This window comes from Cannabis sativa, chromosome 1, assembly GCF_029168945.1.
Source record: "Cannabis sativa cultivar Pink pepper isolate KNU-18-1 chromosome 1, ASM2916894v1, whole genome shotgun sequence".
Taxonomy (NCBI): Eukaryota; Viridiplantae; Streptophyta; class Magnoliopsida; order Rosales; family Cannabaceae; genus Cannabis; species Cannabis sativa.
The window spans coordinates 47,621,531-47,692,893 of record NC_083601.1 but is presented as its reverse complement, the minus strand read 5'-3'; the positions used below and the strand labels follow the sequence as shown (position 1 = coordinate 47,692,893).

Here is a 71,363-nt window from a genome sequence, read left to right as displayed (position 1 = left end):
GTTATTTAGCACATTTTTCAAAAGTTTGAAAATTAAAAAAAAAAATTAACACGCTGAAAAATAAGATTCAAAAAATCTATTTTAAGACGACCATATAAAATTAGACTACAAATTTTTCTCAAATATCATAACAAATAAAGATAAATCAGTATATTACAGAACAATCCTATATATATTGTTGAACAAGTTTAATTATTATTATATTATGAGGTGAAGATGAGTGATATTGTAGTGAAGATAAGAGAAAGTAGCCTAGTTTCCTAGTTATGGTCCAATGTCATTGCTTTGGGTATCACAATATCATCTATGAATTTGGTTGCTTGAATGTTGTGCAAAAAGTGGTGAACAAAATTTTTCTAGTTTCCTCTTTGGGTCTTATCTTAGATGAAATTGGTAATCTTTGTAATAGTTTTTAAGATATTTTTTTTTTTCACCGCGCTATCTTAATGTTGTTGCCTACATCTTAGCTAAAGTCGCTCTTACAATGTCCTCAAGTACTGTTTGATGGTCGGGTTCCCCAAGTTGTATTCAGAACTTATTAGTAGCAGATGCTACTCAATAATGTATTCTCGCCCCCACCTTTTTTGAGTTCCATCATGGTGAGACTTTTTCCTAAAAAAAAAAATCTAGATAGACCACTAACTACAACAAAATCTACTACCTTTAGTTATGCCATCAAAATGTTTATATAAATAGTTAACTTTGACCAATAAAACTACATTAGGAGTTTAACCATCATTATCCCTTAATTTTATTTGAATTTTTACAATAATGTTTATCCATTGTTTAGGTGATTAAATCTTCAATTATGTTTAAATTATATTCACAGGTTTAGTGAATACATTATTAATTTACATAAATTTTGTGTTAAATAAAAAAAGATTATTTGAAAAAAAAAATAATTAAAAAATATTATAAACTTTTAATTTTTTAAATATTAATATTTTTTATTTTTAAAAATAAATATATTATTATAGAAAATATGAAGTTTTTATTGTATATATACATGCAATCATCTCGTAAAGATATATACATTACATTATAATAAATTTAAAATCAATAATAAATTAAAAAAAATTTCCAACCAATAAAAAACTTTTGTTAAATTCTACCGTATAGTCTTGCCATATATTTAAGTAAAAACATATAATTGTTGTCTTGAATGACCATTCATTATTTCATTGTATAGGTAAGAGTTAATTGGTAGTAATATAAAGGAGAGAAGAGACTTATAGATAGGTCAGTAATGGTTGGTGTGATAAAATATCAATGGTGATTATTATGAAATATGAATGATATGAAAGCTGTGAAAGTGAAAGTTAAAGTGAAAGTGAAAGTGAAGGAAAAATAATAGAAATTATTCCAATATTATTGAACTTGAACTAATTTCTATATAGAGAGTCTAAAACATGTTTTAGTATCCAAATTAATAAAATAAATAAATGGCTTTATACTTAAACAAATTTATAGATGAATTAGTTGGAAGAAATAAATTAAATTTCCATGAAAAAAAATTAATTGAAAACTGATAAAAAAAACTATTAATTCTTTGATACATTTAAAAAGAATGAAAGACTATAAAAAAACGTAAATAAATTTTGTAAATTGAAAATTTAGGTATGGCGATGTATATGGCATGTTTACTACATAATATTTAGAATTAGAATAAAATAATAAAAAATGTAACAGAATAAATAAAAAATAATCGAAATTAATATTTGTAATATATTGTTTACTAAAACTGCTTGGAAATAGAATAATAGTGATTTATCTTATTTACTTTATCAGGAAATGTAATTAAAATATTTAAACGGACTAAATTATTCTTTTTAGTTAAACTATAGTCTGTTTGTAAGAAATATTTTAAATAAAAAATTGTCATTATAAATTTAATATTAAAAAATAAAAATAAATAAAATTTATTTACATTTTTTAGAAAATTAGTAGGAGAAGTTCTCCTATTTTTTACTCCCTTATTTAATTAAGTTCTCCATTTTCTAAATTACATAAATGAATGTAAAAAAATGACTTTTTTTCTATTAATTTTCATTACTTATTAATAAACATGTAAAAAAAAGTTAACATAAAAGAATAGTAGGTGAAGGTGTAAAGGCTGAATCATCCCCTAAGTTCCATATCCCAATAGAAAAAAGAAACTAATTCTTGAATAGTAATGTAGATAATGATTTAGGGCTAGTTTAGTACAGCTATGTTGTGGGAAAAAGTAACTGTAACTGTGCTGTGAAAAAAAAAAAACAGCTATAGTAGAATTGTGAAAAAAAACTGAGGTGAGTGTTTGGCAAATTATAAATTTTAAAATATTGCGAGTTATTAAGATTCTATTATAATAAAAATAATATTTTAATCTAGTTCATTATAACTATAAATATCATATATAAAGATATGTTACATAAAATTTTTATTTTTTTATGTATTTTTACTTATTTTTTTCATAATATAAATTTATATGCATTTGATAAAAATAATTTTTAATATTTTTAAATTATATTTTTATCACTGGTAAAAGAAAAAAAATGTAGTTTATAAGAAATTTAGGTTGATATTGTTATTTAATAAAAAAAAATTATAAATAATAAAATATTTTTTAAAACAAAATAAAAAGTTAGAAATTTAAATATTATTTATTTTAAGTATTTTTTCTTTTAGAAAAAATTGTATAGATAATAAATAATTTAAATAAATTTTTGTTAAAAAGTAATTTATTATAGAGTTTTTTAATCAAAACAGTTTTTTCTAAAAGTTAGATTTTACCAGCTTTAGTTTTTAGCTCTAGCATTTCTATAAATTTTTCAATAAGTTGTTTTTTAACTGCTTACTAAACACCTTTATGCTACAGTTTTTTTTTTTTTTGAAAAGTAGCTTTAGAAAAGTTGTGCTAAACGGATCCTTAATCAGTATTTTTTTTCAATATTATATAAAATGTACCAATAATTTTTGGTATCTTTTACATAGTCCAAATTTTTATTAGGTAGACACAAGTATAAATTACATAACATATATTATATCCAATTCAATATGCAATTATAAAAAAAATAAATATCCAATTACAATTGAATTGGATATTGAAAGTTAAATTTTAATTAAATTAGATCGATTATTAGATGTATTCTAAAAATTTAATTAAAACTCGATTTTATATGTATATATTAAAAAAAATATTTATATCAATTTATATATAAGAAAAATATTTAAAAAATAAAAAAATAATGATTATAATAGCTATTTGTTTTTTTTATTATTATTTTTTTGAATTTGTTTTTATGTATTTATTTTCATGTTATTTTGTTCTATTGTTTTAGTTATATTTTAAATTTTTAGTTGTATTAAACTTATAAAGATAATATTTTTGTCGAGTATTAAATTTAAATAAATGGTGATATTTAGTTTTTAGGTATTTTTTATTCATATTTTTTAAGTTAATATTAAAAATAAAGTGTGTGTTTTAGACATGCGCATCTAATTAAGAAAACGATCCAATCTAATTATTAATCTGATTTGATTGAATTTTGAGGTCTATTAGATTGGATCGGATGATAATTTTCTAATTAAATCTAATTATTTATTGAATTTGATTGGATTAGCCAATGAAATTTATTAGGGACATGACACTTTATAATAATATATTAAGTTTTATTAGTATTTTTTATAGGAATTATTTATCTTTTTTTAATAATAATCTTCGTTTTGTAGTTATTTAGCACATTTTTCAAAAGTTTGAGAATTAAAAAAAAAAAAAATTAACATGCTGAAAAGTAAGATTCAAGTAGTCTATTTTAAGACGATGATATAAAGTTAGACTAAAAATTTCTCTCAAATATTATAAAAAATAAAAATAAATCAGTATATTATAGAACAATCCTATATATATGGTTGTATATTCACAAGTTTAATTATTATATTATGAGGTGAAGATGAGTGATATTGTAGTGAAGATAAGAGAAAGTAGCCTAGTGAGGCCAGTGGAGAAGACCTCTCCAACACGCTCCACTATCCCATTATCCGATTTGGACCAACTTTACTATGAGAGAAGAAGCACATTACTCTATTTCTACAATAATAAAAATTATAACAACTCATCATCATTAGCAGTTGATGATCATATCCACAACCTCAAGGAAGCTCTTGCTAAGACTCTTGTCCTATATTATCCGGTAGCAGGGCGGTTGAGCCGGGCCGAGAATGGAGGAGAAGAGCGGTTAGAGATTAAATGCAACGACGAAGGTGTTTTGTTTGTGGTGGGGGAGACAAAGTCCCACATCGAAGACCTTGGAGATTTTACTGACTCCTCACTACTTATATCCAACCTCATTCCTCCAACCCCAGATTACTCTGCTGGAATTTCATCATTCCCTTTATTCGTCTTCCAGGTAATAATATATATATAACACTCTACTATAGCTATATAGTTTCCATTAATTTTAAAGGGATAATTGTTGGGATAAACTTGTTTGGTACATTCATTTAATAATTTTTTGTAATCAATATATGAAGTACTATGAATTATGAGATAGCATTTTCTGATATTTTTTGATATATATTTCAATGACACATATATATTTATTTAAGAATTTTCTAAACTATTACTTACTTTACACTCAATACTCTAAGCTTAAATTTTGATAGTAAAATTTTTCAAATTACTGAACTACTTGTAAATTTAAGATATCATTTATTTTTCATAGTTAATTTCCAATATAAACTATTTATATATACATTTTTGTATATGTATTAAATTTTATAAATTACTCACACACCAATATAATATGAGACAAACACACAAGTTTTTCCTTTATCTTTTTATTTTTACATTTTGAAGTAGCTTCATTTTTTTTTTTATTAATTTTACAAAAATCTACATAGCAACTTAGTCAACCTAAATCGCAATTTAAATTCAGACAACAACTAAGCAATCTAGACTGTAAAAATAAAAATAACACATTGGTGATTATCTACATATATAATAGCATTTATTATGGGTTTAAGATTTAGTAATTATAAGTGTAATATAAATCTAAAAAATTAATTACACACGAGGATTTATATTTGATTAATCATTTTTCATAATTATAATTGGTCCAAATCAGTACTCATTATTTTGTCCCCGCTAAGAATTGTGGTTGGCTCTGCCAATGTATGTACACAGGTAACTTATTTTGGATGTGGTGGAGTTTGTCTAAGTGTTGGAGGAGAACATCTTGCATTTGATGGGCATTCTGCTATCAATTTTATCAAGTCATGGTCTGAAATTTTTAGAGGCCAACCCAACACAATCACACCATATTTTGATCGAACATTACTCAATCCTAGAAATCCACCAAAAATAATGTTCGATCATACCAAAGAATACCAACTACCCAATCAACCTAAATTATCTATTGTTGACGAACAAAACTTCAAAGTGGTTATTCTTAAAGTAACCAAGGATCAACTCAACAAATTGAAAAACAAAGCTAAAGAATTAGTTAATAATAAGCACTTTAGTACATTTTGTATTATGTCTGGCCTTATATGGAAATGTGCATGTATTGCCCGTGCACTTCCCAAAAATCAAGAGACTAAATTATTTTTCAATGTTGATGGACGGTCAAGATTGCAACCACCACTGCCACGTGGCTATTTTGGGAATGTGGTATTTGAAGGTATGGCTGAGGCTTTGGCTGGTGATCTTCAATCAAAACCATTATGGTATGCAGTAAGTCTTGTACATGAAAGTTTGATGAGAAGAGATGATGATTACTTAAGATCTGTTATTGATTTTTTTAAGGTTAATCCTAATACAAAACGTCATAGGCTTGAAGTCCAATGTAGGTGTCCAAATTTTGCGATTAATAGTTGGACTAGCTTTGCTCTTGATGAAGCTGATTTTGGTTGGGGTTTGCCTTTGGGGATTTGTGGAATTACAATCAATGAAGGAAGAGCAAGTATTTATGATGATATTCCTAAAAATGGGAATTTATGTGTACACATCTCTCTTCAGACTCATCACATCAAAGAGATAGAAAGTATATTTATGAGAGTGTTGGAACAAAGCTGCAGTGATAATAAGATTATATATTAGTTTTGTTTTGTATTTGCTGGGGGCTCTTTTCAATTTTTAATGTGTTGTATTAATGATTTTAATTACTTAATTTGAATGAAATTCTTCTTCTCCTTAATTTGATCAATACATTATGCAATTTATAATGAAAATTCTTCTTCCCCCTAGATTCTATCATGTGTACCGTACTAAGTTTTCCATTTTTTATGTAATTCAGTCTAGCTATTACAAACAATTAATCTTTCTGTATTACGTACTAACTATATATAACCTTTGTTGTAGGAGCCTTTTGTTCCCAATAAGGCCTCATTGTGAGCTTTCCATAAAATTGTACACAACCACTCTCTTCTTCCATTTTGTGATTTTCTTTTTCCTTATTATCCAATGATCAAGCATAAGAGGAAGATCATCTTTATGGTGGTTTATTCCATTAATTCCACCTGAATAAATTTTGAAGCACTTGCTTACAAAAAAAGAGAAAGTGTTGATAATTTTGCTCAGCTACGTACACCACAAATAAAACAACATGTATATACCATCAAAACTAAGCAATGAATTTATCTTTTTTATTGGAAATTGCCCAAAAATGCTTTTCCAATGGCTCCCCTATTCCATGATTCGATATCTTTGAGGCTCATACACCTTTCTTTCTAGCTAGGCTACTCAAAAGTCAAAACAATAATTAAGAGCTGTGTGAAAAATATATGTATAAATATAGTAAAACAATAAATTGATAATTATAAGATTTTAGGTTTGATTATTTGTTGTTATATTTTTTAATTTTATTATTTTTTAACCTTTAATCTCAATTTTTAAATAAAAATTCTCTTTTTATCCCAATTTTTGTTATATTTAAATTAATATAACAATACCAATTGTTATGGTATTGTTATATCTAAATTAGTGCAGTTCTCTTTTTATTTTTTCTTCCTGTTTTTTTTTTTTTTTAAATACTTACTTACAATTATCTATCTCACACCAATTATTCTTTTATATAGTGGTATAGCATTTGTAATTAAAATAAGTAATAATGTGACAACAGTAGCAAATTTAAAGAGTACTACTACTTACTATTGAAATATGTTTAGAAATAAAAATACTAAAACTAATGTAAAAAAGAGAAAAGAATTCTATTTGTATGATCCCTATACAATAATATAACCCTGATATTTAAAAAATGAATAAATTTAAAATAATTTTTAAAAATCAATTAGATATTTTTTTTAATTTTTTTTTATATTATAATATAGTAATAAATATTTACTGTTAATATTAGGTAATATGGATAGATTTCTTTAAATTGCACACTGACGTAATAATGGCACCTTGGGAAGATAGACTGGCCCTAGTTCTAGAATGAAAAGATAATGGGTTGTATCTTGGGGTTGTAATTAATTTGAGTATTGTTATTGGTACCGACTACCGACATCGTATAAGTTTTATAATTAATTAGTAATATTTTTTAAAAGTTATTTTTAAATTATATTTGACTCATACTTAAAAACACAAATAACGGTACGATACCAATAATAATACTAGATACATTGGTGTCTTTTAACATTTGTCTTGTAATTTAGATTTGGCACAAGATTTCGTAGATTCGACACTCTCATAAAAGTTACGTGAGTCATGTTCTTAGAATATTTTTAACGATAATATTATTTAAGAATATTAAAAAAAATTACATTGCCTAATAATATAATATTTTTTATTTTTCTTTAACAATATTTTTGATATTTATGGTCTAAAATATTTTAATGGTAAGTACTTCTAGAAATTATTAAAATATTATGACAAAATAATAAAAAAAAATAAGAAAGAAAAAATATAAATGATGTTATTGCATAATATTGTTTTTGGTATTTTTTTCACTTTAATAATAAACATCTATTAAAATATTAAAAATATATTTATATCATCAAACATTTAAAATATCTTTGTTAAAGATGCTGCCATTTAAAATTAATTTAAAAAGTCGATATGACATTAAATCATTAATTGAGCTTACAACACACCTAACACAATACGAATATAACATCAGAAATCACATGTTTAACACAACACAACACAAAATTGATGTGAATTGCTTTCGTGTTTCTAATTATTAAAATTTTAAAACGATACGAACTCAACAACACAAATTATCATTTCTCTAAGTAATCCTACTAGGGAAATAGTAATGTTTAAGATTACTATATTTGTAACAAGGGTTTCCAATTTGCATGTCATCCAATATTATTACAACAAAAGGGTACGTATATAATCCTAACACCTTTAAAAATGGTGGTATAAAAATGTTACCTTCCATTATAATTCCATATTGGGACTTACATTTAATTGATTAAAAAATATTACAATATTTTATAATAATAACTCATACAAAAGATAAGAGTACACACACCAATAAAATCATAAAAATATAATACAAAAGATCTATAAATTAAATACACCAAAATCGATCATAAATGGTGTCAACATTTTCCCTATAAATATAAACATGCATAACAAATCTTTTATAGGTAGAGAAAGAGTGCACACATTTCAAGGCAAGAAAAGAGATATGGAGATAATAATAAACGTGAAGGAGAGGAGTATGGTGAAGCCATCGGAGAAAACTCCACGCCGGCGGCTTTGGCTCTCAGTTTTGGACCAGATTAACAACCTAACTCATAATTCAGTCATCTACTTCTTCAGATCATCATCGTCAAATAATAACAATAACTTTTTTGATGCTAATATTCTCAAACACTCTCTTAGTAAGGTTCTTGTCCCCTTTTATCCCATTGCGGGTCGCTTGGTGCGGCCCACCCAGGTCCACGGAGGTGGCCCAGGCCACCATCCGCGGACTGAGATTGATTGCAACGATGAAGGTGTCCTCTTTGTCACGGCGGAGACCACCGCTGTCATCGATGACTTTGGTGATTTCGCTCCTACGCCACAACTCCGGAGACTCACTCCAACTGTTGACTATTCTCTTGGAATTTCTTCTTATCCCTTGCTCTTAATTCAGGTTTATAATTTATCAATTAATTAAGTAGTGTTGCCTTTTTTATTTAACAACATTTAATTGAATTATAAATTATTAGTATGAAGTCTGAATTATTATTGATAATTTAATTTTAGGTTACTTATTTCAAATGTGGTGGAGTATCAATTGGGTTTGGTTTTGAACATCATGTAGTAGATGGACCTTCATGTTTTCATTTTATTGAATCATGGTCTAGAATTACTCGCGGACTGGAAATGACTATTTTACCCTTTCTAGATAGAACATTACTAAAATCTCGAAACCCACCTAAACCCACATTTCAACCCATTGAATACCACAACAACAACCAAGACATAATAAATACTAGTAATATTTCTAACATACCTATTATAGGTTCCACTTTCAAAATCACAAAAGAGCAACTAAACACCCTTAAAGCCAAGGCAGAAGAAAAAGATAGTACTAATAATAATAATAATAATAATAATAATAATAATAATAATATGATGATGATCAAAGCTAGTAGTTATGTGACTTTATCAGCTCATATTTGGAAATGTGTTTGCCTAGCACGTGATAGTGATAACAACAAAATCAGTACTCTATTCCTCCCAGTCAATGGAAGATTCTCTAGAAGATTAGTGGAACCCCAAATTCCAGTTGGTTACTTTGGTAATGTGATATTTGCAAGTGTAGCAAAGGCTAAGGTAAGTGATCTCAAAACAAAGCCACTTTCTTATGCTGTAAATTGTATCAATCAAAGTGTGAAGAGAATGGACAATGATCGCTTAAGATCAAATATTGATTATTTGGAACTTCATCCCAATTTGGCTTCAGTTAGACGTGGGGCCCACACATATATGAATCCAAATCTTGGGATTATTAGTTGGGTTAGATTGATAAATTATGAGGTTGACTTTGGATGGGGTCAACCTATTTATGTTGGACCTGGTGGAACAATGTTGGAAGGAAAATCGTATGTTTTACCTTCTCGAAATGATGATGGGAGTTTATTAGTGGGCATAGCTCTCCAACCACAACACATGAAAACCTTTGAGAAGCTCTTTTATCACAATTTCAACAACAATAATAATCTTGCTAAACATATTATCCCATCTACTTTATGATGATGATGATGATGATGATGATGATGATGATGATGATGATGATGATGATGATGATGATGGTGGTGGTGGTGGGCTTATATGTACGAGGCTGATGTTTGTTTTCGCTAGTTGTATTTTTTCTAAGATTTTTCTTACTTTTAATTTTGTAGCCAAGTGATGAATTAGCATTGGCATAATAAAATCGATTACTTATATTAAACTTTCTTTTTTTTTTTTTTAATTTTATTGTGTTTGCTTCTTTCAATTCATCAATTATTTATACCAATTATGGTACAACACTAATTCTCAATCTTGAGTCACTAAACAATATGTTGAAAACACCTCAGACTGAAAGAGCGTATAAACAGCAAATGCTATATATATAGATTCATTATATGTTGTCCACATATTAAAAAATAATAAAGATCCGTATGTCATACATTGTAGGAAATTCAAATACCCAAAAACCCTACACCACCTAAAGCCAAACAAAAGAAACTATGATCAATTAAGACCTTTTACAAACTCTTGTGGAATAAAGTTGGACTCCCAAAATGATCATATGCCTTCGATTCAACCCTAGCTCGATCTTGAGCTTCAAACCCTAACCCCTTATCCTGCAAAACCCGGCCAGACACAAAACCAAGAAATCCAGAGCTACAAACAACAACGATCTAGATCGATTTTTGTTGTGGTTAGAAAAGAAAGAAAAAAAAAAGGAAAACAAAAAGGAAAAACAATAATTTTTTAAATTATTTATTTATTTTATTTTTTAAATTAAAATAATAATTTAGACCAATAATATTTCGACACGTGACAATTTTAAAAAATAAGCAGCTCAATTAAAATTAGGACTAACGGATATATAAAAAACATCACCTTGAGTACTATTATTACCGCTATTTTTAGATGTTAGAGACTTATTTATATCAAACTCAACTTTATGATGATTTTTGCCCCAAATTTTCCTTATTATTATTACAACAAATTAATCAAACACAATCTTATACCAACTATTATTTATGATCACCAATAATATGAGTAAATATCACATTAATTCCCTTGGCCTCGTAACAGAGGGGGACAGCAATTTCTTGTGTCCACAAATTGACCATGCATATTTATTAGATATTTATTATATTTGAATTTCTTATTGGAAATGAATTAAGTTGTATGGATGAGTAAATTTATTACACATTCACCATGCCCATCAATAGTGGTTCCACATGAATGAATGTCAATAATGATCCCACAATAATGCACATTAATATGGAAGACCAAAGGGTTTACACTATAAAATTTTTTACTTTTAGTCACAAATAAATTCTCCACGTATTTATATTTATAAGTTAACAGAAGTGGTAGTAACAGATGTAAGAGAATTGTAACTATAGGTATTTTTCCCTTCAAAAATGAAAATAATTAAAATATTTAAATGTATAAAATCTAAAACAATAAATATTTATACTGTAATTTACCTTATTTTTAACACCTTAAAAAGTAGTGGTACTAAAATATTGTAATACCATATTGGAAATGACATTTAATTGATTAAAAAATATTAGTATATAATTACTCATACAAAAGATAAGAGTAGACATCAAAATCATAAATGCATTTGTTCCCGAGGTCTACCCAATAATCTCAGGATCGGCCTAGATTATGGTACGGTGGTCATGATATTATTATATTATATAAAATTGACTAAATATTAAAATATAGTAAAGGCATCTCCAATGTTTGTAACACAATTTAACGTGCCTAATTAGCGGCGGGGTCAGCCGCTAATACCCCGCCGCTAATAGTTTGAATCAATATGAGCTGGATTTTTCCCGCCCACCTATTAGCGGCGGGGTATTAGCTAGTAATAGCGGCTGGCATTAGCGGCGGACAGCCCGCCGCTATTAATATTTAAAAAAAAAAAAAAACTGCCACCCAATAGCGGCCAAGCAGGGGCTCCGCCGCTAATAGCCCCATTATTAGCGGCGGAGGAGCTCCGCCGCTAATAGGCCTGCCGCTATTGGTGGGAATTCTTGTAGTGTAAACATTTTCCATATAAATATTTAACCTACATTAAATCCTTTAGGTATAGAGAAAGAATGTATCATAGTGCAAACACAATTTAGGGCAAGAAAAAGGAGACATAAAGAAGAGATTATAGCTGTTATATTTCATTAATTGATTTTTCTATTAAGATGGTAACAATGAAAGTGAAGGAGAGGAGTATGGTGAAGCCATCGGAGAAAACTCCACGCCGGCGGCTTTGGCTCTCAGTATTAGACCAGATGAACAACCCAAGTCATAATCAAGTTATCTACTTCTTCGGATCATCATCAAATAATAACAATAACAACTTTTTTGATGCTAATATTCTCAAACAATCCCTTAGTAAGGTTCTTGTCCCCTTTTATCTCATAGCGGGTCGCTTAGTGCGGCCCGTCCATGTTCACGAATAAGGTGGCCAAGGCCACCGTTCGCAAACTGAGATTGATTGCAATGAAAAAGGTGTCCTCATTCTCACTCCAACTGTTGACTATTCTCTTGGAATTTCTTCTTATCCCTTGCTCTTAATTCAGGTAATTAATTACTTATTTTATTATTTAATTTGTTGTGGTTTTATATTTTGTATAACCTGATTACATTTATTATTAATTTCAAAGTTGAAAAACTAATATTGTGAAGTCCGAATTATTATTGTTAATTTAATTTTAGGTTACTTATTTCAAATGTGGTGGAGTATCAATTGGGTTTGGTTTTGACCATCATACACTAGATGGAGCTTCATGTTTTCATTTTATTGAATCATGGTCTAGAATTACTCGTGGACTTGAAATGACTATTTTACCCTTTCTAGATCGAACACTACTCAAACCTCGAAACCCACCTAATTAACCCACATTTAATCACATTGAATACCACAACAACCACCAAGACCTAAATACTACTACTAATATTGTACCTAAAGCTTCCACTTTTAACATCACAAAAGAGCAACTAAACACCCTTAAAGCCAAGGTGGCAGAAGAAAAAGCTACCACTTTTGTGACTTTATCAGCTCATATTTGGAGATGCGTTTGTGAAGCACGTGATAGTGATAATGATAATGATAATTATAACCAAAAAATCAGTACTTTATTTATCCCAGTCAATGGAAGATTCGCTTTGAAGCCCCAAGTTCCAGTTGGTTACTTTGGTAATGTGTTATTTCCAACTGTAGCAATGGCTAAGGTAAGTGATCTCAAAACAAAGCCACTTTCTTATGCTGTAAATTGTATTAATCGAAGTGTGAAGAAAATGGACAATGATGTACTTAAGATCAAATATTGACTATTTGGAAGTTCATCCTAATTTGGATTCCATTAGACGTGGGGCCCACACATATAAGTACCCAAATCTTGGGATTATTAGTTGGGTTAGATTGATAAATTATGAGGTTGACTTTGGATGGGGTCAACCTATTTATGTTGGACCTGGTGGGATTATGTTTGAAGGAAAATCATATGTTATACCTTCTCCAAATAATGATGGAAGTTTATTAGTGGGCATAGCTCTCCAACCACAACACATGAAAACCTTTGAGAAGCTCTTTTATCACAATTTCAACAACAATAATAATCTTGCTAAACATATTATCCCATCTACTTTATGATGATGATGATGATGATGATGATGATGATGATGGTAGGCTTACGAGGCTGATGTTTGTTTTCTCAAGTTGTATTTTTTTTTAAGATTTTTCTTACTTTTAATTTTCTAGCCATGCATGTAGCCAAGGGATGAATTAGCATATACTGGCATAATAAAATCGAACATCAATTTAAATATGATAGCACAATTATAATTTTCTTTTTAATTTTGTTGTGTTTGCTTCTTTCATCAATTCATCAATTAATTTTTTCACTAAACAACATGTTGAAAACACCTCAGACTAAAAGTGAGTCTAAGCAACAAATGCTATATAGAGTCAATATTATATGTTGTCAGCATATTAAAAAATGAAGATCAGTAGGTCATATATATATTGTAGGAAATTCAAATACCGAAAAACCCTACACCACCTAAAGCCAATCAAAAGAAACAATGGTCAATTAAGATATTTTAGTACAAACTCTTGTGGCATAAAGTTGCACTCCCAAAACGACCTTATGCCTTCGATTCAACCCTAACCCTAGCAGACGAGGCTTCGTCTTCTTCCTCTCAAGCTCGATCTTGAGCTTCAAACCCTAACCCCTTGATCCTGCAAAACCCGGCCAGACACAAAACCAAGAAATCCAAAGCTACAAACAACAACGATCTAGATCGATTTTTGTTGTGGTTAGAGATGAACATAAAGTTAGACAATATGCAGCACAGATTTTATCTCAGAGATCACTCCAAACTACTCGTCCATAGGATAGTATGACATTTATATATAGTATTCCACATTAGACTGCTCACTTTTGTCTAATTTGATTAGTGTCCTCCTCGTCCTCTTCCATGAGAATCATGTCCAATAACACTAGTGCTCTATAGTATGGGACACTACTACTACTGCATGCATGCGCCCGGCCCTAGGGCATAGGCGGGCTAGGCCTGTGCCTAGGGCCCACCTATCCCAGGAGCCCAAAAAAATATTTACCTTTTAAAATTATACTATTTTTTTACTGATTTTGAAAAAATACCATATTTTTTTCTAAATAAGGGCCCAAAATAATTTTTTTTCTATGGCCCACTAAAAGTCAGGGCAGGCCCTGCATGCATGCATATATATATATATATATAACATAATAGTAAATGATATTAATATATTTTTCTAACAACCAAAAGGCCGCATATGGCAGCAGCTGGCTTGATAATTAAATGTAATAATTATATACCCAAGTCAAGTGAGACTCCATGGAGTACAAAATCATTGAGCAACGTGCACTACAAACATATATATATATATGTACATTAATTACTTTTACTTAATTAGATATATTAGAATTGAACATGTTATATATGACGAAAATACTAAAAAATAAAATATAAGTCTTACAAAAGATAAGAGTAGACGTACAGTACCAAATTATTAATTAAATTACAACATAACGAAGTAATATAATTCACACACACACACACTTGCTGGATCATGATCATAGATTTCATATTTGGTAAAACAACTTCTCAAAGGTTTTCATGTGTTGTGGTTGGAGAGCTATGCCCACTAATAAACTCCCATCATTATTTGGACAAGGTATAACATATGATTTTCCCTCGTACATAAACCCACCAGGTCCAATATAAATAGCCCTACCCCATCCAAAATCAACTTCATCATAGTTAATCAACCTAACCCAACTTGTAATCCCAAGATTTGGGCACACATAAGTGTTTGTCTTACGCCTAATAGAGGACACATTAGCTTGTTGAAGCTCCAAACACTCAATATTTGATCTTAAGTAATCATTGTCCATTTTTTCCAATTCTCTATGAACATAACTCACAACATAAGATAGTGATTTTGTTTTGAGATCACCTACCTTAATCATTGGTGTAGCTGCAAAAATCACATTACCAAAATAACCAAGTGGAAGTTGGGGTGTCAATCTGTTGGAGAATCTTCCATTCACTGGAAAGTATAGAGTTGACTCTTCATCATCGGACTGCTCACGTGCTTGGCAAATACATCTCCAAATATGTGATGCTAAGCTCTCAAATGAGCTGAAATTATTAGTATTGTTATTGTCTTCTTTGGCTTTGGCTTTTAAGGTGTTTAATTGCTCCTTGTTGATATTAAAAATGGCAACTTTTGTCTCATTATTTTTGCTAGTATTAATGTTTTGTTGTTGACCATCAAGATTATTATTATTATGATCAGCTGGCTTACATGACTGATCCAATATTGGGTTTTGATCATGATCAGGTTTAAGTAGTGTTCGATCTAAAAATGGTGGGATGGTAATTTCAAGACCACGAGCAATTCTAGACCATGATTCAATAAAGTGAAAAGCTGAAATTCCATCTACTATAAAATGGTGAATAGCAATGCCCACTGATACTCCACCACACTTGAAATAAGTTACCTAAAAACAAATTAAAAAAGATAAATCAAATCTTATCACTACTATTTATATATGTATATGTATTTAAAAAGTTTCTTTTTTTTTTTTTTTGGAATTTTCAAGACATATATCCCCAAACTTTGACATATGTATTTTATATTGTGCTTTCCAAACTTTCCTTTATATGTCAAATAATTACTAAATTAGTGAAAACTTTTAATCACACTAAATTGTGATTTATTTTATTAATATACATTTTTAGTCAACAATATATATAAGAATATTAATTTATAAATAGGAGAATTAATTTAAAAAAAAATACTTTTCTTTTATACGTTTGTAAAGTTTTAAAATCACAAAAATATATTTTATTTAGAAAAAAGTAACTAAAAAATAACAAGAAATTAATCAACCAAAAAACAACCTCATAACAATTACAATACAACTATAATTATAAATAAAAAAAGTTCAAAGAATAAAAATAAAAACAAAAATTGTGCGTAAACATTTTTTTGGTAATTTTTTTGCAAACGTTAATTAGTCTATTATGTAAATTTTTTTTATAAATAGTGTTACAAGGTTTTTACTTTTAATCATAACGAATTTGTAATTAAAAGTAAGATTTTGTGTACTGTACTCATTGGTAAATCTCAAGGGATAGAGTATTACAATCTTAAAACATTCTGAAAAATTAAAGATACTATTAGTAGTTGGTATATGTCAAAATTCACCGGAGGTAACCTAATTTAGCCTATAATTAATTTAAGTGACAGAACATTTTCCCTAATGAAATTAATCTTGGGAAGAAAAAAAGCAATCTTTTTATATAATTTAGCAACAGTACTAATGATAACATAAGTAAATATATGCATATTATATATACCTGAACTAGAAGAAATGGATAAGAAGAGATTCCAAGAGAATAATCCACCGTTGGAGTGAGACTCCGAAGTATTGGCGTAGGAGCAAAATCTCCGAAGTCATCGATGACAGCGGTGGTCTCCGCCGTGACAAAGAGGACACCTTCTTCATTGCAATCAATCTCAGTCCGGCCACTATGGTCCACTCCAAAGCGGCCGGCAATGGGATAAAAGGGGACAAGAACCCTACTAAGGCTTTGTTTGAGAATATTAGCATCAAAAAAATTGTTCTTATTATTATTATTATTATTATTTGATGATCTGAAGAAATAGACCACTGGATTATGAATTGGGTTCTCCATCAAGTCCAACATCGACAGCCAAAGCCGCCGATGCGGAGTTTTCTCCGATGGCTTCACCATACTCCTCTCTTTTTCCTTTATTATCACCATTTTCTCTGTTTAAGCTAGTATGACACTTCACTATTTCATTTCAATTTTATAATGAAATGTTAAGGCTATGTTTGGTAGGAAGGAGAAAGTCCCATATTATATGGAGAATTAAAAAGAAGAAATATTAGTATTGTACTGTATATTTAAAATTATTATTTTTAATATGGTTTTATTATATTATTTTTTTGTAAAATGATAAAATACTTTAAGGGTACATTGCTTAAATATTTAAAATAATTAAAATAAGGGAGTTCTATTTGCAAATTGCAACCCATAAAATAATAAATACACCTAATTATTAAAAAAAATATATAAACTTAAATAATTTTAAAAAAAATTCTTTTTATATTTTTAAAATTTTTTCTCATATTATTTTATGTTAATTTCGTACTTATTTTGATTTTATTTTCATAATTTTTTCTAACTCGGGTATATTTCTTTTATTTTTTTAAGAAAATTTTATATAATTTTTTATTTTAATTTTTTTTGTCATAATATTTAAAATATAATTTATTTTTGTTTGATAGGTATATTTTTTAAGAATATGAATTGAAAGAAAAAAGTTGAAAAAACTTAGTACATTTAAAGATATAAATTTTATATAAAATAAAAATTATTAAAATTAAGTGTATTTATAAATTTTTAGGGTGTAAATAAAAAGAATTATTACATAGAAAATATAAATTAACATTTTATTTACAAAAATACCTCCATAAGGTAGAAACAATATTTATACCTTTTATGTGATTTTAATTACCAAAATACCACTTACACAATCAGACGATAGTTGCAGGGTGAATGTTGCGTGGTTGCACGGTAATTGCTGGGTGGTTGGTCGAAGGTTACATCAGATGAAGGTTTCAATCAAACGAAATAACTGTTAGCAAAATGTTTATGCAACTGTTGTGAAACATTAAAAATCAAAACAGTGTTTCCACGTACGTAATTTTATCTACATGTCTCTTTATGATTTAATATGAATAAATTGACCATTAGATTTTTGGAAAACAATAAAAATACACTAGGATAAATATTTTACTATAGTATCGATGTAATTTTTTTTGGATTATACTTGAGTTGAATTGCTTGGGAACTCCAGTTCAACTTTTTGAGATCTGTCTTTTATGAATTTAAAAATTGAAGTCAAGACATTAGTTTTATGCAAATTAATTGGATTTCTGGTTGAATTTTAGTTTCGTAAATTTTTCTACACTTTTTTTATGAATTCGAAACAGCCTCTATTTTCATTGATTCTGATCGTCTTCTTAGGTGAGGTCGCCGGAATTAATGATGGTTATCTTTTTAGTTGAATTTTCGTTTTGGTTGCGTTGGGTTGCTGCGTGGTTGTGCGATAGTTGCACAGGAAGCATAGATCCTGAGTTGAAGGTGTGTGTAAATGGTATTTGTGTAATTTTTTTTATTTGGGCTGTATATTTATTTATTTGTGTGTAAGTTTTCTTTAAAATAAATAGTGACTTAAATTTAATATTTTACTATTTTAGGTTTGTAAATTCAATATTTATTTATTTTTTTTAAAAAAAATGCCCTATTAATGGATTAATAGAGACTACTCAAACGAAATAAGTTGAGGGAGTAACATGGTCCCAACATTACTACGTGATTTTTTATGGTATTAGATATTATTAATGTACTATGTTGTTTTTTATGTAAGATTTTTTTAAATTAAATAAATAAGACAGTGAAGATAAGCTATTGCTATTGTGGCTTTTCTATTGTACCTCTCTGATCTGTTGCTATGGTGGCTTCTACCTTTTGATAATATATTGGATGAATCAATATATATTTAAACTAAAAAAACAAAGCAATAAGGTAAGTATTTATGGTAATTGTATTATTGTTTGTTACAGTCTGACCAATGTGAGGACAAAATTGACAATAACATCACATTAATTCCCTGTCTAGGAGAGAGTGAGAATGCTGAGGTGTTTTTCCACAATTAATCTACAACATTTATTTTATGTCTAGTATATATATACCCCACTATATATATTGAAAAAAAGAAGAAAGAATTGATATACATAAAATAAAATGAGCATTGTTATTACGTATTAGCGGTGTCTATGTTAGGCTATTTTTAGCCTATGTTTTGGATCCAATTTATGTGCATTCTTAGCTGTGTTGGGACGGAATTACGCTTGTTTTCTATGTTTTCAGGTTCTTTGGAGTAAAAGAGGTCTCGGGTGCAGAAATTCATTGAAAGACGTGCTGAGCCGAAGAAAAACTTAATTTTTGAGTTTTTGCATATCTGGCCGCGGCGATGAAGAGGCTCGCCGCGGCGAGTTATGAGAAACAGAGAGTGCCTAAATTTGGCACATTCTCGCCGCGGCGAGAGGAAGCTTGGCCGCGGCGAGATCCCGTACGGACCAGGGGCATTTTCGTCCATTGAACCCTAATTTTCAAGTATAAATAGAAAACTGCGATTGGAAGTCAGGGAGAGCGATTTGGAACCCTAAAACACAGCTGAGAGCGGCAGGAAGAGCATAGAGATTCAAGTGAAGATCCAGAATTCATCCTCAAACAGTTCTTTTCTTTATTCCTCTTTAATTTATTTATGTTGAATATTGCTATAGGAATGGTTATGGATTTGTTTCTGAACTAAATTTCCCATTTAGGGAGGATGATGATTGTTGTTTAATGTTTTCCTAGTTAATGTTTAATTACCATTCCTCAATTCTTGTGTGTGAAATTATCTTAATTTGTGTTTAATTTCATGTTTAAGATTGATCACCTTGTGCATGCTCTATGATCTCAATTCAAAATCTGAAAAGTGAGAATTGAGAATGCTAAAATTAAGATAATCAATGTTCTATGTGAAACGAAAGTATTTACATGACTTATGTGACGAGTAGGTTATTGCTTAATGCTGATTTCATGTTAGTTTAATTAAGGAATTAATTAGATAACATGTGATTTAGAATCTAGAAGATCTGAAAGGAGCTAGGTTATTTTATAATCTGTCATTCACTCCAAGAATAGGATAGTAATTAATCATTAACGATTTGGGTAAACAACAACAGGATTCTCCTCCCTATTGTCTCATCTTGCTCAACTTTAAATTGTGTTATTAAGTTTTCTGAATTTCTTTCAAATTTTACTGTTTTTAAACCGTAATTGCTTTTGATTTACCGAATAGAATCATAAGTATAATTTAGTGGTACTTAATCCAATTCCCTGTGGGATCGACCTCACCTGTGTGAGATTTACTACTTGATTGCGTATACTTGCGTAGCATTTAAAAATATAGCAACAAGTTTTTGGCGCCGTTGCCGGGGAATTGTTAAAGATTAATATTACATAAAATTATACTAACTTCTACTTTGGTATATTTTCTCTTGCTGATTTTTCTAACCTTTTTCTTGCAATATTTTCTTGATTTATTTCAGGAATCCTAAGTGCATGCGCCGTCAAGGACAATCAGTCATATTACCAGTTGATCCTGAAATTGAGAAAACTTGCAGGAAGAATCGAAAGAACAAGAGGCAAGAAAGAGTTTCAGCAACTGCTGAAACATCAGAAATCATGGCTGCCAATGTGAACAATAATGTTGGGAACAATGGGCGTAATAATGGTGGCGCTGTGGAAGATCAAGCTAATGGCCGTAGCTTGAGAGATTACATTCTCCCTACTCTGACGGGAGTGCAGTCATGTATTAGGCCACCGGCAGTGGATGCAAACAACTTCGAGATCAAACCTGCCATCCTTCAAATGGTGCAGTCTTCAGTTCAGTTTGGTGGTCTCCCTTAAAGATCCTAATTTGCATCTCTCTAACTTCATGGAACTTTGTGAAACTTTTAAAGTTAATGGAGTTAGCGACGATGCCATTAGATTGAGGTTGTTTCCATTCTCGCTCAGAGAACGAGCCAAGAGTTGGTTGAATTCTTTGCCACCGAATTCTATTGCTACATGGAATGATCTGGCAACAAAATTCTTGTCAAAGTTCTTTCCTCCAGCTAAGTCTGCAAAGCTAAGAGGAGAAATCAATAATTTCTGCCAACAAGATAATGAATCTCTCTATGAGGCTTGGGAGAGGTTTAAAGATCTGATCAGGAGGTGTCCCCATCATGGTATAGAGAAGTGGATGCTGGTTCATAACTTCTACAACGGGTTGGTTGGTAATACTAGAACTTTAATAGATGCAGCAGCGGGCGGAGCTTTTATGAGAAAGAGTGCTAATGAGGCATATGATCTATTAGAGGAGATGGCTCTAAACAACCAGCAGTGGCCAACTGAAAGGAGTCAATCCAAGAAGGTAGCTGGTGTGTTAGAAGTCGATGCCATTACAAAGTTAACAGCTCAGGTTGAGGCATTGACTAAAATCATTGCAGGGCAAGCTAAGCAAGCCCAAATTGTTTGTGAGTTATGTGGAGGAAGTCATCACTTTTCGGAGTGCCAAGCAGATGTGGATGATTTGCCAATGGATGAAGCTAAGGCCATGGGGAATTTTTCACAGAACAACAACAACAACAATTATGGGTTCAACCAGAATAACAACCGAAGAAATAGTGGGTTCTATCAACAAAGAAATCAGAACCAACAGTTTAATCAGCAACAATCCTCTGGTGGAAGTTCTAGTTTGCAGACAGATTTACTGCTCCAATTCATGACTGAAACTAGATCTTCAATTAAAGACCTGCAGACTCAGATGGGCCAGCTAGCAACTCAGGTGGCAACCCGCCCTCAAGGAAATTTGCCTAGCACCACTGAAGTTAATCCTAAAGAAAACTGCAAGGCAATTACCCTGAGGAGCGGTAAGAAGTATGATGGGCCTGAGTTACCACAACCAGTTGAGGTAGATGTAGAAATAAATGCTCAACCAAAGTCTGCCGACACCAACACCGACAGCAGAGAAGGCTACTGATAGCCCAGCACCACCACAACAGTCTCCACCGATTAGTATTGATCATCATGTAAAGATACCCTATCCTCAGAGGCTGAGAAAGTCAAGCTTAGACAAGCAATTCACCAAGTTTCTAGAAGTCTTCAAAAGACTTCACATTAACATTCCTTTTGCTGAAGCTCTAGAGCAGATGCCAAGTTATGTGAAGTTTATGAAGGAAATTTTGTCAAAGAAGAGGAAGATGGAAGACTATGAGACCGTGGCTCTAACTGAAGAGTGTAGCGCTATTCTACAGAAGAAACTCCCTCCAAAACTCAGAGACCCAGGGAGTTTCACTATTCCTTGTACTATTGGTAAAATTGAAGGGATAAACGCACTATGTGATTTGGGAGCCAGTATTAACTTAATGCCCTTGTCAGTGTTCAAAAGATTGCAGCTAGGTGAAGCAAAGCCAACTACTGTAACTCTTCAATTGGCAGATCGATCGCTAGCTCACCCTAGAGGAGTCATTGAGGATGTGTTAGTAAAGGTGGACAAGTTCATCTTCCCAGCTGATTTCATTGTTCTGGATATGGAAGAAGACAGTAATGTTCCTGTCATCCTGGGGAGACCTTTCTTGGCAACAGGGAAAGCACTAATTTATGTTCAGAAAGGAGAGTTAAAGCTAAGGGTACAAGGAGATGAAGTTGTATTTAATGTACTCAAAGCAATGACCTACCCTACAGCTAGTGACAACTGTTTTGCAATTGATGTGGTGGACCAGTTGGTGGAGACAAAGACACATGCTGAAGATCCTCTTAATCTGACTTTGGTACAAGAAGAGGTGGTGGAACAAGATGGTAAGGAAGCTTATGAATATGCTATGTGGCTCGATTCTTATGGACCGCTGAATAGAAAATATTATGAAGAGTTAGGAGTCATACCAACAAAGCCTACCCCATCTACTGAAAAGCCTCCTCAACTAGAGTTAAAAGTCCTACCAGAGCATCTCAGGTATGAATATTTGGGAGAGAATAAGCTATTACGGGTTCTAAGGAAGCATTCAAAAGCCATTGGATGGACTTTAGCAGATATTAAAGGGATCAGCCCTTCAACTGTAATGCATAGAATCTTAATGGAGGAAGGAGTGAAGCCAACTATTGATGCACAACGTAGATTAAATCCACCAATGAAGGAGGTTGTCAGAAAAGAAGTCTTGAAGTGGTTAGATGCAGGGGTAGCGTACCCTATTTCAGACAGTAAATGGGTGAGCCCAGTCCAAGTTGTTCCAAAGAAATGAGGGATGACGGTGGTGAAGAATGAGAAGAATGAACTCATCCCAACTAGAACTGTCACGGGATGGAGAATTTGCATTGACTACCGAAAACTCAACAAGGCCACAAGAAAAGATCACTTTCCACTCCCATTCATTGATCAGATGTTAGACAAGTTGGCAGGACAAGAGTACTATTGTTTCCTTGATGGATACTCAGGGTATCACCAAATAGCTATAGCACCGGAGGATCAAGAGAAAACAACATTCACATGTCCATATGGTACTTTTGCTTTTCGACGAATGCCATTTGGGCTATGTAATGCTCCAGCAACATTTCAGAGGTGTATGATGGCTATATTTTTCGCATTTAATAGAAAAGTGCATCGAGGTGTTCATGGTTGATTTTTCAGTGTTTGGCTCATCGTTTGACCAATGTCTGAGTAACTTGGAGTTGGTTTTATCAAGATGTGAAGACTCTAATCTGGTGCCGAATCGGAAAAGTGCCATTTCATGGTTACGAAGGAATAGTCTTTGGGACATAAAATCTCAAAAGAAGGTATTGAGGTTGACAGAGCCAAAGTATCTACAATTGAGAACTTGCCTCCTCCAATTTCAGTGAAGGGAGTTCGAAGCTTTTTGGGTCATGCCGGGTTTTATAGAAGATTTATCAAAGATTTCTCCAAAGTGGCCAAACCGCTATCCAATCTTCTTGCTAGTGGAGTACCTTTTGAATTTGGGAAAGATTGTCTTGAAGCATTCCAAATTCTCAAGGAGAAGTTAATCTCAGCACCGATTGTGACTACACCAAATTGGGAATTACCTTTTGAAATCATGTGCGATGCAAGTGATTATGCTATTGGAGCAGTCTTGGGACAACGGGTTGACAAGGTATTCAGAACCATTTATTATGCAAGCAAAACCTTGAATGATGCCCAACTAAACTACGCTACTACAGAAAAAGAGATGCTGGCCATAGTGTTTGCATGTGACAAATTTCGACCCTACTTAATTGGTAATAAAGTGATAGTGTATACAGATCATTCAGCAATCAAATACTTGATGACTAAGAAGGATGCCAAACCACGACTGATTCGATGGGTTCTTCTTTTGCAAGAATTTGATCTAGACATAAAAGACAAGAAGGGTACTGAGAACTTGGTGGCAGATCACTTGTCAAGACTAGAACTGGAAGAAAGTCAGAATACGAAAGAGGTACAAATAAATGAACAATTTCCTGATGAACAACTCTTTAGTGTGAGGGAAAGTCTGATGGTACCATGGTATGCTGATTATGTTAACTTCTTGGCTGCCAATATCACTCCTCCTGAGCTATCTCGACAACAACTAAAGAAGTTCTTTTCTGAGGTGAAACATTACTATTGGGAAGAGCCAATCCTCTACAAGCACTGTGCAGATCAGATAATAAGAAGGTGTGTGCCTGAAGAGGAGATGTACTCTATTCTTAATCATTGTCATGCTTTACCATGTGGGGGACACTTCAGTGGAACTAGAACAGCTGCCAAGGTATTGCAAAGTGGATTCTTTTGGCCAACACTTTTCAAAGACGCTAGTACTTTTGTGAAGGCATGTGATCGTTGTCAGCGTACAGGAAACATCTCAAGGAGAAACGAAATGCCTTTGACAGGAATCTTGGAAGTAGAATTGTTTGATGTATGGGGGATAGACTTTATGGGTCCTTTTCCTTCATCGTTTAGCAATCTATACATCCTATTAGCTGTGGATTATGTGTCAAAATGGGTGGAAGCTGCAGCCACACCAGCTAATGATGGTAAAACAGTCCTTCGGTTCCTTCAAAAGAGCATATTCACTCGGTTTGGAACTCCCCGAGCAATCATAAGCGATGAAGGGAGTCACTTTTGCAACAAACAATTCGAAGCACTCCTTTCGAGATATGGTGTTCGTCATAGAACAGCTCTACCTTATCATCCGCAAAGTAATGGCCAAGCTGAGATTTCTAACCGTGAAATAAAGATGATTCTGGAGAAAACGGTGCAGAGATCAAGGAAAGATTGGTCAAGAAAGTTGGATGACGCATTGTGGGCTTATAGAACAGCGTTCAAGACGCCAATCGGGATGTCACCATATCGGTTGGTGTTTGGAAAGGCTTGTCATCTACCGGTGGAACTAGAGCACAAGGCGTATTGGGCAATGAAAACTTTGAACATGGATTTAAAAGCCGCTGGGCAGAAAAGACTACTACAGTTGGATGAGTTGGAAGAATTTCGAAATGAAGCTTATGAAAACGCCAAGATTTACAAGGAAAGAACTAAGAGATGGCATGACAGAAATCTAGTCAGAAAGGAGTTTCAACCTGGTCAACAAGTTCTACTCTTTAACTCAAGACTAAAGTTGTTTCCTGGTAAATTAAAATCAAGGTGGTCAGGGCCATTTACGGTGATCAAAGTGTTTCCCTACGGAGCAGTGGAACTAAAAGGTGAAAGTCCTAATACTTTCAAAGTGAATGGACAGCGATTAAAGCTCTACTTGGGAGCTCAATTTGATCAAACCAAGTCCGCCATGATTCTGGCGCCACTTTAAAGATCTCGATCAACGTCTAGCTGAGCGACGATAAAGTTAGCGCTAATTGGGAGGCAACCCAAGTGTTCTTTTGATTTAGTTGAACTCTTTTTAAGTTTACTGTTATTTTTCTTGATGTTCATTCTGTTTCGTTACTGAAAAAAAAAAAAAAAAAAAAAAAATTTGGGTCAGTGGCCGCGGCCATGGGATGTCTGGCCGCGGCCAGAATGGTCTTACAGAAACAGGCATATTTTGGCGAATTCTCGCCGCGGCGAGGGGACATACCGCCGCGGCGAGATAGGACTTACAGAAAGTCCCTTATTTTCACGGATTCTCGCCGCGGCGAGGCTACATACCGCCGCGGCGAGATTGGTCAGTTTCCCTTTTTAAATCCCAAAAACCCTAACATTTCAAAACTCACACCCCATTCAAACCCTCTCTTCTCCACGCCGAAAACACCCCTTTTCACCATTTTTTCTTCATCTAATCCCATTCAAACTCCTTTTCCACCAACTCTAACCATAAACTTTCATCAACAATCATCCTAAACCCTTATTTCTCACATTAAACACTATTTCCCACTCAAAATCAACCCCAAATCCCTCAAACCTCACCCAAAATTATAAAAAAACCTTATTCATCCTTTTCTTTCTCAAAAGCTTCAAGATGTCAACAATGGAGGATGATTAAAGGAACATTGTCATTGAGGTATTGATTCTAAGACTTCCACTCCAATTTTTATTGAAGAATTTGTGAATTTGTTGGATAGTTTGGATTATTTGGTGGATATTTGGGATTTTTGCTATATACATTGTTGAAATTGATTGTGTGAATAGAATTGGGTTAAATTGAAAGGGATTTTAATCCCGGGAAGTCAATTTTTAAGGGGAAGTGCTGTCGAAATTTTGAAAATTCTTGGTAGTTAGGATATAATTTTTTTTTTGGTGAGATGGGTCCAAAGAGGTCAAGAGTTAATGAGGAGGGAGCTTCATCATCCAACCCATCTAGGGGACGCCCTAATCTTGATAGAGTTAGGTTTACTAACATGGAGGCTCAAGAGCGGTTTTTGAAATTGAAAGATAGGGCATTCATTGAAGATAGAGGGATAGACATTGTCAACCTAAGCCAAACTGCCAACATTCCCCCTGCTTTTGCATCTATTAGGGATCAAATCCTACAGAGGCAGTGGACTAAGTTCGTAGATGTCACTGAGCGTGGTAATCAAACTCTAGCTTTGGAATTTTTAGCCAACTGGCCTGAAAGAGAAGAGGGCAAAGTTAGAGTTAGGGGGGTTAGAGTGCCTGCTACCACAGACGCTATTCATGCCCTTTATGATCTCCAAACTTTCACTTATGAAGAACAACCATTGAAACTCCAATTTTATGAGAGAAGTACGAATTATGTGGATATGGCTGAGACTCTAGGGTATCCTGGCCTTAGGTTCCATGAGCTTAGTGGAGAACCATACCAATTGTACCGATGTGAACTCAACCCAGTGGCCAAGGCTTGGCTTTACTTTGTTAGTGCAAGGATGCTCCCCAACAAGCATTTTTCTGATGCTCAAATGGACAGACTTAAATGGGTTTACGGTATTATGAAAGGGTATAATTTGAATGTGGGGGATATTGTTCGAACAACCTTTGACATTATGGTTGAGGGATCTTCCGGTGGAGGACTGGGGTTGGCTGGAATAATCACTGACCTATGTGAGAAACATGGAGTACCACAGTACTCATATGATACAAAGGCACCGCCACAGCGCCCTATTAACCTGGCGACTGTTCTTCGCTTCAAACCTCCTCATCCTCATGGTCAACCGCCAGTTCAAGGAGGTCCTCCGGCAAGAGAAGAAGAGGAACGTGAGGACATCGAACCACCACGTCTTGTCGGGCCTCTTGACCCTGCCATGCAGTACACTCACAATCAGCTGAATTATCTGATTCAGCAGAACATGCATATGCAAAATTACATGGCCCAGAGGAGTATCTTCGATGAGCAGCAGGTGGCTCAATTGAACACACTTGTCACGAGGATGAATATCGGTGTGGATGATCCAAACTATTTTCCCATGCCACCCCGTTTCAACCCTTATGACCAGCCACCGCCGCCAAACCCCTTTTAAGGGGCTCCGGTACGTTTCTCTCACCCTGGTTTATTTTCACACATTGGGGACAATGTGCATTTTAGTTTGGGGGGGGGGGGGGAAAACTTAATTTATTTTTTCGCGTTTATTTGTTTTAGTTTAGTTTGTTTTAGTTTTTTTTTTAGTCTTGCGTGATAGCTAAATTGAAAAATAAATTGAATTGTTGTTATTCACTTGTGCAATGGATTGAAACATAACTGTGTGCTTGACTTGCAACTGTTTGAATTAAATTGGATGTGTGCTAGGAAGTGATTCATGTAGATTTAAAACATTGGCTATTCTCACATATCACTTTTGTTCTATTTGGATTGTGGAATGACTGATTGAACATGAAATAGAATTTGTTTGACATACTCTCTTGAAGCGAAATCCTTGATGATTTTGTTTGGAAAATGATTTAGGCAAATTTTCGTTGGAACGATTGAGCCTTTCAAGCCTACCTAAAAAAGTTTTATCCATAGTATACCCAAAGTTGAGCCTTAGCCTGTTTTAAAATTTTTCACCACTTCACGGAGCTGAATTCGTTATTCTAAACTCTTTTCACCCTGAACATATTTTATTATGCCATGAGCCTTGAAGCAAGTTTGGGGGGGAATAAGTGCTGTAAGTGAAAAAAAAATATAAAGTGTAGGAATGAGGGATTGAAAAAAATAAGAATATTGTGTGTTGTGCCTATGAAAAAAAAGAAAAAAATGTGTCTTCTTGAAGAAAAAAAAAAAGAGTTAAGAAAATTATGAGGCACACACATAAGGAAAAAATTGTAATCTCTTATTTCTGTTTTTGGGATATATGGAAAGAAAGCAAAATAAATGTCTAGGCTTGTTTGGTATAATTGTGCTTATGGTATAGTATAGCCTAAATGACTTCTCACCTACCCATGTACCTAAGCCATGTGATTTTAACCGAAAAAGACCTATTGATTCCAGATAGAAGTTTGTCAACATTAGTGGAGAGGAGTATGTCATTCAAACTTATTTATCATGTGTTAGTGGGAAGTTGGAAAGTTAGAACAGTTGTGATATTGATGGGAATTGCGATGCTTTATGTTTGTATGAATTACTTACTTGTAAATTGCACATTCAACTTAGTTCTTGGAGTTGGCAAGTTGAAATTCTGGTTATTGATGGATTGAAGTTGTGCAGGTGGTGGTAACAATTAAATTGTTGGAAAGTTCAGCTATTATTGTCAGTTTTCTTAGTTTAGTCTTAGTTTACTCGGGGACGAGTAAAGAGTCAGTTTGGGGGAGTTTGTTAGGCTATTTTTAGCCTATGTTTTGGATCCAATTTATGTGCATTCTTAGCTGTGTTGGGACGGAATTACGCTTGTTTTCTATGTTTTCAGGTTCTTTGGAGTAAAAGAGGTCTCGGGTGCAGAAATTCATTGAAAGACGTGCTGAGCCGAAGAAAAACTTAATTTTTGAGTTTTTGCATATCTGGCCGCGGCGAGTTATGAGAAACAGAGAGTGCCTAAATTTGGCACATTCTCGCCGCGGCGAGAGGAAGCTTGGCCGCGGCGAGATCCCGTACGGACCAGGGGCATTTTCGTCCATTGAACCCTAATTTTCAAGTATAAATAGAAAACTGCGATTGGAAGTCAGGGAGAGCGATTTGGAACCCTAAAACACAGCTGAGAGCGGCAGGAAGAGCATAGAGATTCAAGTGAAGATCCAGAATTCATCCTCAAACAGTTCTTTTCTTTATTCCTCTTTAATTTATTTATGTTGAATATTGCTATAGGAATGGTTATGGATTTGTTTCTGAACTAAATTTCCCATTTAGGGAGGATGATGATTGTTGTTTAATGTTTTCCTAGTTAATGTTTAATTACCATTCCTCAATTCTTGTGTGTGAAATTATCTTAATTTGTGTTTAATTTCATGTTTAAGATTGATCACCTTGTGCATGCTCTATGATCTCAATTCAAAATCTGAAAAGTGAGAATTGAGAATGCTAAAATTAAGATAATCAATGTTCTATGTGAAACGAAAGTATTTACATGACTTATGTGACGAGTAGGTTATTGCTTAATGCTGATTTCATGTTAGTTTAATTAAGGAATTAATTAGATAACATGTGATTTAGAATCTAGAAGATCTGAAAGGAGCTAGGTTATTTTATAATCTGTCATTCACTCCAAGAATAGGATAGTAATTAATCATTAACGATTTGGGTAAACAACAACAGGATTCTCCTCCCTATTGTCTCATCTTGCTTAACTTTAAACTGTGTTATTAAGTTTTCTGAATTTCTTTCAAATTTTACTGTTTTTAAACCGTAATTGCTTTTGATTTACCGAATAGAATCATAAGTATAATTTAGTGGTACTTAATCCAATTCCCTGTGGGATCGACCTCACCTGTGTGAGATTTACTACTTGATTGCGTATACTTGCGTAGCATTTAAAAATATAGCAACAGTCTAGTATTTTCTCGACATGTCACGTTGCGATTAGTTAGCGATATACTTCTTATAAGCTATTATATTAAATTATGTGAGACTCAATACTTAGTTGGACCAATAGCAATACTAACACATAAGAAGGTGTTAGGCACCACTAGTGTCGTTTTGCATTTCTCATATAAAATTGTGGATTAGAATTAAATGAGAGCAACTAGATCTCCTCGTAGCCAAATGTGTCATTTGTGTTATGGAAATTTGACTCTCGGGATGGGTACCCTTCCTAAATGGATAATTATATTTATAGAGGGATAATTATTTTATTTTTAAAAAAAATATATATATTTATATGTTTAATGAATTTTTTTATATTTTTACAGTTTTTTGTAAAAACAACACAAAAAATAATAAAAAAAAATTACATAAAAATAATATAAAAATAACATTTAAATAACATCAAAACAAAATGACATATATATAACAATAAATTAACATAAATACAACATAAAAAATCTATATTTTCTGTAAATAAAATTAAAAAATTCGTAAAATATTTAAAATTTTGTGAAACTATATTTTTATAATTTTTTTATTATTTTTGTGTATTTGTGAAATTATCCTTTTTATATACTCAAAGTGAGTTTAGAATAGAAGGAATATTACTACTCACATATTCGATTTAAATATATAGTTTCTAAATATAATTTTTTAATTATTACATATTAAAATTATTAACTATACTTATAAATGATTATTATTTTTTTTAGTTTACAGTGTAATAAAAGTTATTTAATGGGTAGAATAATATTTATTTATTTTAAAGTTAAAATTTTCATTTTATTTTTATTTTGAATTATATTATATTATATATTTTATTTATATTATTATTAATTTTAATTTTAATAAGTACCTAACAAGTTTTTATACCCAATAGAAATTCTCGAAAACTGAACTCATTAGTAATTAAGTGGGACACAGCAAGAAAAATCCGAAGAGGGCATAAATAGGAAATGAGAATAGAGTGAGGAGGTATATTACCCACTTATTATTTTTCCAATTTTCATCTTACGTGTCACCACAAATATATGTAGTATAGGAATTTGTAGCTACCAAATAATGCTAAGGGACATCTTAACTCATTGTTATTTGATAGAGTATTGCTATTGGGCACCAGTAGTACCTAGCACCTTCTAGATGTGTCGCCTTGCAATTGGTTAGCGATACTCCATAAAAATTATTATATTAAACTATATGGGACCCGATACTTAATTGCACCAATAGCGATATTGACACGTAGGAGGGTGTTAGGCACTAGTGGTGCCCTTTAGCATTTCTCTATTTGATATTAGTGGTGTTTAGCACCTTCTTAACATGTCGTCTTGCAATTGGTTAGTGATACTCCCTAAAAATTATTACATTATGAGACTTAATACTTAAGTGCACCAATAACAATATTAACAAGTAGGAGACTGCTAGACACTACTGGTACCCTTTAATATTTCTCTAACATTTAACATGTCAACTAGTGCAATAAATATCTATTATCATCACTACATTCAGCATGGTGTAGAGCCAGAATTAAATTGTAGAGGGGCCAATATTATCGAGTGGTGCATACAGAACTGTTAATTTTGGTGCCTTAATTTCATTTTAATGGTGCCTACCCATTGAAAACAATATTATAATTTGTTTTATAAATATTTTACATGTTACTTTAAAATGATATAAATCAAGTAATTATAATAAAAAAGAAAATTACGAGTGGTGATTTATGATTTAATATGTTAAAAGCTCAATTTAATACTATCTAATAATTATAAGGGCCGCTAATGCACTTTTAGTCTTTTTTGGTATCTAAGAAAATTTATTATTTTAATTTTTTTTATAGTTATATATAATATAATTATTTAAGACATATTACAATTTTTTAAAAAATTTAAAATAATTTATAATATAGAAACCACAACTAATTTATGAGATACCATAAAATAGGGATATTTCAAAAAAAAAATTGGTAAGTATACTTGAAAAAAAAAAATATTATTAGTTATTGTTTTACAGATATTCAATTAATCTAAATAATGTTGTTGCAAATTAAAAGTAAATATTAAATATGCAATATATTAGTGTTTAAGAAATTTTAATAATCTAACTGCAAATTGTTTTTAAATTAATTCAAAAATAAATTAAAAATTTCGAATAATTGTGTTAAATAAAAAAATATTAAAAAATAATCTCTAAATGGTTGATAATTGTACAAAAAAAATAAATAAAGATATTTGGGCTTATGATCTTAAACCTGACACTGGTTGGTATTGGCGCAAATTATGTCATCTGAGGGAGAAGTTTAAGAGGTATGATATCCTTAAAGCAGACACTAATGATCAGTTTAGGACTAATTGGTTATACAATAACAATTTAGCCCAACACTAGGTCAACTATCACAAAGATATTTGGAGTTTAATCATGGTGTGGTGGATGAGACTTTTTCCTAAAAAAAAATTCTAGATAGACCACTAAACTACAACAAAATCTACTACCTATAGTTATGCCATAAAAGTGTTTATATAAATAGTTAACTTTGACCAATAAAACTACATTAGGAGTTTAACCATCATTATCCCTTAATTTTATTTGAATTTTTACAATAATGTTTATCCATTGTTTAGGTGATTAAATCTTCAATTATGTTTAAATTATATTCACAGGTTTAGTGAATACATTATTAATTTACATAAATTTTGTGTTAAATAAAAAAAGATTATTTGAAAAAAAAATAATTAAAAAGTATTATAAACTTTTAATTTTTTAAATATTAATGTTTTTATTTTTAACGATAAATATAGTATTATAGAAAGTATAAAATTTTTATTGTATATATACATGCAACTGTCTCGTAAAAATATACACCTTACATTATAATAAATCTAAAATCAATAATAAAAAAAAGTTTCCTACCAATAAAAAAATTTTGTTAAATTCTATACCCTATAGTCTTGCCATATATTTAAATAAAAACATATAATTGCTGTCTTGAATGACCCACGCTGACCATTCATTATTTCATTGTATAGGTAAGAGTTAATTGGTAGTAATATAAAGGAGGGAAGAGACTTATAGATAGGTCAGTAATGGTTGGTGTGATAAAATATCAATGGTGATTATTATGAAATATGAATGATATGAAAGCTGTGAAAGTGAAAGTTAAAGTGAAAGTGAAGGAAAATTAAATAATAGAAATTATTCCAATATTATTGAACTAGCTTGAACTAATTTCTATATAAGGAAAAATAAGATAGCTAGAGAGTCTAAAACATGTTTTAGTATCCAAATTAATAAAATAAATAAATGGCTTTATACTTAAACAAATTTATAGATGAATTAGTTGGAAGAAATAAATTAAATTTCCATGAAAAAAAATTAATTGAAAACTGATAAAAAAAATTATTAATTCTTTGATACATTTAAAAAGAATGAAAGACTATAAAAAAAGTAAATAAATTTAATATTTAATTTTAACAATAATAATTTATAAAAAAATATATATATATGAAAATATTGGACACATTGAAGTGTACCAATTATTTTATTGAAGTTTGGACCTATATAGAGCATGCATAGATATAATAATAAAGCATTGTGTGAGGAAATAATATTAATGTTATGGAAGTAAAGGTGAAGGAGAGGAGTCTAGTGAAGCCCCTTGAGAATGGGCTTTGTCGGCCAATTAGTATTCCATTATCCAACTTAGACTTATTATATGAAGAAGTGAGAAAGGGCAGCAAGAGCACAGGCCTCTATTTCTATAATAACCCTAATCAAGAAGTTCCAACATCTACTCACAACTTCTTTGACTCATCTCTCCTCAAAAATTCTCTTGCTGAGGTTCTCAATCTATTTTATCCTGTTGCAGGCCGTCTCGGCCATGACCACAACCATCGTCTTCAGATTAACTGTAATGACGATGGTGTGTTGTTTGTTGTGGCCGAGACCAGCTCTCACATCCACGAGCTTGGAGATTTTACTTCCTCGTCAGATCTCTCCAAGCTCAGTCCTCCAGCCTCAGACTATTACTCTACCGAAATTTCTTCAATCCCTTTGTTGGCCTTACAGGTGTGTAAACCTAGCTACTTCATATTGATTATGATATTGAAATGTGATTCATGCATCAATAGTTTTAGTAATGTATATTAATGATTATTATTACTTGTCACCTTAAAATAATTGTCATACACCACTTGATCCATCATATAGTGTATTATGTTATTTTATAAAAGTATCTAAAAATTTGTCACTGACAATATTAAAGTGTTTGTAAAGAATATATATAAAGTATAATATTAAATAATTATTTATCTTAATTAATTTGATAATAAAAATTATTATAATAGTATATCTTTCACTGGCTCTTACTTTATATTTTTAATATAATATTGATCCATTAATTTGTTAATTTGTAATTTGATTATTATGTACATTTATTTTTTTTTTGAAAGAAACATAATAATTATTAGTACACTGGATTTATCTAGATCGCACAAATATGATATATAATCGATCTTGCTTATATTAATAAAGATATATATGATTTTTTGTTCGAAAAAATAATTATATTTATATATAATTTTAAATTACACCGTACTATAATAAAGCATTTTTTTAACAATGCACTAATAAGCATTATTTGAAGCAAAAAAAAGATTTTATAAATATTCAAAAATAATATAAATACTAATTTACAGTTTTTTAAAATATTTTTACATTGATTTTTAACTTTTTTCTAACAAAATACGGATAATTATTTTTTTATGGTTTTCACGCTGCTGCTACATTAAAAAAAAATTGTAAAAAACTCATAAAAATGTAAAATAAAAAAGCACAATTTCAGCTACTTTGTATAAAACAACCAAATTAAAATAAAATATATATTTTTTGACTAGGTGAATATATATGATTTTTTGAAAAATTATGAGTCATATACTTAGATAATTATAATGTATGGTTATTTTCTCTCCTTATAATGTATATACAATATATTATAATGTATTGTTAATTTATAATTGTTATAAATTATATATTTTGATAGTTAATCATTAATATATGTAAAAGAGAAGTATAAAAATGTAAAATAAAAAAGCACAATTTCAGCTACTTTGTATAAAACAACCAAATTAACATAAATTGATAAAATATCAGTCACATTGAGTTGTGTCTTCAATTAGCATTGATATTCATGAATTTATATACTAAACAGGTTACTTACTTTGGATGTGGTGGAGTGTGTCTAAGTGTGGGAGGAGCACATGTTGTAATGGATGGAAATTCAGCTTTCAATTTCGTAAATGCATGGTCTCAAATTACTCGAGCCAAACCCACCATTACAACTCCACCAATTTTCGATAGGACTTTACTCTCTCCTAGAAATCCACCACAAATATTGTTTGACCACACTAATGATGGATATCGACTCCTTAATCAACCCAATCAAGACAACAATCATGGTCTTAATAATAATAACCAAAACTTCAAAGTGATTGTAGTCAAAATCACTAAGGATCAACTCAACGCTTTGAAACTCAAAGCTAATAATAATTTCAGCACATTTTCAATTTTGGCTGGCCTTATATGGAAATGCACGTGCATGGCACGTGAACTTCCTAAAGATGAAGAGACTAAATTAGGCTTTTCTTCTAATGGAAGGTCCAAACTTAAACCACCACTTCCACTTGGTTATTTTGGCAATGTCGTTTTTAGAAATACGACAATGGCTTTGGCTGGTGATATTCAATCCAAACCCTTTTGGTATGCATCTAATCTTATTCATCAAACTTTGAAAGTGAATTTGGATAATGATTATCTGAGATCTGTAATTGACTTTTTGAAAGTTCATCCCAATACTAGACGTAGGTTTGAATTTGGATCTCCAAACCTTGATATTAATAGTTGGTCTAAATTTTCGATTTATGATGCTGATTTTGGGTGGGGTCCACCTTTCTTGGCACATTGTGGAGCTATATCTAATGAGGGGAGATCCTGGATATTTGATAACAATAATGGAGACATATCAGTATATATATCTCTTCACTCTGATCATGTGGAAAAATTTAATAGTTATTTTAAGTGTGTGGTGAATCAAATTTGTGACTAAAAATGTTATTAATTAGTCTGTTTCGGCTAATTATTATTATTCACCTAATTAGAATTTGTATTGTGTGTTTGTCTTAATGTTTTGTTTTTGCATTTTTTTTTTTATTTCTCAAAGTGTGGGTGTGTGTTACTAAATATTTTGTATTGTATTTGTTTCTAGTTGATATGTTCTTTCAAATATTTATAATAAAGGCATGCGTGCAAAATTCTGCAAGGTAATACTCTACAAAAGGATGTACCATTGCATTTTTATTTATTTCAGTATCCGATTTAATTTTTTTAGTTCAATTATATTTTTATGATATTGTATATTATAACTAATTAGTAAAATTTAATATGTCAAAAATAGAGTTTAAACAGTCTATTGTATTAATTAATGCATGTATTAATAGTGCATAATATTAGATAATAAGACAGAAAAAATCCCCAATCACATATATCTTTATATATTAAAAGTGTCTATCTAACGGCATTTCTTGGTTTAACAGAATATAGTTAAAAATAAAAGAATATTCTGTTAAATTTAACGATTAGGTTTGATCTCCCGTTAACAAATAAACCATAATTAAACCCAAAAAATCAAACAATCTTTTAAATATTAATAATCTCTTTATAAATTAAAAAAAATCATCTTAGCCAAATATCTCTCTTAAAAAAGAATATTAATAATTTTTTTTATTTATTTTTTAAAAAAGAAAAATATAGATAAAATGTCTAGAAAAGATAAAATAGCTTAAAAAATAAAAAGAAGATGAAATGGGCTGTAATTAGTATTTACCTTATATGTTTGTGCTTATTTTTAGTTTTATTTTTAATTTTACCACCAAGAGGAGAAGGTTGAAAAATATTAGAATATAAAAATATTATTGGTGCTTATTAGTAATTTGCAAAGAATGTGAAAATCTATAAATATATAGTTGTGTAGCTATTATTAGATATGAAATGAAATAATAGAACTTTTTTCAGTTAGAAGATTAATGTACATTTTACTATTAATAACTTACATTATTATAACACAACTATATTTTATTTACTAAATATACTGACACATATTTTATTTTTATAAAACAAATCATTCAAATAATTATACTAATTTAATTATTAATTAAAATAAAAAACTAAAATATTAAATAAAACTAACACTACGTGGCTTGGCACGTAACAATCACTATTATATATATATATATTTTGGAAACTTGACACCAACAATGGAAAAAATCAGTTATTGAAAAAAACAGAGAGAGCATTGTTGTATTTGTAGAGTTAGATTTACAAGGCAGTTAAAACAAGAATTAAACTAACTAATCTTGATTAACAAACAAAACAGAAAAACTAACCCTTAAGGACTAAAACAGAACTTATAACTGTTAACTAACAAAAGAATAAAATTTGAGAAAAAATAGAGTTATTTTACTAATTGAAAAAAAAAAAAGATTATTTTGGGAAAATAGATAATTTGGTACTGGTTCTGTACTGGTAGCTAGGGTTCAGCGGTGGGGAAATCGAACGTTGCCGATTTTTGACCGTTTTCTTCTTTTTTTTTTTCTTTGTTCTTTTTGAAATTCTTGACCTTCTTTAAAAATAGTGACAGCAGAGTAAATCAAGTCCACAAGCTATTGAGTAGTCAAAAAGCCCATTTATACTGGGCCTAGGCCTGTTCTACTTCTCCTGTGCATGAAAAAGTGTCAAAAAGCCCATTGCTACTGTGTATTAAAAATGTGAAAATTACACATTTTATCAATTTTTTATACAATTACTTTGTAAAAAAAAATATACAATTTGTGTCAAATGTATTTTTTTTTACAGAAAAATTACTTCATGAGAAAAATTCAAAAAAAATAAAAAGTTCAAAAACAGATAGGAAAAATTGTGTAAAATAATTTTTCCAAAAAAAATCATATTTTTATAAAGTTTACCCAAAAGAAAACCATAAAAAATGAAAATAGTCTATTAAGTTATGTTTATTTTGTCAGTATTAAGGTTGCTCAACTCAATTGTTCAAAAAAGGTTGCTCAATTCAAATTTGAAAACCCATTTCTGTATATTAATAAGTGATTATAATTTTCACCCTAAAGTACATTTTTGGAAGTGAAAAATGAAAAGTGAAAGAAAAGCTAATAGGGTGATATAATGTATATTATATATACATAAATTATCATTACTCTTATCTGTACTATTCACAATTACTCTTATTTTGTACTATTCATTTGTCTTTCTTACTATACCATGTAAATAGTGATAGTTTTAAAATAAGTTATGTAAAATTGTAAATGGGTTGAGTCAGCCCGATCCGGTTTATCTGAGTCTCCTAAACGGATACCTGGCCCATTTACATATATATTGATATATTTCTTTTTTAATTTCTTTAATTGCAACTTTTTTAATTGTTGTCATGAGTTGTGAGAATCTGAGATTGATTTATAGTTTTATTTTTTTCATAATATCTAAATCGTGGTGATAGGGTTGAACTAAGGTCGTTCATCAAATCGTTTAACGTAAAAAAAATCAGGTTTGAAATTTTTTTCTAAATCATGTAGTGCGGTGCGGTTTTGAATTGTTAATATGCAGTTCAAACTGCACCGTACAGTATTGCACATTATAAAAAAAAAATATATGTATATAATTTTTATATTTATTTAAGTCCAATATGTGAAGGTCTAGTCCAAAGTCCACTAATTATTGTATTGTTAAAACTTAAAATTTTTTTCATATTAATTTTAAGTCTTATGGTATTTTTGACAAGTGTTGTTGAAGCTTTGTTGTCTTCGTGATAGTTTAATTATTTGGTGATAGTCCAAACTGCAGAAACCGTAAAAATCGCACTGCACTATTTTTTGCGGTGCGATTTCTGCAATTTTTTAATTTCACGGTGCGGGTACGGTTTAAAAAATTAGAAAAATCGCATACGAGAATTGTTTTGATAAATGGTTAAAATTTACACCACCCGCAATGCGAAGACCCTTAAATTGAACCCAATATAAAGAAATTGGTATCCCCTGCCCGAATATGGAGATCTTTTGCCACCTCTAGTGTAAGGATAGAGGCTTACTTTTGATTTTAAAACCAACTTCATCAATAATAATGTACTCCATAAATTTGAAATTTAAAAATTAGTTGATTTTGAGTGTGTGTGCATACACATGGCATTGCATGGTACTAATTGTTAATAATTATGTCTTAAATTAAGTAATCAAACCATCTATTAAGAAAAAGTGCAAAAGCAGTAGAAGACAACCATTTTGAAAACAAGTAAAGCACCAATTTTGATTAATTTAATTAAACCTCTCAAAATCATTCCGAGATTGGGCTTGCTTTTTGTGCTTCATAATTATATTAGCTTATTTCTATCGGCTTTATATGAAACAATGATTAATAATTATAATTAGTTGGCTAATCCTAAAGGGGAATGTATTTTATTTTCAAAAAGAAAAAGGGGAATGTATTTAACGCCAATATCGATAATATATATTTATATTCCTCATATCATGTACTTGAGTATAGAAGTTTTATGGAAATTTGACGTGCGAGACGGGTATCCACTTCGAATGGAATGAAGATTACTCGCTTTAATAGATAATGGAGTAAGAGTGGGAAGCAATTTTAGGGATAATTGCGGCAAAAGTCCCCAAAAACTTGAGGTTGATGCCGATTAGTCCTCAACCTCAAAAATTGGCGGTGAAAATACCTAAGGTCCCAATTTTTGTTTGTCCGTTGGTCCTTTTTCTAACGGATCCGTTAAACCCAAATAAAGTGCCACGTGTCAATTTTTTATTGGTCCAAATAATATTAATTTTAAAAATAATTATAAATATTTAAAAAAAATTAAAAAATTAGAATTTTTTTTTCTTTTTATACTTTTTTTAATTTTAAAAAATAAATTTCTTTTTTTCTTTTTTTTTCTTTTTCTTCTTCTTTCTTCTTCTTCTTCTTCTTCTTCTACAAAACCCTCCCAGGCCCTCTTTCTCTCTCGTCTCACCACCGGAGTCGAAGCACTAGGCCGGAGCGAAGGCGGACCCAGCCATCTACGATTTCCGTAACTAGCCGCCGCCCTCTTCCTCCTTCGAAGACCAAAACCCAGAGAAATCGAAGACCAAAGGATCTCACTCCCGGACCACCAACCCTCTCTCCATTTTCAGATCTGTTTGCACCACCAACCCTCGCCGCGCCACCCCTGGAGTTTCGCCTCTGGCGGATGGTGGTAGTGGTGCCATCTCGGAGTCCCCGTCGCACTCAACCACCCCCAAATTAGGTAACCCGACTTTCTTTTTCTTTTTTTATCAGTTATATATATTGTGGAAAGGGATGAGTTATATATCAGAGTCTCTTCGAACTCAACCACCCCCAATCTTGATTTATATATCAGTTATATATATATATTGTTAAAATGGATGGGTTATATCAGTTATATATAAATATATATATACCAATTTTGCAAATATATATTTGAGGCGTAAAGAGAGACAGCTGATGATTGATTTATTTTTTGTAAATTAAGAAGTAGTTACAATTCGATTGATATGTTATATATATATTATATGTATTTGTCTGGTTTTTTTTTTTTTTTGAGGGAATGTATTTGTATGGTTGAAGAAGATGAATAATAAAAAAAAAAAAGAATATGTTATATATATATTATATGTATTTGTCTGGTTTTTTTTTTTTAGGGAATGTATTTGTATGGTTGAAGAAGATGAATAATAAAAAAAAAAATAATAATAAGAAAAAATAAAATAAATTTATAATTTTAAAATATATTTTTTAGTTTTTTATTTTATTTTAAATTTTTAAAATTAATATTATTTGGACCAATAAAAAATTGACACGTGACCCTTTATTTGGGTTTAACGGATCCGTTAGAAAAAGGACCAACGGACAAACAAAAATTGGGACCTTAGGTATTTTCACCGCCAATTTTTGAGGTTGAGGACTAATTGGCATCAACCTCAAGTTTTTGGGGACTTTTGCCGCAATTATCCCGCAATTTTATATACCTGAAGCGAGTTCAAGATAGAGTCAAGATGTAATTTAAGTTTTATTGTTTAATTTTTTAGAGTATATCTTTTTCTCTTGTAAGTCACAATGTTTAATATTGCGACCCATGAATTAATTTAGCATATTTTTAAAAGGGATAATTGCGGTAAAAGTCCCCAAAAACTTAGAGTTGATACAGATTAATCCCCAACCTCAAAAATTGGCGGTAATAGTCCTCAAGCTGACATTTTTTGTTAGTCCGTTAGTCCCCTTTTTAACTGATCCGTTAAACTCAAATAAAATGTCACGTGTCAATTTTTTATTGGTCCAAATAATAATTTTAATTAAAAAAAATAAAATAAAATTAAAAAATTAAAAAATATATATTAAAAACATAAATTTATTTTCTTTTTTCTTTTTAGCTTCTTCTTCTTCTAAACCTCCTCTGATTGCCAGTGTACCCAGTCGACCCCAACCACATCCAGAGTAACAGCATTCACAGCCGACCCCAGCCCTAGCCACCTCCACTCTAGCCCCGATGTTGTCAATCGGCTTAGTCCCCACTGTCGATTCCTTCATGTTTACCCAGATCTAACAAAACGAAAATTAAAAAAATAGTGTTTGGGTATAAAGAAAATGAGAAGAGAAAATGGGTATTTGAGAACAAGCTCAAAAGACCCCAACCCAGAAAAAAAAAATTTAAGAAAGTTATTTTCAGAGAAGCCAAACATGGATTTGGAGATATGGGTTTGGAGTGTGAAAAAAATGACCAAAGTGGGTCAGAAACACACGTCGTGTTCAGGCAAAATCCATGTGCCCACATGGACGATTGTGAAGGGGGAAACGCGGTACTACTACTGCGTTGGGGACACCATTATATCATTAGTCATCGCCTTCGTTTTGAGCCACTATCAGAGGAACCAAAAGAAGAGAGTCATTGAAATAGAGAGAGAGTGTGTGTGTGTGTTTTCACAAAGCTTTGTACTGTAAAACCCAGAACCCAAAATTCAAGCTTGAGGCTTGTTTGGGCGTTTTTCTCAACTGGGGTTTGATTGTTTTTTTGTCTTAGAAAGGGAATTGGAAAATGAAGGAGAAAAGTGAAAGTGGAGGTGGAGGTGGTGGTGGGTATGTGAGAGCGGATCAGATAGATCTGAAAAGCTTGGATGAGCAACTTCAAAGGCATCTGAGTAGAGCATGGACTATGGAAAAGAACAAGAAAAAAGAAGAGGAAGAAGAAGAACAAGCAAGGTCTAATGTCTCATCTACCAGACAAGAATGGGAGGTTTAGGCGTAGAAGGAAAAAAAAGGAAGTGGAGAGAGAAAAGAAGGGTCTGGACTAATGAAAAAGGAAAAAGGAAAAAAGAAAAAAAAACAAAAAAAGAAAACTTAATTTTTAAAATAATTTATTTGTTTTCTTAAAAAAAAAAATTGTTTTAAATTAAAATTATGATTTTAACCAATAATTTGTCAACAGATGGCATTTTTTTAAATGAACAAACGGAGCATTTAACTAGGGACCAACGGACTAACAAAAAATATCACCTTGAGGACTATAACCGCCAATTTTTGAGGTTGGGGATTAATCTGTATCAACTCTAAGTTTTTGGGGATTTTTGCCGCAATTATCCCTTTTTAAAATAGACTATATTTTTTTGGATGGAATAATCTCTTAGCTTTTAGTGTTTCTATTTTCTAACTTATAATAGTTATCTTTACTAAAAAAAATTATTATTATTATTTTATTTTGAATTACATTATACTATTATTATTATTATTATTATTATTATTATTATTTTAATTTGAATAGATACGTATTTTCCCTACTCGGAACATAATTGAGAAATAAATTAATCCTCTCCCTTGAAGGTTTCATTTCATATTTTATGTATGTATAAACTATTATTCTCTTACTAGTAGTTGTATGGTTTTACTTTTTTAAAGATATTCTCTTTCCAATATAACCATAATTTAAAATATTGTTATTAGACACGTGCTCTTATGGCATATTGTAATTATAGTTAGTAATTTTTAATGACAATTATTAAACTAAAAAAATGTAGAATATAATAATTAATTATACTAATAACTAATATAATAATATATGATATCGTTTATGAATTGATTATGAAAGTAAATAGTGAATTAATTTGGATATATAATTTTGGGTGATTCTATAATACACTCTCTTAAAAGGGATGTAGTGATACACCTTTGACTTGTTTTGGCATCTAAAAAAATTTTTTAGTCTAATTTTTTTTCATATTCATGTACGTTATAACTATTTAAGATAACCTATAAAATTTTGAAAAATTCCGAATAATTTACAATATAGAAAACAATGTTCAAACAGTCTATTTTACACGCGTATAAAATAAAATAGTTACGAGTGTAATACACTGTTTGAACGTAGTTTTCGGTGTGTTAAACTTTTTCAAATTTCTTAAAATCTTACAAGATGTCTTAAATAACTATAACGTACATGACCATGAGAAAAAATTTGACTAAAAAATTATTTCGAGTGCTAAAATAGATAAGGGTACATCAATGTATCTATTTTAAAGGGTGTATTGTAAAATTTCCCTATAATTTTTTATAAAAAATTTAAAAGTGAATGAAATGTTGAATTTTCTAAAATATATATATTTCTAACAATTGCCAGTTGTAATAATGCCTTTTGTCTCTTTGACAATACAGTTTAGAGAAAACACTCTTAAGGAAAATTAATATTCCATTCCATCTGAACATCATATATATAAAATTAAGAACCTAAATATTCTTTCTCATCTGCATTCCTTGCTCCTTTTTAACGCCTCATTATATCTATAAATATATAAATATAGTATACAATTTCTTTGAATTTTCTAGATCATAATTAAATATCTGAAACATGGGTACCCACCTCATTTACTTTTAATTAAAGTAATTTTCTTTTCATCATCTTAATTAATTAATTATATTACTTGCTTAATTAATTAAAGTGCATATATAATCCCTGCTCAAACCTACCATATATAAATAACCTTTTTTCTGATCTCTATCTATTACTATTTATTTATATGTATGAATAAAAGGAGAAGATATATATATATGATGAGAAATTTTGTAAATATTGGATGGTTGATTTTATTATTAGTGATAATCTCATGTACATGTAGTTATAATATTACTCCATCTTCAAGCTGTGTGACTCTAAAAACACCAACCAAATCATCATCATCAAATTATTATTATTATAATAATAATAATAATAATAATAAGAAGGCTATTTTGAAAGAAGAAGAAGAAGAAGAAGAAGAAAAAAAGGCACAGAGAGGCAAAGGAGGAGTCTATGGTGGAGGAAATGCTGCAAATCGACCTCGTCCATACAAAAATTCAGCTTCATCTTCAATATTACTATTATCACCAACAACTATGCATCTTTTACTATCATTATTGATCCTACTACTCTTTATACTCTGATATATAAATATATATATATATTATGTTTGTATTTTTGTGTGCATGTATTAATTAATTGTTTTACAAGTGTTTGGAGCTTTTGAGCTTGTAAAATTTGTAATTGTACATGTTTGTCAGGGCACTACTACAAAGTTGGCTTTTCCCAACGGTTAATAAGGGGGTAAATTATGAAAACCGTTGGAAAAGGTAAGGGGAGATGTTTCCCAACGGTTTAGAACCGAAGCAAAGAAACCGTTGGGAAAAACTAATGCCAATGGTGGAGAACCGTGGGCAATACTAAGTGACATTTTTTTTTTAAAAAAAAACAGTAAAGACCAATAGTTTATAACTGTTGGGAATACTTAGTATTCCCAACGGTTTTTAACTGTTGGGAATACTAAGTATACCCAACGATTTATAACTGTTGGGAATAGTTACTATTCCTAAAAGTGATAAAATATTGGAAAATATTCTTTTTTAACATACCAAAAAAAAGTTTTAGATTTAAAAAAAATACTTTTTTTTGCTTAATAAAAAAATTGTATTTTATAAAAAAATACTAAAAAAATTTTCAAATTTAAAAAAAGAAAATTGTACATTTTCTCTTAATAAAACAAATTTGTATTTCATAAAATAAAATACCAAAAAAAGTTTCAGATTTAAAAAATAAAAAAAAAATATTTTTTTTTTTGCTTAATAAATTTATAATTTGAGAATTAATAGAATTTATATATTTTCAATTAGATGATAGTTTTAGAAATTAGTTGTATTTAAAAATTTATTGTGAAAATTATTTAAAAAAAATATTGTAAAAGAGAAAAATTATTGGAGGACTAAAAATTATTGTAGAATATTTAAAGTCCTAAAATAATATTTGAGAATTATTTTAACTTTAGTTAAAAAATGTATTTAATAAAAGAAATTTATACATATTTTTTAATGAAAAACTACAATTTGAGATTTATTTAATCGTTTATTATGTAAGAAAAAATCAGAAAGCAAAAACCCTAATTTCACTCTACCCTCAGCTCGATCAAATCTCCCTCTCCAATCATCTTTCTCTCTCTCTCTCTCTCTCTCTCTCTCTCTCCGATCGTCTCTAGCTCCGATCGTCTCTCTTCGACCGCACCCCGCGCCTTTGTCCCCTGGCTGAGCTCACATCCGACGTCCTTGTCTCTGATCTTTCCTTTACATTTTGTAAGTTTTATCTTTCTAGATCTTTGTTTATAGTTTTTTTATTGGGCGCTTCTCTGGTGGATATTATTGTGGTGAAGAGCACAAATCTGAAAAGTGGCTTCGACACCAAGTATTTGGCCACTGTTCTTGCCATTGGTACCGAGTGTGATATTGGTATTCAAATCCTCTTTATTACATCTTTCTTTGAAATGTCTTTGTTCTATATAATATATTTTTTGTAACAACCTATATCATACACATATATTACTGATTGTTTAGTTTGAGTTTTTTTTTTTTCAAATTTTCTAAGGCATTATTTTCTCGTTTGAGTAAATTGTGAGATAGTGAGTTGTTCGGTAATGGCGGGAGTATCTCTCTCTTTTTTTATTGTAGATAGTTAAAAAAATTGTTATTTTTCCAGAACTTGTGCAATTTTTCCCTTTGTAATAAATATTTTTTTTTAGGTTCTATAACTCTACATTCAACAGAGAAATTGTTTTGAGTCTTGATATGGACCAAGTTAGGAGTTGATTTGTATGAATTTGCAACTCTTAAATGGTTGAACCTCTGTGCTGCCAGGAAATTTTTCTTTAGAGGCCTTGTTCAATTTGTAGTCTAAGCTGCAATTTTTATTCTTATGCAGGTTTAAGGAATAGGAGGCACTTGGTTCTCGATCCTTCATCACTGAAATTATCGCTTCAATTTCAGAATGGAAGATACATACTTAGTCTCTCAAGGTTTGGTTTTTGTGTTGTATTTTCGAACTTACCATGGCAATGGATTTTTATATATATATCTATATATATGAATTTGTATAAACAACAAGATTGTATTAATAAGCAATGATCATTGTCTTTAATATATATGCAATCACATTATTAGGAGTAGAGAAACATGTGTAATTCAATAAACGAAAGAATGGTCATTGCTGCACATTATAAACCAACTTGGTTGTGAGTTGAAAACTCTCAATTTCTGAATTTGATAAACTACATTCTTATTGTATTAGATTCTCATTGTACTTATAATTAATTATAGTTACAATAATTGTCTTTGTGCATATTTTTTAATTTTTGAAATGCTCGATTTAGTTTTATCTGTATGATTATTAGAATTTGGGAAGAACTATAAATACATATATCTTTGGGTTCACAAAGTTATATTCTCATTCTAATGTTGTAGGCTTTAGCTTTGATTACTATCAACTCTTCTCAGCAAGCTTCTGTTTGAAGGTAATTTTAACATTGTGCTTTGTTTTGGAATTCTTTTTATTTACTGTTTGTTTTGTAAGCTTTACTTGCTTTCAAAGCTTTCATCTTATATATAAAAATCTTGTACATTAAGGACGAGACTGCAGATTAAATAACACTACATTTAATACACAATACACATTCATTCATTCAATCTTTGATAATTTGAAATGAGCATTACATTTCTTATTATAATTTTTGTATAATGGTAGTTTGCTGTAAAGTATTGGAAAAGATAATTTTTTTTTTTACTAGTTTGATGAAGTATTACATTTTCTGTAATTCTCATTTTAGACTTTCAATTGTTATTCAATTTGTTGTTTGCAGAAAGTTTTGGAGAATAATGACAGTGTCCATTAGCAGGGTAATATTATGGCAAGTTACCAAGACGATGCTTTTCCAGAGATGATTGATCAATGGGGCGGAAGAGAGGATGTCTTGCCCTGAAGCGACCTTCTTAATTACTTTTGAAATTAATAATATATGGATGTATAGATATAGGAAGAACATGAAAGGAAAAGAAAGAATAAATGAAAAAAAAAACAAATTATTTTTATGATTCTGAAAAATATTGTAAATATAATAATTTGAATTTATGTTTTTGATTCTTATTTTATTAATTTTTATGTATATTATTATTTTGTTGAAATTTATTTATATTATTATTGTAATTATAATTATTTTTTTTTAATCTACGTAATACTTTTACCAACAGTTATAAACAGTCATTTAAAAAGATTTTTCCCAACAGTTGTAAACCGTCATTTAAAATAACTTTTCCCAACAGTTATAAACCGTCTTTTAAAGTTCTGCATTTTTATGACACCCACATAGCCAACAGTTATAGGAACCGTTGGGAAATAGTATAAAAGACAGTTATAAACTGTTGGGAAAAGCCAATTTTGTAGTAGTGGGGTTTTCCTTTTTCTTACTAATTAGTGTTTTGTGTATTCTCTATATTTCTTTGATTTCATTAAAATTGATAATAATACTCTTAAAGGATCTTATTCCCCTTCGAATGTAATGGACTCTTTAATTATTTGTTATTAGATATTGTAATTTTTTTTTAGACGGCTGTTAAAAAAACTTAATTAATATGATTTATTTATCAATATTACTAGAAAAAATTATTTGTAATTGACCAGGTTGTTGAATTTTATTATCTATCAAAGGTTTTTTCTTTTTTTTAAAAAATATATATATATATATATATATATATATATGACAGTCTCGTAGAGAAAATAAAAAATCTAGAAGAAAAAAAAGTTTGGGAAGGAAAGGAAGAATTCATGAGAGAAAAAAGAAGAAAAGGAGTGGAAAAGCTTTTGGTGGCCCAAGCCCAAAGAAAATTTACTACCCTCCAAAATGAGTGATTACTATCAATTTTTCAAATCTTGAAATCTTATCCTACTAAAATGAAAACTAATTTTATAATAATGTTTTTTTTATGCAAAAAAAAAAAAAAATCACGGGTCGTGGACTACGTGTCAATTGTAAGAGCTTTATATATTAACTTATTTTAATTGGGTTATTAATAATCAGCTTAACGGTAGGGGTATTCATTGGATCACATCCAATCCAATCCAATTATTTATTGGATATTGGATTTTGCCATCCGATCCAATCTAATTGAATTGAGTCATCCGATCCGATCTGATCCAATAGATGTATTGGATTGGATCGGTTCCATCCATTGGATACTTTAACTGGTTTTTTTATTGGAATGGATGAATCCAATCCATTTTAGCTACTATTTATGCTAATTTCATTAAAAAGAAAAAATATATGAAAAAATAAAATTTAAAACTTAATAATCCAATAATAAACAATAGTTTAATCCAAATCCAACCTAATTTTCGTGATCCCATAATAAAAATATAACACAAATAACTTAATAAGCAAAAGTCTTAATAAACAAGCCCAATACATCAAATACAAATATTATATAAAATATTAAATTAATGTGTGCAGGTGCACATTAAAATCTATTAATAATTAATATATTTTTAAAACAAAATAATTAAATATATAAAATTATAAATATTAAATATGATTGGATGGACATTGGATGATATTGGATTGGATCGGTTCAGTTATCCATTGGATCAGATGTCTCATCCAACATCCGATCCGATCCAATTGGATTTTTAAAATTTGCATCCAATCCGATCCAATTATGATTGGATATCTGATTCTATTGGATCGGTTGGGATTGGATCGGTCGGTTATGATTGGATTTGATGAATTTCTGCACACCCCTACTTAACGGTTCTCATCACATGGATGACACTACCTCCAATAAAAACTAAATCTAGTAAGTTTAGGGTTAATTTGGCACAACACAATTGTGCTATGGAAAAAAAAAAAATAGATGTAGTTGTACTGTGAAAGAAAACAGTTGTAGCAGAATTGTGAAAAAAAGCTGAACTGGGTATTTGGTAAATTATAAATTTCAAAATTCTATGAATTGTTAAGATCTATTATAATGATAATGATAATGTTATAATCTAGTTTATTATAATCACAAATATGTAAAAATTTATTTTATATAATATTTTATTTTTTATATATTTTAAAATTTTTTCAAATATTCATTTATATGCATTTGATAAAAATAATTTTAAGAATTTTTTTATTATGTTTGTAAAATGTAAAAAAAATTAGAAACTCGTTGATATTGTTTGTTAATATTAAAATAAAATATTAATTATATTTTTTAAAAAAATAAGAAATTTAATAATTATTTATTTTATTATAATTAGTTTATTTTAATTTTTTTTTAATATATAATAAATAAGTAAATATGGTTTTCAATGCAAAAAAAAAAATTATTAGTCTTTTAATGAAAATAGTTTTTTCTAAAAGTTGGGTTGAAACAGTTTTAACTTTTAGCTGTAACTTCTCTAAAAAAAACTTTCAAAAAGTTATTTTTTGACTGCTTCCTAAACATATGTTTGTTACAATATTTTCAAAAAATAAATTTTAACTTTTCCAAAAATTGTGCCAAACAAACCCTTAGAACTCTTGATCCAAAAAAGATGCCAATAAAAACAATTTATACCAATACACCACATGCTATTTTATAATAATAATTAACAAAGGGATTTCTTGCTTTTATTTTACTAATATAGTAAAGTACTATGGAAGAAAGTGATTTTCTTTATTTACACTTTCTCTTTATTCTATTATTTTCTTTCCTCACCCACCAAACATGGCGTGCGAGTGTAATTACATCATCTCATACGCAAACCATTTTCTAATTTATTGTCCCTAATCAGTCATAATATATAAAAAAGAATTCTTAAAAGAGAGGTGATATATATATATATATAGATCCACAGTAAAATCATATTTTTGTTTAACAATCACTGTAAAAAAAAAAAAAAAAAAAAAAACTGTTAATTTACTCTTGATCGAAATGATCATAACAACAAGATCTTAACCAATATTCAGTAACGCTCCTTAAAAATCAAAGCCAAAGAATCATAAAAGCAGAGTAGTTAATGCCATTAATTTCAAAATCAGATCCAATTCCTGTAGTTTGTGTTGTATTATCACCACTATAAAGTATAAAATATAAATTGTAACACGAAAGTTTAGAGTTTATAGGTATACAACACCATTTAAAATTATCATATGACAGGAAGTCTAATTCACAAAAAGAAGGAACAAAAAATAAAAAGTGTAGAGAAGAAGAAGAAGGGAGAACAAAAAATAACAAGAGACAATTTACCAGAAAACAAAGTCCCTATCATATTTCGTATAACAACTTCTCAAATGCTTTCAAGTGATCAGGTTGAAGACCAATTGCAATTGACAAGCTTCCATCGTTTGTTGGGCTAGGTAAAGTAAAAGCTAAGCCCTCACAAAAAATCCCACCTGGTCCCATGAAAATTGGTCGACCCCAACCGAAATCAGCATCATGGATAGGCAATCTGACCCAACTAGTAATTCCAAGATTTGGGCACTTAAAAGTATGAGCTCCCCGGACAAGAGCTGAAAGATTAGGCTGAACTTCTAAGAAATCAAGCGCGGACCTTAAGTACTCGTTGTCCATCCTTACCAAAGCATCGTGAATTCGACTAGCAGCATACCAAGTTGGCTTTGACATAAGATCACCAGCCACAGCGAGCGGTGTGGATGTGAAAATCACATTGCCAAAGTAACCAGGTGGGAGTGGTGGTTGCAGCCTAGACCTTCCATCAGTAGCAATGTACAGTTTTGTATCTTGATCGTCGGGCAATCCTCTAGCCTTGCATACACATCTCCACACATGTCCTGATAACATCTCGTACGAGCTGTAGTTGACTGTGTTCCCATCTTCCTTGGACTTGCCTTTCAACATGGCTACTTGTTCTTTAGTCAATTTGTACATACCAACTGCATGTGTGGTGTTTTCAGGAGTGGATTGAGGAGAGTTTGTGGTGGTGGTGGTGGTGGTTTTCATGGCTGGTGGGGGTTTGTACTCAATGTGATCAAATGTAGCTTTAGGTGGGTCACGAGCACGAAGTAGTGTCCTATCTATAAAGGGTGGAATTGTAAGGTCAAGACCACGAGCCATATCAGACCAAGTATTCACAAAATGGAGACCTGAAAAACCATCTGCAGCATGGTGTTGCATACCAACACCAAGTGATACACCCCCACATCTAAAGTATGTAACCTGCAAATAATACAATTTTACAATCCTCAAAATCTAACATGGAATTCATTCAGATAAGAATAGCATTCAAATTGGCCTATAAACTATAAATATAAGCCAATAAAGAGTGGTCCACACACAGGGCATGAAAAAATCTACCAGGTATATATTTTTCAAGAGGACCCAACGAAATAAATAGTTAATCATTACAGTAATAAATTAACTCAAATTAATTTCATTAGTAAATGACTTTTCATATTAAAAAAGTTGGTAGAAATTTGTAAGAGTACTTTTTTCAAAAAGCCTTTCTTAAAGAACAGAGCAAAACTATATATAGTATCTTCAAATACAATCAATCATCATAATACGCTATATTGATAATTACTTCCCAATAAATTTCAAGTTTTTAAATTCATAGATTTTGTTTTCAATGATAACATGAATTAACCTAATCCACAATAATTTCAATAATTTATTTGTTTTTTTTTCTTCAGAAAAAGTCAAATTAAATAAATAAAAAAAAACATGCATACCTGTAACACCAAGAGTGGATACGAAGCAATGCCACCGGAGTAATCAACAGGAGGAATGAGTCTCCGGAGCTCAGGCGTCGGAGCAAAATCGCCAAAATCATCGATGACGAAGTTTGACTCAGCCTCAACGAAGAGAACACCATCGGCATTACAATCAATCTCGATACGACCATCATCGTCTCGGCGCAATCGACCAGCCATGGGATAAAAAGGAACGAGTGCCTTACTTAGAGCTTGTTTCATAACACCGGCATCAAAGAAATTGGCGGCGCCGGTAGGTCTATAAAAGTAAACGCTAGGCGTATGAATACTCGGAATCACCAAGTCCAAATTCGAGTTCCATAGAATCCTCTGAGGTGTCTCCGTCGCCGGCTTCACCATCGTCGATTCCTTAACCTCGATCACAAGCTTTTCCATCTTCTTCTTCTTCTTCTTCCTTCACTGAACCAAAAACGACAATCAAAATCAAAAAAACGACATAAATAAAGGCCAGCAATTCGTTGTCGTTTTTAAAAATAATACGTAATTATAATTGTTAAGGAGAGGCGTATGTTAATATGATCAACCGTGGAAGTTACCTGAAAAATACAAAGATGGAGGCGTACGTTAGCAGAGAGAGAGAGAGAAAGACCAGCGCTCCGAAAGAGAGAAAAATGAATCTGGATGAAGCTCTGGTCCAAGTTGGTGCAAATGCAAAGAAGTTGTTTAAGAAGCCAAAATTTAAAATAAATAAATAAATAAATAAAATAAAGAGAATCGATAAGAGAAAATGCGCAAAAGACTCAAGTACTGTCACTCACCTACCGCGCCAACTATAGTTGGCCTGTAATTATCCGCCACGTGGACGAATCAAATTGACCGGTGTATTTGTTAAAAAATGATTTCTTAACGGGGAGAGAGTTGGTGAGACGGTGACCCGTCACAGTCTAAACGTGCTGACTTCGGAATTGGATGTGAGAATATTTGAGATAGTTAATCTACCATAACTTAGGAAAAATATAATTAACAGTAAATAAAGTATGAATTTATATTTTTTATGTAATAATTTTATAATTAAATTAATATTATGATTTTTGTTTGCTGTTGTCTAATTAATTAAATAAGGTTGATTATGATTTTTTTTCTTTTTAATTTTAAATCATTAAAAATTCTCTTAAAATATTAAATATTAGATTTAAATATTTTTATCTAATTATTAAGGGATATTTAACATGACGATTATTTCTAGTTTAAAATTTAGTATTAAATTGTGTTTTACGAATTTTTGAATTTAAATAATTTGAGAAAAAAAAAACTAATAACCTACAAAATTTAAAATTTGGATGAAGAAATCCTAATTAGTTTTTGTTATATATAATGGATTAATTATGGTATCTCTATTGTCTATTTATGTAGACTTTGGGTTATAATTTTTGGAGAATATTATTACAAATTTGTGATGCAATACACGTTTAATGGTAGTTGATGAATTGGGCCCGCCACAACCGTCAGATTATGTTGTTCTTTTTTGGTATGTTTTTATGAAATTGAGGAAATGCTGTGATTAATGAGAAGTGAGAACATGTACTTCTGTTTTTTTTTTTGGCTGAATTTGATTGACACTGTAGTTTGGGGTTGGTGGACTTCCATTTCTAACCCCACCCCCATTCCACGTGGCAACAATATAGTGCTCCTCTGCTCTCCACCATCACTCTCCACGTGGCAACTGTTTATCTGGATTAGAGTGGAAGTGAACGAATCTGTTCCACTTGCTTCTTCTTAACATGACGTCACGATGATGTTCATCACAATAAAATATTTTTTCTTCTTTTTGTTGCCATAATGTAGCTAGATGGTCTTTCGATCGAAACATTACAACTTTTGTGAAACCTTCCTTAATACCTGTTTCTATCCGTAATGAGCACGAGATCTAATTTTCTCTATCTATATAACATTTTATTTAAAAAAAAATAAAAATAAATAACTAGTAAAGTTTTCAAGAAAGAGAATAGATAAATTTGCGGACGAAGTAGTATATTTTAATTAGGGTATTTGTGATCAAATTTTTTAATTTTTGAATTAATTTTAAATTAAAATAATTAGAGCGAAATTTTTTTAATTTATAGAATGGTTTTGCTATGTATTTTTTCTGTTCAATTTACTATTAAAGTGTCAAGTAGATTAACACTTTATATAAATAAATACGTGATGAAATTTCATTAATTCACTTAATATTACTAATTAAAAAAAAATTAAAATATTTTCTCTCTCTTTTTTCTATTTTTATTCCTTTTCTTTTATTTTTTTTCTTCTTCTATCTAAAAAGCAAAACTTTTTTTTCCCAACACCACCATCATAACACAACCACCAAAACTACCTCCCACCATCACTTCAAATTTTCAACTTTCTTCTTCTTCTTCTTTCATCTATCAACACCACCAAACCCACCACCATCCACAACCACTACTACCACCACTGTCGAAACATTTTCTCACATCACAAACCCAACAAAATCAAACAAAAACCCACAAACCCCGCAATCGATTTTTCTTTCTACTTTTATTTTCGATTATTATGTTTTGGATCGATAAAAATCAAATATATATACACTATATTTCTAGTAGTGATCCAATTTAGACTTGTTAAAAAAAAAATAAAAACAAAAACGAAAATAGAACCAAAAGAAAAAACAAAAAACCTTGTTAAGATATATAATATCCAAACAAGCTTGGACTTTTACTATGTTGAATGTAGACATTAGTGTACCTATGTTGTTGAAGTTTTTGGTTGAAAATTGTTGAAGTTATGGTTAGTTCGGTTGTAGGTGAAATTTAAATACTTTGAGGCCAATGCCAACCCAACTCAACTATATACAATAAAAGATAAGATGAGACCAATTGAGTAGTGAGTCAATATGGTGTAGCTGTTAAGATATTGTTTTCCAAATTCATCGTTTTGATTACCAAAAAAACACAAAACCCTAAAGAAAATTTCAACACAATATTTTGTACTTTTCTTATTCTTTTTATGATATTGATGAATGAGTAGCCTTAATTAGCTATGTTACATATTAGTGACTCATTCGGAAGAAAAAAAAAATGTGAGTATATCAGAGTATGTATGACTCAGTCTTTGTTGCCCATTTTCATTTATTAATATAAATTCATATGAGTAGTTTTGTCTCATTCCCTATATATATTCATATTATTATATTAATATTGTGGGGTAGCTTTATACATTTATCCGAATATTTTAGTAGATTTTTTATCTGTTTTAGTATTATAGAAAAAAAAATTAGTCTAATTTTTTATTAAGATCGTGTATATCATAATTATTTAAGATTATATGTAAATTTTTTATTGTGCGCACAACTATTTTTTTTTATTACTATAATAAGTAACTGTTGAAACTTTTTTTTATATATATTATAAATTTTTTTCATAGCATTGTAAATAATTTAGAATTTTCTGAAAAGAATTACAAATAATTTTAAATAGTTACTACTAATGTAATCATAAAAATAATTAGACAAATTTTTTCTTTAGATACCAAAACAGAAAAGAATCTATCAGAGTAATTTTTTAAGTAGTTTACTCTACTATATAAATTTTTAATAGTATTTACCATAAAATTGGAGGTCTTTTTTATTGTGATTAACAAAAACATATGTTTCTTTTCTTTCTAATAATTTAATTCACATCCGAGGTTTATTATATGATTATGTAGTACTTATATGATATTATTAAGAGTTGACGGAGTTAGGGAGACAACTAGTGGCCATGTCTATATTTAATGTATTTTTTAAGAAAAAATAAATATGATACATGTACATGGCCCTCTAAAATGAAAATATGTATATATCTATTTTATATAAAAAATAAAAAAAAAATAACAAATTATTAGATATTAATCCACCTAAAATGTTGAAATTAATAATAAAAAAATAACAATAGGAACTTAAACCTAAATATAATTAATTCACCAAAAGTGTTGCAATTAATAATAAAAAAAATAACAATAGGTACTTAAACCTAAATATAATTAATTCACCTAAAGTGTTGCAATTAATAATAAATTTGTTTGTTTATTTTTTATTAAAAATTATTTTTAAATTTTGATATTTAGAATTAGTTGAATTTTAAATATTATTTTAAATTAAATTTAAATTTTGATAGTTTAACCATAAGTATTTTCATTAATTGCGAAGATAAATTTAGGACGAATAATAATTTTTATTAATTACTATTACGAAGTATAATAGTAATTTTTATTTTTATGCTTTCAAATTTTAATAATTATCAATACATTGAATATTATTAATTTTGAAATTATGATATTAAAAAAATTAAAAATTAAAATAAAATTAACATACGTTACTTAGCACTTAACATCTATCTAGTATATATATATGGGTATGCTCTTAATGGGTATTACCCATGTATGGGTATTTTATTCTTGACCATTGGATCAAATATCTAATGGTTGATATTTATAATCATTAATTAAATATTAAAAAATTAATATTTCTTATTTTGTTATTATCGATATTCCTAAAATAGATAAAACTATTAATAGAAATAAAAATAATTTATAAATGGAAATGTTATTTAAAAAATAAAACACACCAAAAAAACTAACAAACTATTTTTTTTTAATAAAAATCATTTTAAAGATTAAAAAGAAAAAAAAAATGTATATTTATATTTTTATAAAATTTCTTCAAACTACAATTCTAAATTGCATTACTGAAAACAAAAAAAATAATAATTTTAAGCTTTAAACTGTAATACATATAAAATGTATAAGATTTTTTTTAAACTTAAAACCTTTAATTTTATAATAATTAACAATTATTTATATATTTTTATTTTTTCTAAAATACTTGAGCTTACCAAATCTATAAGAACAACAAAACCAATGAAGAAAATTTTAACAAAAAAAAAAAATGAAGAAAAAAGTGTCATAAACATTATTGAATAATGGTAATTGCCAACACAAGAATTTCATGCACAAAAAATTATATTTAACCTCTAGACAAGATTATCATCTTCCAATCCTAAAAATATAAATAATGAACAACACCTCATTAGTTATTCTAGGAAAATGATGCATGGTAATATCAAAAAAATTATTGGATGATAATAATATTTCTCTAACAATGATAGCCTATATAAGAACTAAGAAGTATTGTAGCGTTTTATTTTTAAGAGTATGAATAATATTAAGACAATTGGATTCCACAATCAAGCTCTTATTCTCCTAATAAAAAAAACACATTAATATACATGTAAATGATTTTTAGTTTTACAATAATAAATTATTAACAAACTCACCATTTCATAAAATAATAAAATAGTAATTTTAATTAATTTTTAAAAATAATTTATAATTTTTTTTTTCAAATTATTAGTTGTAATTATTATTTCCAATTTTATAAATAATAAATATAATTTTTTAAAAAAATATAATTGTTAGAAACTTGCCATAAAAGGTTATTAGATTATTACCTTATTAATTTTTTTTAGTTCCCATCAATGGGTATTATCCATTAAGAAGTGTTCCATATATATATATTTTGGAAAGGAAAATAATAAATTGAAAATAAACAATTTTTTCAAAAAAAAAAAAAACAAATAAAGAGAATAAAGACACGATTTTTGCGCAGTTCTTGTTTTTTAAAATGATAATATTTACAATTCGAAAATATTTTTGGTAGCATATAGAGTTGTGAACCAAAAGTCAGATTTCATTTACAGTGAAGGTTGGGCTAACCCATAGTTAAGATCCAATGGGTCAACCCAAGGTAGAGTATGACTAGTGATGCACATTTTTATTAATATTTCATATTTTATAATGTGTTTGTATTTTTTAGTATATTAGTGTAATTTTTATAATTTTTTAAGTTGTATTTTTGTATAATAATTATTATATTAAATAATAAATAATATGTAATATTTTAACTTTTATATAATTTAATAACTTTATACATTTAAAATTTTAAAATAAATTTTATTTTTACATTAGTGTATTTCTCGTTCCGTCTCTTGCAGAGAAGGGATGGAGATTAAAATTCTTAATGGAGATGGGAATAGCGGAAGCACTCTCTGCAAATTCCTCGACGCATGTGTATCCTTATGTATGACCTTAATTGGCTTATTTTGTCTTACATGTAATGTTCATAAGTCTTAGTTGTACCGTTTACCAAGTGTCTATAAGAGGATCTTAACAATGGTTATTTATTAGAGTAGTTTTATCATATATATACAATGTGATTTAAATTTTGTGTTTAATTTTATGTTAATTATTGCTTATAAGAACCATGATCACATATCTTTTTTTTTTTATAAAAAATTACTTTTATTAAAAGTGTCATTAAAATGATGTGGGACTAGTGACAAATTTTAGAGTTATTGAAGTATATTTTCTTTTCTTTTTTTTTTTTTTTTTTTTTGTATTTTCAATGTGGATAACCTGATGTGGTTCTGTAGACTGGAATGCTCAGTTTTGTTCTTTCATGGGCCCTCAAGTAGGGCCATCTTCTGATGGGCCCTCAAGAAAGGCCCATATTGAGGGAGCCCATTCAATATACATCACCCGTCTTGTGAACACACACGTCATTTTTTTTTTCTTTTTCTGACGAAAGACAATGATAATGTTATTGTGTACAGAGGTATGTGATGATTATTATGGGGAGACTTACAAAAATACTGGAATTTGGGTTAACTTTTATAAAAATACTGTCACACGGAAATCTTTTCAAAAATACTGTATTTTTATAAAACACCAGTAAAACACAAAGCAGAACAACTCAAAACAACAGTAGAACACCAGTAAAACACTAGTAGAACACCAGTGAAAACTTAACACCGTATACTGCAGTATGAAACTTATAAAAAAACACAGTAAAAAAATAGCAAAAGTTAGTATAATATGACTTCTACAAAAATTAAGTTTAAAAAATTTAGGAATATAATTAATTAGTGTTGGAAATTAGATCACTAAACCAGTTCCTACAAAATGCTACAACATCAGTTTAGCACATACTTTTTTTGTCTATAGACATTAGAATCCTACACTAAAATATCTAAATAGACATTAGAATCCTACACTAAAATATCTTTAGCACTTAGAAGATTGCTCTTTCTGCCGTTTAATCCTCTCTCTTTCTTTCTCTCTCAAATTATATTATGCCCTAGAGAATTATGTTGTACACCATTGATAACTGTAATTGAGTTAGGAAACTCTTGCTGTAATATGCTGATAACAATAAAGAATCCATTCATTTTGCTGCTATATATTATTTCAAGTTAAGCTTCCTCTGTTTTTGTTTTATTTCTAGTTTGATTGTAATTCTGTTTGAGTGTTTGATTTTTATGAGTTGTTATTAATCATATCTTATGTAATTATTCCTAGTTTATTTCTATCGGCTTTATATGAAATAATGATTAATAATTAGTTGAGCTAATCCTAAAGGGGAATGTATTTTATTTTCAAAAAGAAAAAAGGGAATGTATTTAACGAGAGAATATCGATAATATATATTTATATTCCTCATGCATGATAAGTAATTGAGTATAGAAGGTTTATGGAAATTTGACCTGCGGACACGGCTATCCACTTCGAATGGAATGAGGATTACTCGTCTTAATAGATAATGGAATACCGTAATATTCTTTTTATAATAGATTATTATATTAATGTTATTTATTAATTTAGAAATGCTATTCAAATTAATATAACTGAAATCTACCTAAATTAAATCGAGATAACCTCACGAAAAATGCAAACTGAAAAATTCGACAAAAATATAACCTGCCTAATATTAATATTGGACAGGTTAAAATTAATACCAACTCACCCAATCAACCAACACTAACTCAACCATTAAGAGAATTTTTATATATATAATATATTTATATTTACTGTATATATATCTATATATCATAATTTATGTGACTATTTATAAAATATAAAGTTAAAACTAATGTATTTTTTCTATAGTAGTTGATTTAAATTTGAATTCAATCTATATATTTGTCTCATTATTACAACTAAGTGTAATGTAACAATTAAATTAAAAGGAAAAAAAATTAATAGTCGGTTTGGGGGTTGCTATTTTTTTTATTCCTAATTAGACGGGGTACACTTAAATTTTTATAATATAATCTTTATAGTGAGTTGAATAAATATAACATAAAACGACCACACTACTATTCTCTTGATAGTATTAACACATTTTCAACAACCCTTAGGGCCCGTTTGGTACGTAGGATTGGACTGGATTGGACTGAAAAGGATTGGACTAGACTGGACAAGATTGGATTATGCTGAAAGTAATCCTGTGTTTGGTTTAAGAATGGACTGGACTATTTTATTTATTTCCTTTTAGAAAAAGAAAAACTTAAATTAAATAAAAATATATAATAATAAATTAAAATTAAAATATATAATAATAAATAAATAATTCGTAGAAAAAAAAAATAATACATCATATATAATTAAGAAAATATCATAAATATATAATAAAATAGTAAGATAAAAATACTTGAATAATATAAAATTATTTATCTTAAACACTAATTTAATATAAATATTAATTTTTTAAAATATTTATATAAATTTTTTAGTAATTTAAAAATAATATATAATTTTATTGTCATATTTTTTTCTTAGAATCAATTTAAGTAACTATTATTTAATTAATAATATTTTAAATTTTAAAAACGTATGTATAATAATTCAAAATTATACATTTTTACTAATTTTAATGAATAAGTTTTTGATAAAAAAAATATATAAATAAATGTGAGATAATTATTTCCTTTAAATAATAGTTAAATTTAAAATATATTAAAAAAATTAAAATTAAAAAAAAAACGATAAAAAAAAAAAATCTCACCTGCATGGGATTATTTATCCCACCCTGCTGGATGGGATAAATAATCCCACACAGATGAGGTTAACTGGATTAGTTATCCAGACTTCTAACATACCCAAACACTGGATTGGACAAATTAGCCTGTCTAATCCAATCCAGTCCTGCGTACCAAACGGGCCCTTAATAGATTAGTCACTTAGGAACCTGTTTGGTATGCTGGAATCTTTCTGTGGAAATGGTAGTCTTTAACATTATGTTTTGTATAATTAATTTATTTCTTTTAAGCACTAGATAATTATTGCTATGGAAATGAGATTGTTTCAATATAGAGTAATCTAAAATCCTTTATGAAAAAAAAAAAGTTGTTTCAAAATATTTTCATCAATCATAATGCAAGAAATGATACATATTAATAATAATTTCACATCAATTTTTCAAAATATTGTATCTAATTATTGTGTTTACTAAAAAGTATAATTCTATTAACTTGTAATAGCTTTTGAATAAAATTGTTAAAACTACACGTTTTCTTTTAGCAAATTTTGAAACCTGTCTTTGAAAGAAAAAAAATCATTATGATACTTAATTTCACTACTGATTTTATCAAAATAGAAAAGTTTTAAAAAAAAGTTACATATCAAATATCAATATGAAAATTTGGTTATTTTCCAAATCTGCTTGCAGTTTTGAGCCCTAAGGCCCACAACTTGGCTTCATGCTATGACACGAGGCCCAAGTTTTGAGAGAAGCCCAGAACAAATTAAAACTCGGGAAAAGCAAAGTATGGCCCGTTGTTTTGATTCTAATATGCCTTCTATTTAAAAATTATTTTACAAATACATACAAACAACAAAAAACAAATTATAAAAATACAGTTGTACGGGATTTTAAATATTTAAAAAAATTACAAATATAGAAAATACAATTTTTTTATATTGTACTCTTGTTAATTTATTATTGACTTTTTGTTATCTATATATTATTTTTTGTTGTTATTTTGATTTTATTTAGATATTATTTTTCTGTTACTTTTTATGTAATTTTCTTGTGATTGAATCAAATTCATGTACGTCATAGCTATTTAAGATATCCTACAAATTTTGAGAAATTCGAAAAAATTTATAATATAGAATACAATGTTCAAACAGTCTATTTTACACACGTATAAAATAACATAGTCACGCATGCAACACACTATTTGAACATAATTTTCGGCATGTTAAACTTTTCCGAATTTCTTAAAATTTTACAGGATGTCTTAAATAACTATAATTTACATGACCATGAGAAAAAATTTGACTGAAAAATTATTTCGGATATTAAAACGGATAGAGATATATCGGTACATCTCTTTTAAAAGGGTGCATCATAGAATTTTCCAAAACTTAAAATGGGAAAGGAACACACACACACAAAAAAAAAAAAAAAAAAAAAAAAAAAAAAAACTCTTAAATTTGGAAAGGAAAAAAATTTATTACCACAATCACAAGCTTTATATTATTAAGTTCAACACAACTATAAAACATTCACCAAATCAACACATTTATACAACGACATATTAGCAATTAAAAAGAAAAAATAATAATAAATAAATTTACAGCAATTATTAACCAAATTAGTTAAAAAAAATAATAATAAATAACAAACTAACTAAATTAAGTTAAAAAATAATAATAAATAACAAACTAAAATAAGTACCCATAATCCATAACTAAATGATTATAAATAAAAGAAAAATATAAATTTAAGAAAATTTTACAATACACCCAGTTAAAAAAGATGATGCATTCCTATTTAGAACAATTTTTTAGTTCAATTTTTTTATAATTGTATACGTTGTAGTTATTTAAGGCATTTTATAAAATTTGAACACTTTTTTTTTATATTAAAAATTATTTTAAATTTTTTAAAATTTATAAAATATCTCAAATAACTAATTAACTATAACATAAATAAGGATAAAAAATATTAGACTAAAACATTTTCAAGATACCAACAAAAATAAAAATTGCCTCCATATACCTCTTTTTGTGGAGTCTAAATCACGATCACCCATAAATTTAAATAGTCGAGCAAATTAAAGTCCCCCTATCGTTTTAAGACTTTTTTTTATAGTTCTTGCTCAAAATATTGGATGACCAATTAATGTTTTTTAATATATTATTTTTTTGTCTTTGCTAATTTTCTTTTATAAATTTAATCACACTAGGTATTATTTATCTAATTATTAAAAGGTTATGGCTCCATAGTTTTAGTTTTTGTCTTTGGTAATAGTTTTGAAAAATTTTATAATAAAATGGATCAATTAATGCACTTTTTATATATTTTGGCATTTAGAAGAATTTTCAGTCTTTTTTTTTTTATATAATCATTTATGTTATAGTTATTAAGGACATTCTGTAAAATTTTGAGAAATTCAGAAAAGTTTAACATGATGGAAATACAGTTCAAACAGTCTATTTTACACGCGTATAAAATAAAAGAGTCTTGCATGCAACAAACTGTTTGAACCCCGTTTTTAGTGTATTAAAATTTTTCCAAATCTCTCAAAATTTTACAAGAAGTCTTAAATAACTACAACATAGGCAACCATAAAAAAAATGGACTAAAAAATTATCTCTGAAACAGATATGAGTGTATTGGTGATGCCTTTTGAGGGAATGTAATGTAGCATCCAATAGTTTTAGCTAATAATTTTTTGATTCAATCACATATTTTTGGGTGTTTCTATAATGCACCCTCCTAATTTGACTTTAATAGTCGTGTACGTTATAATTGTTTAAGACATCCTTCAAAATTTTGAGAAATTCAGAATAATTTACAATACAGAAAATAATGTTCAAACAATCTATTTCACACGCATATAACATAAAAGAGTCACGTGTGCAACATACAGTTTGAACCTTATTTTCAACGTGTTCAATATTTTTGAATTTTTCAAAATTTTACAGAAAATCTTAAATAATTATCATATACACGACTATAAAAAAAATAGACAAAAAAATCTCTCTGATACAAAAACAAATAGGGGTGCATCACTTTTAAAGGGGCAATGTAAATTTTTTATAAACTATTTTATCAAATTATCGAAATTTTATCATAAAGTTAAAGTTTGATAGTAATTTTTTGGTTTAATCTTTAAAACATTAAAATTTGTGGTCTAACTTTTTTGAAAGTATTTTTGTTTTCATCTTAGTCTTAACTTGAGTTTATAAATCCACAAAGCATACATTTTAGATAAGTGTTAACGTAAATTTTTATTAACCAATAAATAAGTTTTTATATAATAAATAAACTTTAAGTTATTAATGAATAATAATAATAATTTATATAAATAGCAGAAAATTTTTTAACGTAGTTTTGAAGTTAATTCTTCACACTCGACAAGTTCATATTATTTTTGGTATTTTACGAAGTTTATATAAAATGCAGAATACAATATATTATTTGTGAGTTCTCTTCTTTCTTTGTAAATTGGTCGTCCTTTGTTCTTTGGGTTCTCTCCTTGGGAATCTTTGCAGTTTCATATTTACGTCACATGTGATAATAATAATAAATAATTGCTATAGCTGCTCTTTGTTTTTATTTATAAACGGTTATGCTGATTACACCTCTCTTTCTTGCAATACAAAATGATCATCTTAGGATGCTTTGTTCTGAAAGTAACTTTTGCTTATAAGTATAATCTGGGACATGTTCCTCACGTGTTTTGTAAATGTTGGGAGAGGCGAATGCGAGACACTACCATGATGTAATAACTCTGATATGCATTATACTGGGTGTACGTATTTTTTTTAGTCTTTCAACATAATCACGAGTATGTAGGTCAACGAGTTGCAAACTCTTAAAGAATTCATTATTTATCATTTCCATCACACTATCATTATGTTATGTACTCTGTATATTTCGAGGTAGACATTCTATATTGATTATTCATCTCGTTAGTCTTATAAAGCGATAATTATTATTTATGGCTCGTCCTTATTTTTATAAAGAAAAATTAAATATTTCTACTAATCATATTATGGGAGACGAATTATTAAACTTATTTATTATTTTGTAATTATTTTCTAATTTCTTTATACTTGTCTCAACTATATTGTTTGCTTTTTATTTATTTTGCCACATAAAAAAAGTCACACCATACTTCTTTTAATACGTCATACATAGGAACCAGAAAACCTTTTTCATTCGATGAAACATTTAATTTTCTTTTCAAAATACTTTAAATTATTATAATACACAACATGTTACTTTCATTATTTTTATGTATAGCTTTTAATTTTGTCGCACACAGTTTATTATCATAACAAATATAATAATAATGTTAAGCAAAAAACAATATAATAATAATAATAAAAAAACAATAGTGATAGAGATCAAATAAAGTGAGTACAATAATTTCAAGGCAAGTCGACAAAGTTCATGATTAGTTTATTTTTATTTTCTAAATTATGATATAGCACATAATAATTTAAATAAATAAATGAATAATAATAAAAAAATATTAGCAGTAAAATTTTCTTAATATTTATAATTATTATACATACAATTTTAATTAAAAATAATTATAAAATTAATTTATTTTATAATTTTATTGGAGTCATACTATTTTTTAATGATTAAATGTTAACTCAAAAACATGTAGAACATAATATATTATTAATTGATACTTAAGAGCAAAACAAAAATATAACTATAAATCCAATAAAATTGTAAGAAAAAAATACTCTTACCGTCATTTTTTTTATTAAATATATATAATAATTACAAATATTAATAATAATAATAATAATAATAACTCAAAGGCACCGTCTATATCCCTAATAATAATAATAATAATAAATAAATAATAAAAATAATAACTCAAAGACAACGTCTATAATTTGTGTCACATGCATGGCACGTGTCATTTTCCGCTGGTTTTGCATTTATTTAGCAAAAAAATTATTAATAAATTAAATAAATAAATAAAAATAGAAATTATTATTACAAACAAAATCCCAAACCCCAAATGGATCAAAATCATTCATCATCATCATCAACAACATCAATTTTCTTTATTATTAGATCTCTTTCTCTCAAACCAGACTGTACGGATTACTGCAAAACCCATCTCAGTGAGTCTTATCAACAACCCTAACTAATCCTATTCATCTCTTTGTTGTTTTGTTGTTTTATTTATATATTTTTTTATATCATACAATTATGTAATATATAGAAGTACTCTGCTTGTTGAAATCGATCAAAGTTTTCATTTTTTTTTTTTGCTTTTTTAATTTGTTTATACTCAGTGGTAAAATTTAGATGAAAAAGCTTCTGTTTTTTTTTTTCGATTACTTTGTTGTTTGAATTTTTGATTTTTTTTACTGTAATTAATTTGGTTTTCAATTTTATTGTTGGCGACGAAATTTGAAGTTTGGTTTTTTTACAATTGGGATCTAAAGAAAAGCTTTTTGCTGATGAGTTGTGAAAATTTGAATATGCTGTGGCGGTTGTTTTGTTTTGTTATTGATTGGGTTTGCTTTGTTTTGATTTGATTTGATTGTGTTCTTAGTTAGTTATGGGAATCTATCTCAGTTCTCCAAAAACTGATAAATCCTCAGAAGATGGAGAGAATGAAAGACTTCGATTTGGGGTGTCTTCTATGCAAGGGTGGCGGGCATCCATGGAAGATGCTGTAAGCGTTCTTCATCATTACATATTTAGTTCACTGACTGTCATAGTTTCTAATTCAACACTTTCCACTTTAAAGAATCATGCTCAATTGCTTTTTCATTTGAATTGTTACTTTATGATTACTATATAACTCATTGTGTGCATAGTGAATTATATGATGCCCCACTTTCTAATCGAATTCTCTAATGCAGTTAGTTTAATCCAATTAAATGATGTCATCTCTGACTACTTTGAAGACAAAATAAAAAGTTGGGATTGCTGTAGAAATAATTTTTCAAGAAGGGAAAGGGAAATTTCTATTATAGGGTGAAGCTTTAAATAGTTACAAAGAGTCATCTTGATAGAGAATTCAATTTGGACTCATTTTATTTTTTATGGTACTTTATTGTGTTGCAGCATTCTGCTCATCCAGATTTGGACACTTCAACGTCTCTTTTTGGTGTTTATGACGGTCATGGAGGTTAGAAACATATTATACCTCCTAGTCAAAGCGTTAGAGTTTTTGGTCTCTGCAAATCAATCCTAATAAGTCTATACATGCAGAATTTGTCTTGCTATATGTTATTCGGTTTCCTCAGAAAGTTTTACTCTGTTGGTGCTAATTTTGATTTTTTCCACTAACTTGCAGGTAAAGCAGTTGCAAAGTTCTGTGCCAAGTATCTTCACCAACAGGTGCTCAAGCATGAAGATTACATGGCTGGAGATATAGGCTCCGCTTTACAGAAATGCTTTCTAAGGTTATTTAATGACTTTTGATTAGTTTCATTTTTCTTTGTCAACTGGTCTTTGTTAATCTTTAGCCTGAGCATCAGGAATCTTTGTTAATGCCAAGAAGTTTCATCTTCTAAGCAGCTTCTTATTCACTAATCATTGGGTTTGCAGAATGGATGAGATGATGCGTGGCCAAAAAGGGTGGAGGGAATTGGCGATCTTAGGCGATAATTTAGACAAGGTTTCTGGTGTGATAGAAGGGTTAATATGGTCTCCTAGAGGTGGGCAAGCTAAGAGAGGCGAATTAAGTAACCATGTTGAAGATTGGCCTTCTGAAGAGGTATTTTTCAGTACACATTTATGCTTGATGCACCTAAGAATTGCACTTTACTTTCAAGCCTTTTGCAATATCAATATTATATATCTATATATATAAATTTCATGCTTTGGTTATGCTTTACATGTTTGATACGAAAAGGTCTCGAAATGTTGTTGTATGGGATTGGACAACTAGAATGGCTAAGATCACCTCGCTTGCATTGCATATTTTATTTCATTATTTATTGGGGTGACATTGATTTTGCCTCCTAACTGTGATATTTTGCAGATAATGTGAACAAGTAGTACAGTAGTACTTCTTTAGACTTGGTAGAAATATGGACATTATTAAACCCAATTTTAACTTTTTTCATACAAATGTAGCTAATAAGTAATAAGTATTGCAGAAGAATTATGGGTTCACTTTTTAAATTATAGTTTCATATTTGAAGCCAATGCAATAGACTACTCATCCATGATACTTTCTCTGGGTGCTGAAATAGTTATGTTTCATTCCTACTGCTTCAATTAGTATCGATTATATATTTGAGAAAATAAAATGTTGTAAGTTTTTCGTCTCAACCAGGGACCTCACTCAGATTTTGATGGACCGAATTGTGGTAGCACAGCTTGTGTTGCAGTCATTCGGAACAAACAACTTGTTGTAGCAAATGCCGGTGATTCTCGTTGTGTGATATCCAGGAAGGGTCAGGTGATTCTCCCACTTTATCCTGTATCAACTCCTTGCACTTCATCAAGTTAACTTTGTTGAAGTTTAAGGGAGAGTTTAATCTACATTCGCTTCTTTAAATTTACACTTCTGTAAAAAATGTACTATTGATGTGGAATGACTTGTGTTAGAAAAGTCGTATCGAACAAGAAAAGGGCATAATTAAGTTCTTTAACAAGTTTCAAACTGGATTATATTAATTTTTTACTATGATGTATTATATTTGGTCAAAATAGAAAAGAAATGAATGTAGTCCCCAGATGACATGAAATCGATATTTACACTCTTTACTATTTGTTGCAGTTGGTTAAGTAGTTAGGAAAATTTGCCATACTACTTCTGATGTGTGGCAAAGAATTTTTCATATCTTGTTTTAATAAAGGTTTTATTCAGGCATATAATTTGTCGAAAGATCATAAGCCCGACTTAGAAGTTGAGAAAGATAGGATTCTGAAAGCCGGTGGATATATCCAAGTTGGTCGGATCAATGGAAGTTTGAACTTGACAAGAGCTATAGGTATGTATGTTTTGTTGCTGAAAATAGAGATAGGAGATTGAGTGATGATCTTTTTTATCTATTGATTGATTAAAATGTGGTGGTTGCAGGAGACGTGGAATTCAAACAAAACAAACATTTGACTGCTGAAAAACAGATTGTAACCGCTAATCCAGACATAAATACTGTATGTATTTTCACTTCCATATTACATTTATGTAGGTTAGCTTAAGAACTATGAAATTGTGTATTCTGCAGTTCATGTCAATTAATTAGGATTATTTTGTAAAGGGAAAAATGCGGTTGTGATTGAGATTTTACTATATATGTTGTTTTAGATTTTGAGATTGTTATGCCTTTTCCTCTATCAATACAGATTGAGCTATGTGATGATGATGAGTTTCTCGTTTTAGCTTGTGATGGGATATGGTGAGTTAGTTCCTTTTCTTGTAACTAATCTTTCTTGTTGATTGAAGTTGAACATTCAACAAAACTCAATATCAATTGGACAAAACTAGGATAATACATAATGCCCTGTGGGAATATTAGAGACAATAAAACATAAGAATCATAAAACGGTGACTTATTTGTGCCGATACCATTTTCTTTATTCGGTGTAAAAATCATAATGTAGTAAATGTTGGTTTTGAGTTATTTTCTTGTTCATGTATCTCTATAAAAACTCTGATATTCTTGTTTCTTTCCCCTTCAGGGATTGCATGTCTAGCCAACAACTTGTGGACTACGTACGAGACCAGTTAAAAGAAGTAAATTCTCCGAGACTTATATGAACACGCACATACTCACACACTCAATGTATAACAGAACTAACTTCTGTCTTACAATGCAGGAAACTAAGCTCTCAGCCATTTGTGAGAAAGTTTTCGACAGATGTGTGGCACCAACTGCTGGTGGGGAAGGTTGCGACAATATGACTATGATCTTGGTTCAGTTTAAGAAACCGATTAATAATGGAGATGCTTCAGTTGATGGGCAGACTCCTTTATGATCAACATTCTAAACCGAAAATCGTTGAAGGAAGGTGGTTCGAAAGGTCTTTGAACAAGTCCTCAGAACTGACCCTTGTTCCCTGGAATTTGATTATGGCTGATATCTATGATTGGCTCAGAAATATTCATCACAATTCTGTATTGAATGATGAATGAAGTCTCCATGGCATATTACTACTGTACATATTCAAGGTATCAAGTATTATAGTTTGTCCTTCATCAAAAAAGCATTTATAGTTTGTCTTTGACTCCTGAGTTCTGTACATTATCTCTTAGTGTTTTGTGTTTTGTGTCTGGTGGGTGCCTCAGATTTTGAAGGGCTTTCTCCCTGTTTTTTTACCCTTTTGTTACATATCTACTGACCAAACAATGATCAATAGACTCTATTATCTGTTCCTATTTTATGATAGGTTACTTGTTTCAGTGAAATTTGATAGTGACAGATAAAATGTGTTTTTTGAGTGGCTCATTGTTAATGGGTACTAGTGGTGCTTACCACTACCTGAAAGCATCAATAGTACCTAGCATATTTTATTGCTGGCTGTTTTTTGTATACGCGTGGTAAATAATTGTTTAAATGTTATATTTGTCACTATAAATTATTTAAATTCTTTTAAAAATTTATAAGTTATCTTAAATAGTTACAATGTATGAAATTATAAAAAAAAAAATTTAAACTTAAAAAGATTTCTTAGATGCTGAAATAAATGAGGAATTTACCAGAACG

The 71,363-nt window shown here is 29.5% G+C and overlaps 6 protein-coding genes, 1 long non-coding RNA gene, 1 other non-coding gene and 1 pseudogene across 12 annotated transcripts; 6 read left to right on the top strand and 3 right to left on the bottom strand.

Moving 5' to 3' along the window:
• Positions 1–3,791: 3,791 nt before the first annotated feature.
• On the top strand, positions 3,792–6,176 carry LOC115707962 (shikimate O-hydroxycinnamoyltransferase). The gene is made up of 2 exons (XM_030636081.2): positions 3,792–4,388; positions 5,165–6,176. The coding sequence occupies exons 1-2, from the start codon at positions 3,933–3,935 to the stop codon at positions 6,077–6,079; spliced, it is 1,371 nt and encodes a 456-aa protein (XP_030491941.1). The 5' UTR covers positions 3,792–3,932; the 3' UTR covers positions 6,080–6,176.
• Positions 6,177–8,260: 2,084 nt separating this feature from the next.
• On the top strand, positions 8,261–10,389 carry LOC115707958 (shikimate O-hydroxycinnamoyltransferase). Its single transcript, XM_030636078.2, has 2 exons — positions 8,261–9,068; positions 9,182–10,389. The coding sequence occupies exons 1-2, from the start codon at positions 8,556–8,558 to the stop codon at positions 10,172–10,174; spliced, it is 1,506 nt and encodes a 501-aa protein (XP_030491938.2). The 5' UTR covers positions 8,261–8,555; the 3' UTR covers positions 10,175–10,389.
• Positions 10,390–12,348: 1,959 nt separating this feature from the next.
• Positions 12,349–14,004, top strand: LOC115705087 (shikimate O-hydroxycinnamoyltransferase-like; annotated as a pseudogene).
• Positions 14,005–15,110: 1,106 nt separating this feature from the next.
• LOC133039577 (shikimate O-hydroxycinnamoyltransferase-like) lies at positions 15,111–17,585 on the bottom strand. Its single transcript, XM_061118470.1, has 2 exons — positions 17,060–17,585; positions 15,111–16,197 (listed from the first exon to the last, which is right to left on the bottom strand). Exons 1-2 carry the CDS (start codon positions 17,486–17,488, stop codon positions 15,277–15,279), a joined length of 1,350 nt encoding a protein of 449 aa, XP_060974453.1. The 5' UTR covers positions 17,489–17,585; the 3' UTR covers positions 15,111–15,276.
• A 3,885-nt stretch (positions 17,586–21,470) lies between these two features.
• Positions 21,471–21,577, bottom strand: LOC133033762 (small nucleolar RNA R71). The gene has a single exon (XR_009685828.1). It is a non-coding gene; the product is annotated as a small nucleolar RNA R71 (small nucleolar RNA).
• Positions 21,578–34,247: 12,670 nt separating this feature from the next.
• Positions 34,248–37,044, top strand: LOC115703740 (shikimate O-hydroxycinnamoyltransferase). Its single transcript, XM_030630972.2, has 2 exons — positions 34,248–34,791; positions 35,933–37,044. The coding sequence occupies exons 1-2, from the start codon at positions 34,342–34,344 to the stop codon at positions 36,824–36,826; spliced, it is 1,344 nt and encodes a 447-aa protein (XP_030486832.2). The 5' UTR covers positions 34,248–34,341; the 3' UTR covers positions 36,827–37,044.
• Positions 37,045–46,188: 9,144 nt separating this feature from the next.
• Positions 46,189–48,280, top strand: LOC115718714 (uncharacterized). Of its 2 annotated transcripts, none has more exons than XR_009688710.1 (4): positions 46,189–46,584; positions 47,054–47,147; positions 47,593–47,642; positions 47,988–48,280. It is a non-coding gene; the product is annotated as an uncharacterized LOC115718714 (long non-coding RNA). The 2 variants fall into 2 exon arrangements; XR_004012012.2 differs by having other exon boundaries at positions 46,194–46,431.
• Positions 48,281–51,173: 2,893 nt separating this feature from the next.
• Positions 51,174–53,588, bottom strand: LOC115707956 (shikimate O-hydroxycinnamoyltransferase). Of its 3 annotated transcripts, none has more exons than XM_030636072.2 (3): positions 53,414–53,588; positions 52,836–53,276; positions 51,174–52,323 (listed from the first exon to the last, which is right to left on the bottom strand). In XM_030636072.2, the coding sequence occupies exons 2-3, from the start codon at positions 53,250–53,252 to the stop codon at positions 51,412–51,414; spliced, it is 1,329 nt and encodes a 442-aa protein (XP_030491932.2). In that variant the 5' UTR covers positions 53,253–53,276; positions 53,414–53,588; the 3' UTR covers positions 51,174–51,411. The 3 variants fall into 3 exon arrangements, with proteins under 3 accessions (XP_030491932.2, XP_030491933.2, XP_060974438.1); XM_030636073.2 differs by having other exon boundaries at positions 52,836–53,271; positions 53,414–53,587; XM_061118455.1 differs by having other exon boundaries at positions 52,836–53,267; positions 53,414–53,547.
• A 13,065-nt stretch (positions 53,589–66,653) lies between these two features.
• On the top strand, positions 66,654–71,065 carry LOC115707957 (probable protein phosphatase 2C 60). Of its 2 annotated transcripts, none has more exons than XM_030636077.2 (11): positions 66,654–66,812; positions 67,250–67,372; positions 67,768–67,831; positions 68,000–68,108; positions 68,254–68,422; positions 68,987–69,112; positions 69,524–69,647; positions 69,737–69,813; positions 70,003–70,055; positions 70,339–70,393; positions 70,477–71,065. In XM_030636077.2, the coding sequence occupies exons 2-11, from the start codon at positions 67,256–67,258 to the stop codon at positions 70,633–70,635; spliced, it is 1,053 nt and encodes a 350-aa protein (XP_030491937.2). In that variant the 5' UTR covers positions 66,654–66,812; positions 67,250–67,255; the 3' UTR covers positions 70,636–71,065. The 2 variants fall into 2 exon arrangements, with proteins under 2 accessions (XP_030491937.2, XP_030491936.2); XM_030636076.2 differs by having other exon boundaries at positions 66,665–66,812; positions 67,254–67,372.
• Positions 71,066–71,363: the final 298 nt, after the last annotated feature.

Coding starts and splice junctions, on each gene's coding strand:
- LOC115707962 (XM_030636081.2), top strand. CDS start 3,933: ATGAGTGATATTGTAGTGAAGATAAGAGAAAGTAGCCTAGTGAGGCCA. Junction 4,389..5,164: donor TCCCTTTATTCGTCTTCCAG/GTAATAATATAT, acceptor GTATGTACACAG/GTAACTTATTTTGGATGTGG.
- LOC115707958 (XM_030636078.2), top strand. CDS start 8,556: ATGCATAACAAATCTTTTATAGGTAGAGAAAGAGTGCACACATTTCAA. Junction 9,069..9,181: donor ATCCCTTGCTCTTAATTCAG/GTTTATAATTTA, acceptor ATTTAATTTTAG/GTTACTTATTTCAAATGTGG.
- LOC133039577 (XM_061118470.1), bottom strand. CDS start 17,488: ATGGTGATAATAAAGGAAAAAGAGAGGAGTATGGTGAAGCCATCGGAG. Junction 16,198..17,059: donor ATCCATTTCTTCTAGTTCAG/GTATATATAATA, acceptor ATTTGTTTTTAG/GTAACTTATTTCAAGTGTGG.
- LOC115703740 (XM_030630972.2), top strand. CDS start 34,342: ATGGAAGTAAAGGTGAAGGAGAGGAGTCTAGTGAAGCCCCTTGAGAAT. Junction 34,792..35,932: donor TCCCTTTGTTGGCCTTACAG/GTGTGTAAACCT, acceptor TATACTAAACAG/GTTACTTACTTTGGATGTGG.
- LOC115707956 (XM_030636072.2), bottom strand. CDS start 53,252: ATGGAAAAGCTTGTGATCGAGGTTAAGGAATCGACGATGGTGAAGCCG. Junction 52,324..52,835: donor ATCCACTCTTGGTGTTACAG/GTATGCATGTTT, acceptor TATTATTTGCAG/GTTACATACTTTAGATGTGG.
- LOC115707957 (XM_030636076.2), top strand. CDS start 66,707: ATGGATCAAAATCATTCATCATCATCATCAACAACATCAATTTTCTTT. Junction 68,109..68,253: donor TTACAGAAATGCTTTCTAAG/GTTATTTAATGA, acceptor TTGGGTTTGCAG/AATGGATGAGATGATGCGTG. Junction 70,056..70,338: donor TTAGCTTGTGATGGGATATG/GTGAGTTAGTTC, acceptor TTTCCCCTTCAG/GGATTGCATGTCTAGCCAAC.